A 72,089-nucleotide genomic window follows, 5' to 3' on the forward strand; every position below is an offset into this window, starting at 1 on the left:
ACATAAAATAGTTTTGTGCAAGATAGAAACAATCTACATTACTATGTCTTCCTCTTATATAAAATTTTTCACACTTATTTTGCTTTGTTAATTGTAAATCATCAAATATCATCAAATTATTCTTATGAATATCAAGATCTTGAGGATCTTCTGCTGTTTTAAAAAACTTACACTCCATATCTGTTTTCTCATTTAAATTTTTTGAAATGTCTTTAATTATAAGCTCAGGGTTCGTATCTAATTTTTCTATTTTGTCTTGTAACTTAAATAGTTCAAGAATAATTTCTTTTGGTAATTTTTTTTTAAAAGGTTGTTTTAATATTTTGTATTCTGGTTGAAAAAGAGACTTTCCAAAAACTTGTAATTTATTATATTCTAACCAACTAAGTCTCAAAAGTAAATTCAATAACAAAGTAGTTTTTCCACAACCCAACTTTCCAATAATAATTCCCCTTATACTCTTAGGTAACAACTTATCATTATTTCTCTTATTGTTATTCGCAATCCATGACAAATCTATGATATCCATTTTTATATATTTATTATTTTCATTTTTGTATATAAAAATGCTATATATCATTTTTTTTCTATATATATAAAAATGTACTGTGTTAGATGTAGAAACAAAACAAATACACTAAACTTACAAAATATTGTGAGTAAAAACAATAGATATGCAACGTGAATTGCAAACGTGAAAAACGTGAAGTGCAAACGTGAAAAAACAATAGATATTGCAACGTAAAAACAATAGATATGCAACGAATATATGCAACTTGGAACTTGCGCTATTTGTGGAATAACAAAATCTTAATTTGTATCATCAAAAACAGGAGGAGATTTAGTGAGTTCGATTAATTCGGCAACAAGTAAAATAAAATTAACATGGGCACAGTTCCCAGGTGAAGTGCATTTACCTGGAATGAACTTTGCAGGACCAGGTACTAATTTAGATGAACGATTAACTTCTACTGACGCATATAAAGAATGGAGTAAACCTGTAGATAGAGTTGATAATGCAGCTTACCATCACGATATTGCTTATAAATACTTCGATGATACTGCAAAAAGAAACTTAGCTGATAAAATTATGATCGAAGAAATGGATGCTATAAAAAATCCTACAATACGTGAAAGAACTGAACGAGGTATTATATAACCTATTATATCATCTAAAGCAAAGTTTGGATTGGATGTTGAAACTAAAACTACTCAAAAAAACTATCAACGATCAGTAAAAAAGACAAAGATATGGTCCATTTCAGACTTATGGGTCTGAAATGGACTGACAAACTTGCAAACGAACTTCATAGACCAGTTGTAAAACATTTCAGAAAAAGGAAAGTTATTGTAAATGGATTCGTTGAAATATGGGCTGCTGATTTAGTTGACATCTTTTAGTATGGATGGATTGTTCCATTGAAAAGTAAAACTGCAGTTGATGTTGCTAATGCTTTAAATAAAATCTTTAAAAAAAGAAGATGTCAAAAAATATGGGTAGATTAAGGCTTAGAATTTTATAATAAGCATATTAAAGCGCTAGGTGTTGAGTTATATTCAACTGAAAATGGAGATAAAAGTTGCGTAGTTCAACTTTGGAATAGAACAATGAAAGATAAAATGTTTAAGTACTTTTCAGCTAATTCTACTAGAAAATATATTAAAGTTTTAGATGAAATGGTAAATAAATACAACAACACAAAGCATTCTTCAATTAAAATGACACCAGTTGAAGAAAGCGATAAAAAGAATGAAAATATTGTTTGGTTAAATCTAAATGGAAATGTACGAGCAGAGTCTGTAAAACCAAAGTTTTCAATTGGTGATAGAATTAGGATAACTAAAAAGAAAGGAACGTTTGAAAAAAGATACACACCGAGATGGACTGAAGAAGTTTTTACAGTGTCACAGATTCAGTTCACAGATCCACCAACGTATAAAATAACTGACGATAATAGTAAAGAAATATAAGGTACTTTTTATGAACAAGAAATGCAAAAAACTGATCAAAACATATTTAGAATTGAAAAAGTTATTCGTAAACTCAAAAACAAGTTATTAGTAAAGTGGTATGGGTATCCTGATTTGTTCAACTCAAGCGTTGACAATAAAGAATTAATAAGTCTAAAAAATTTGTAATAGGATAGCTTTATTTTACGCTTAAGCTAGATTTTACCTTATAATTGTTATTTCTTTGTGGAAATAATTATTAAATTCATACCATGTCAAGCTGGTTGGTGAGATCTCATAATTTACATTTTGGAAAATGGTTGAAATAACACCATACTTTCTAAGACACACACTTTTTTTGATAATGCACTTTTTTTTTTGGCCCAGAATCCGGTTTTTATACTACTAACAATTCTTTTTAATAAAATGGAAAATCTAAAATTTTATAAAAATCTCGTAATCATTGCAAAAAAAAAAGAAAAAAATTCCAGAAAATTTTTATTTATATTTAGTTTATAATTATTTTTTTATGCTGTGTTTTTTGAAGCAACTGTTATTAAATGTCTAATTTAGAACTGTTAGTATTTTTGCCGGATTTACAAACAGGGATTTCTTATTCATATATTTAAAATATCGCTGAACAGATAACAACAAGCAGATTATCTGTTTGGTAACACGCAAAATTCTCAGGCAATTAAATAACACCTTAGAGATCTTTAATAAGTTTTTGGTGATAATAACGTTTTTATGAACTTATTATATTTATAGCTACGGAAGGGGAGAGGTGAAGCAAAAAGGATTCAAATAGGTGGTAGATATTGTCTAAAACCTTGATATTTATTCCTAATATCGAGGTATACAAGAAACGCTTACTTTACCTTTATCATGATTTTACTTTGATTACTTCATGATAGTTCGAACATTTGTTAAAAATCAATCTAATCAACTATTTAAAAAGTAGTTGATTAACTTACTGCTTTTAAATCATTTTTTACCTTTCTTATTTCAAAAGCAGCCGTGGCGTAGTGGTAGTACACTTGCCTCAGAAACAAATCCGTGGTTCAAAGCCCACCTCTCGGAAAGTCTTGCGAAATCGGTTAGGAAGGAGGCGTGAACATCCAATTAAATTCTCATCCGTGGTGCTCTGTGATAAGACCGTAAGGACTTCTTGGGGCACCTAAATAAAATTAAAAAAACAAAAACGCAAAGCTGCCATTTTAACTTACCGCAGGAATATTTATACTAGAAACTTTATAAAATTACTTAAAACTAATTTAGGCTTCGTTCTTTTTCGGCTTGTTTGTTATATCTCTTTGATCTAATATAAGTTCCAAACACTTTTTGATAATTCCGTTACAGTGGGCACGGGAATTAAAAAGACATTTTTGAATGTTCAAAAGGTGTTAAAAACCGTCTTTATTGCGTGCCATGTCTATTGGGTTAAAATGATTTTAAAACAAGCCTCAATTTCCAAAAGTTTAAGATTTTGCTAAAAAGTACTCTGCATTTAAAAGTATTAGATAAGCAACTGATTATCAAGAATTAACAGAATATATATTTTTATTGTAGATTACTTTAGAGATTTTTTCCAAAGCTCCACATAGATTTTTTCAAAAAAACTTGATAGAACTCAGTTTTAAAAAAGAAGAATTGAAAATGTTCTAAGAAAATTTAGTAAAATATCCATGTCCTAAAGATTCAGATAACCGCAATAAAAACAGAGGCTTCAACAAGAAATATTACTATAGATATAATGGACGTATATAAAAAAAAGAGAAAATAGTTGTGTTGCTCAACAAAAAAAAATTCTTGTTAATGCTAACAGTGCTGGCTTTTTGATGCACCTAATTGCGATTTAAGGTTTGTAAGAGGAACATCTGATTTGTCACATTTAACAAGAAATATTAAAAAACACGAAAAATCAAACCAGCATAGACTTTCTAGCCAGATTTACTTTCGATGGAAAACTGGTTGAGAAATAGATGTTGTAAGTCACCCAGAACTTAACAATGGTGTAAATTATTCGCGCCAAATGTTGCAACGTATAGTAGATGTAACTATAACGCTTACTATAAATAATTTACCTTTCCAAGCCCATAAGATTACCAAAAATTCGTATATTTTTATGTGCCCATCATTTAACTATATTATGGCGTTCTTTGATAAAGATATTCTAGAAAAATTAGAGCTGTTACAACTGGAATATCTTTCCAACATTTTATCTAGATTTGGTGGCCAACTGCTTCAATTTAAAGTTTTTTTTTATAATCAATTAAAAGAAATTGTTTTTGTAAGCCAAATTGCTGAACTACTTTTAGTTCTCAACTTAGTTAGCAGCCTCAAGTTCCCAACTTAGTTAGTAGCCTCAAGTAGTTTCTCCAATATTATTGCAGCATGCCTCATTTTTTTAACTTAACCGATGACAGATACAGCAAAACAAATTTTTTTTAAATTGAAATTACTAAAAACATTTTTAAGAAGCAGCATGTCGCAAAATTGTCTTAGCTCTTTGGCCACTATATATATGAAAAAGCAATAGCTTGTCAATTTGATTTGGATAGAGTGATTGACCGATTTGCAAAGGAAAAAACAAGGAAAAAAAACAATTTTAAACTAATCGCTAGAAATTAGAGATACTTATAAATTTTAAACAAATTTGACTTTAAAAAGTTATTAAAATGTGAATTAAAACCATCGAACTTATATACATGTGGAGAAAGAAAACAACAATTATTTTGTTCTGATTAGAAGAATGTAAACATATGCGGAAACACCAATCAGATGACTGAGCGCATGGCTTTTTCTAAAGAAAGACGCGAAACGTTGAATGGTATTTTGAATCAGAATTGCTAACCTAACCCTTTACTTTATTTTCCTCCTAAATTGTTAGCATCAGGATTGCTAACTAACCATTTTGGTATCTTTAAAGTGGACATTAGAAACATATGAGCAGTGACAGACCCAGGATTTTTTGATGTTTGAGATAACTAACTTCCAGATAATTCCAAACATTTATATGTTTATACTTATCTCAAATAATGAAGCTTTGCAAAAAATTGCGATGATTGGAGGCTGGGAACCTTTTACTTCAACAAACCCTTCCTCACAAACGTATTCATCGATAATTTTTAAGTTTCATATATTATCTCTCAGCGCCCAAAAATTATGACCAGATAAAGTTCAAACCCCCCTCAATTTGAGGGGGTTACAAATTTTATGTGGTCGTTATTTTTGAACGCTGAGAGAATTGTCACGGCTGTTTCACTCAATATAAAAACGAGCGTGACGTCATGAGTTTATCAAAAAAAATGTATTTCCGCATAAAAAGTATAAAAGTTCACAAACTTTAAATTAATAGTAACTTTTTTATATAAATGCTTTCATCTTGCAATTAAAAAAATATAAAAGATCTATCTTTCCTTGTTAAATAAATATTTACATTAATTGGTATAAAAATAACTATTGCCAAAATATTTTTAATAATTTAGAACCACTTTTCTAATTTTCGCAAATTTTCCGGAAAACATGAGTTGGGCCAACTAAGATTTCATAACATAGCTTTGTGCTTGATATTTGAAATTTGGAACACTTAACCCTAAATGTCCATTCTATCAGATTCCTGCATCATTCTAGAGAATTTTTTTACAAAAAGACTGTTTTTAAAGCATTTATATTTTTTAATTGATCGTTCTTAAATGCAAAACGTAACTTTTTTGATGGATGACGTAAGTTAATAAAATTTCAACCTTTTATGCAAATGAAAATAAAAAAATTATTTTACGTGCCTTCAGCTATGCTATGAAATATGTTTTCAAAAATGTCATGTTTTACAACTAATCTTGTTAGTTTTAGGCGTACATTTGTGTTGACGTTTTTTTGCGATGACGTAACCTTTATGCGTTACGTCCCAAACTATTTATTAACGAATATTCTCCAAACAACTGTTTCGGCGAGTCAATTTTTGAAGTAAACAAAGTAAACAAAAGTAAAAGTAAACAAAGTTACGCGGAATTTTGCTCTTTGGATTATCAAACTAATATCAGATAAGTTGTTAAATCCACTTTTATCTACTGCATATATTTGTTAATTAATATTATTTTATTTGTTTTTATTATATTTATTAATAAGTCAATATTATTTTGATAACAATGTATTCAACTGAGAGGGAAATTCTAAAACAACATATTGTATGGAAAAATGGTTAGGAAGATAGGTGTAAATTTCCTTTTGTTAAGCGATTAATTAGAAAAGATAAGATCAGTAACAATGTCGTTTCCATTTTAATGACAGTCTTTAAAATAAGAGGTGATTTATTTAGTTTTATGAGTTTTCTTTTGCCGATTGATTTTGATATGCCTAGTAATGACGAGTTTGATAAAATGTGCCTAAAGTTAACACGCCAAAAAAAGAAATGTAAAAAAAATTTTAAAGCTATAAAAAAAGAAGAATTTTTTAAAATGCAACTGTCGCAAGCTCCACCCAAAAAAAAAATCTGCAGATGCAGATGACTTTTTCACTTTTAATAACAGTCAGGAGCTACTGAATCAAATTGATCGATTAACTTCTGAAAATAAAACAAATATGGAGCAAATAGAAAAATTTAAAATGCAAGTATTTAAGTTGGAAACTGAAATTACAGATTTAAATTCTAAAAATAGGGCTCTCAACACACATCGTAACTCATTAAGTTCTCAATTAGAGACTATGAGTATTAGGCTAAAACAGGAGGAGCAGTTCCAACTTTTTTTTTTTTTTTTAATTTAGATTTTAAGCTAAAAGGCAAAATAGTCAGGTTGTTCTTAGATGGAGATTTTCATTTTATCGACGATGTTCTGGGACAACAGGGTTCAGCTGCTAGCTTTCCTAGTTCTACAGACCTAGTTAAGTTGAATTCTCTAAGAAACCATGCTTCTATGCCTCACAAACCTACTAATTGTAACATCTTAAGGAGGACAATACAATCTCTGGAAAGTGCTTACAATAAGAACTTGTGTGAAAATAGACAAGGTGGAAACCAAAGAACTTTAGGTAAGTTTCATAATTCAATTATTGCTCCTGTGATTTTCCCCATAATAACTTTAGATAATGTAGTGCCACCTGTTTTGCATATTATGTTAGGAGTTGTGTTAAAACTGTATAAGTTATTGTTGAAGGAGTGTAAGACTTTATATTGTCAAGCTGTTTCGTCTTTGTCGCATAATGAGAATGTGAGAACGAATGAATTGTGGGCTGCTAAAAGCGTTGAATGTTCTAAAACAGCAGAAGCATTACGTTTATTAGGAAATCAATTTGTAGACATTGCAAATCTACAGGCGCGTTGGTTAGCTTTTAATAAAAATATTTCTGAATTATCTCTAAACTCCTCCAATAAAAAAATAACCTGTAAACAGCAAGAAATGTGTGATAGTATTAGGTGTTTAATTACAAAATACGATTGTAACATTGATTGGGTGCAGTGTGGTACGTGCCAAAAATTGTTTCATCAATTTTGTGAAACTATTGGTGATTCGGAAAAGAGTGTATTGTGTGACATTGAGAAGTATGAGTGTTTAGCATGTCAGGGTGAAGATATAGAATGTCTTGACTTTTATATTTCTGAAAAAATTTCTTTTATACGCGCACAACGGGAACTTTTAGACGTTGAGTATATTCGATTGCAGATGGAGTGTGAAGACCTAGAAAAAGAATATAAAAATAGCATAGGGCCTCATGAGAGGTCTCTTTATAAGGCCCTTGAAGATATGAAGGTTGAGCGACAAGCTTACCATGGTAATGTATTTGTAGGTAATCATTGCAAAATAGTATTAAGAAACCACTATAAACTTTGTAGTGTTATTGATGATGAAGCAATTAAAAATAGATTTTTACGTGTGTTTAGTGTTTTTAATAAGTTGCAACCAATTCTTTTTTGGCGAAAATTTCTTTCCGATGCCGAAATTACTGAGCTTCATCGATATATAAATTTATTTGCTATTGAGTTTCATGCTTGCTTTCCAAATGAAAGTATCACACGAAAAATGCATAAACTTATTTTTAATGTGTCACTATTTGTAAAATTCCATAAAACTATTTGGTTGCTAAAAGAAGAGGAGGGAGAGTGTTTGCATAATAGCGTAAATAAGGAATTAAGACAGTTGCATTCAGTAAGAAATCAGGAGCAGAAGCTGCATCTTGTTTTAAAAAGCTTTGAATTGCACAGCAAAGCTGATAGGAAGCTTCAAGCCTCTAAGGTGAGAAAGTGTGTTGTGTGTTCTGAGCGTGGCGAAAAATCATTTTATAGACAAGGTCTTTGTCTTGTTTGTGGTCATCAAATTTAGTTAAAATATTTGAAAAATTAAAAACAACAACAACAAAAAAAACTATTTACAAGTAAGATAAATTATACGAGATCTTTAATTTATATATAAGACAATTTTATTCTGTTCTAATATTTGTGTAATGTTAGTTTAAAATATTATTTTTTAATATATTGATTTTATATATTAGGTAGGTGCCCATTCTGTTCCTATCTTCAGAAGTTATTTATACCTATGCAATACCTTCGCTCAGGTTAAAGAATGGAATACTAGTCTTGCATCAAATGTATGTAAAAATCTAGCTTTTATATATTAACTTGTGATCAGAGCAACTGGTATGTTGGTTGGGTATGATCTTGTATGTTTGTGTATTTAATTTAAAAAGTGTATTGTCCTTCATTATATGTAACATTTTTTTACAGATATATTACATATCCATTCGATGTTTATCACCAGAAGTTAGTTCTACCTTTGCAGTACCTCTGCTCTACATATCTCCTCGCTGGTTAAAGAATGGAAACAATTGCTCCACTCAAAATGTTGAGTTAATTCCTAAAGAAACTTTATCTGCTTTCTAAAATAAAAAAATAACGGAATACTGAATAACAGAACAAAAAAAGTCGATTCTTAAATTGAAAATTATTTACATAAACCTATAATTAAAACTAGAAGTATTTATAATATACAATGCTTCTATTTACTTTCATGTTTTCTTCAACACGCAATCGTTTAGCTTTTGGACAATTTTTAACATAATATTTATAAAATCAACAATATTTAATAAGATAATATTTTTAAATTTGAAATAAATAAATATATAATATAATTAAATAATAATAAAAACAGTTTTTGAAAAAAATGTAACACATTAATAACACATAAAATTACCTGATTTAGTAATGGTGGAACAACTTTCAAAAGAGCATTTGCTTGACAGTTCAAGTCCTCCAAATCGTCTTAATTGTTTAAAGATTAAAATAAATGTTTCATTAAAAAATTGAATTTTTACCCCTGCATATAAAAGTATAAACTTATACTAAATTATGCTTACATCCAGATTGCAAGACCTTTGTCTCAAAATCTTTCCAAGTATGAGAACCAGACTTTAAAACCTGGTTTCGCAATAGTGCATTAAAATGGCTTGAAGGCCACTGTACAACAACATTTTCTCCATATACAACAGGACCTTCAATCCAGTCAGTTCGACCAACCTAAATGATATTAGTTGACTAGTAATAAATATTAATTTTTAAAGAATATTATTTTATATTTATAATTGTTTTAAGAAGAAAAACATTTTATCAGAAGAGAAAATTTAATATCATACCTTAATAGAATTATCAGCTACAAAATTGTATATAAAATACTCAAATAGTATTTTCCTAATTATTTCCAAATGTAAAAAGAACTAAACAAAATAATAATAATTTGTTATAAATGATAACAAATATAAAATCTTCATTTTGTAATAATCTTTTAATTACTTTTATCTTATACAGTGTTCCTTTTTGATTTTCTAATATTTAATTTATACAAGTCAAAAATAAGAAAGTCATTTATTTTATAGACGCCAAAGATAAGGAAGTGATTTAATTTATACAAGTCAAAAATAAAAAAGTCATCTATTTTCTAGAAGGCAATGATAAGGAAGTCATTTAATTCATACCAGTCAAATATAAAAAAAGTCAGACACTTTTACTCTATTACATAACAAAAATATTACATAACAATACATTTTAGCATACTACGAGTAGACATGAGTGAATCTATTAGGAACAACAATGTTAGTATCATTAACTTTAACTACTTGAGAGACAACCTTTGTTGCATTGTAAGCAAAAATATGTTTATCAAATTCACCTTTATAATAATAACAATCAGTATTATAAGAAAGAAAACATTTCTGTGATTGCAACTTGTATCCAATAATGAAATATGATGAACCTATTTTTAAAATTGCATTTATAAGAAAAACAAAACCATATGATAGTTTAACATAACAATTGCTTCGCTTTTTGCCACTACAAAAAGAATGCGTGGAAATAAGTTGGCTATAAACTAGCATTCGCTGACAAAAAAAAACCTCTTCAAAAATAAAAACACCAGCTGCTTTTAATGCTTCCATTGTAAGAGAATCAATAGCTGCAGGTTTTATATCAAGATGCATAAGACTTTCTGAAATCGACAGAGATTGTCTAAATATATCATTGAGTAATACTTGAAAACCTGCAGATTGAGTTGTGTCTTTAAGAATGAAGGGAATATTGTTTAATAAAAGAACTGATTCAGCAATTTGTTCTGCAGCAAACACTGTACCATTATGCATTTTTTTCGTTGCTCCAAGATAATTTTCAAAAGTAAAACATGAAGTTGCCCATAAAGGCCCCCAATTTTTAACATTTAAAGCTAAATGACGAAGTAGATGTACATTAAAGACACAATGATTTTTACCATATAACAATTCTACAATTCTACATCTGATGAAAATTCATTCAACAAATTGTTTGCATCCTCCACCATTCCCTGATGAACTGAATCAGATACAAGAAGTATTATAGCAGTTACAAATTTTATCCAGTTTATCAAAAAATATTGTGCAGGCATTCTATTTTTTACTAAAGGCCAGCCAAAAAACAGAATATTCTGCCATTCCGAGGCTTTCCAAGATTTATTTTCAGTTAAAGAACGAGTGTCGCGACCACAATTATTTGGCAGATTGATATTTTTCCAATTTTCACTAATATGATCTATACTTTGAATTGAAAGAGAATACTCAGCTCCACGATTATCAATCCACAATGACACAAAATGTTTAGTCACTCCTAACAAGACACTGTGCATGTAGTCAGGAATAGTGTTATTGATAATATCAAAGCATGGAATATCCATAAGAATTGAAGTTCCTTTTACCCAATTAAGACCTGTTGCAATGGCTTTTAAACAATCTATCATATGCAAATCTTTTGAACAATGCTGAAAATTAATACGTTTATATACATGTGTTCTAGTAGATTGTCAGTATTATCTTGGGGAAGTGGGAACAGGGAATTGTCGTATGTGTAATGCATCGTTTAATAAACAAAATAGTGTGGCATAAGATTCTTATTTCCTATATTGTGGAGTTGAAAATCAATTGAGGAATATACTAGAGCCTAGAAGTGTACGTTTCATGGACAAAAACAGAGCTAGTTATTACAAGTCAGATATCATAGATGGAGATGCATACAAAAAACTGCATCTGCTTCCTTATGATATTACTTAAACTTTTAATATTGATGGTTCTCATTTGTACAACATTTCAACATGATCAATTTATCCTATTTTGGCATCCAATGAACTTGTTGCCTCTGACAGGAAAAAAAAATATTACTTGTGCTGGAATTTGGTTAGGTAAAGACAAACCAATTGGTACTACTTTTTTAAAGCCGTTTGTTGCAGAAGCAAAATCATTATGGAATAATAGATTTACCTGGGGAGATGATCACCATACTTATATGTTTAACTACTATTTTCACTACTAATACTATAGCACGTCCAATATTTACAAATACTAAACAATTCAATGGATATTATGGTTGTGACTTTTGGAATGCTAAAGGTAAGCGTCATACTAGAGCACATGTATATAAACGTATTAATTTTCAGCATTGTTCAAAAGATTTGCATATGATAGATTGTTTAAAAGCCATTGCAACAGGTCTTAATTGGGTAAAAGGAACTTCAATTCTTATGGATATTCCATGCTTTGATATTATCAATAACACTATTCCTGACTACATGCACAGTGTCTTGTTAGGAGTGACTAAACATTTTGTGTCATTGTGGATTGATAATCGTGGAGCTGAGTATTCTCTTTCAATTCAAAGTATAGATCATATTAGTGAAAATTGGAAAAATATCAATCTGCCAAATAATTGTGGTCGCGACACTCGTTCTTTAACTGAAAATAAATCTTGGAAAGCCTCGGAATGGCAGAATATTCTGTTTTTTGGCTGGCCTTTAGTAAAAAATAGAATGCCTGCACAATATTTTTTGATAAACTGGATAAAATTTGTAACTGCTATAATACTTCTTGTATCTGATTCAGTTCATCAGGGAATGGTGGAGGATGCAAACAATTTGTTGAATGAATTTTCATCAGATGTAGAATTGTAGAATTGTTATATGGTAAAAATCATTGTGTCTTTAATGTACATCTACTTCGTCATTTAGCTTTAAATGTTAAAAATTGGGGGCCTTTATGGGCAACTTCATGTTTTACTTTTGAAAATTATCTTGGAGCAACGAAAAAAATGCATAATGGTACAGTGTTTGCTGCAGAACAAATTGCTGAATCAGTTCTTTTATTAAACAATATTCCCTTCATTCTTAAAGACACAACTCAATCTGCAGGTTTTCAAGTATTACTCAATGATATATTTAGACAATCTCTGTCGATTTCAGAAAGTCTTATGCATCTTGATATAAAACCTGCAGCTATTGATTCTCTTACAATGGAAGCATTAAAAGCAGCTGGTGTTTTTATTTTTGAAGAGGTTTTTTTTTGTCAGCGAATGCTAGTTTATAGCCAACTTATTTCCACGCATTCTTTTTGTAGTGGCAAAAAGCGAAGCAATTGTTATGTTAAACTATCATATGGTTTTGTTTTTCTTATAAATGCAATTTTAAAAATAGGTTCATCATATTTCATTATTGGATACAAGTTGCAATCACAGAAATGTTTTCTTTCTTATAATACTGATTGTTATTATTATAAAGGTGAATTTGATAAACATATTTTTGCTTACAATGCAACAAAGGTTGTCTCTCAAGTAGTTAAAGTTAATGATACTAACATTGTTGTTCCTAATAGATTCACTCATGTCTACTCGTAGTATGCTAAAATGTATTGTTATGTAATATTTTTGTTATGTAATAGAGTAAAAGTGTCTGACTTTTTTTATATTTGACTGGTATGAATTAAATGACTTCCTTATCATTGCCTTCTAGAAAATAGATGACTTTTTTATTTTTGACTTGTATAAATTAAATCACTTCCTTATCTTTGGCGTCTATAAAATAAATGACTTTCTTATTTTTGACTTGTATAAATTAAATATTAGAAAATCAAAAAGGAACACTGTATAAGATAAAAGTAATTAAAAGATTATTACAAAATGAAGATTTTATATTTGTTATCATTTATAACAAATTATTATTATTTTGTTTAGTTCTTTTTACATTTGGAAATAATTAGGAAAATACTATTTGAGTATTTTATATACAATTTTGTAGCTGATAATTCTATTAAGGTATGATATTAAATTTTCTCTTCTGATAAAATGTTTTTCTTCTTAAAACAATTATAAATATAAAATAATATTCTTTAAAAATTAATATTTATTACTAGTCAACTAATATCATTTAGGTTGGTCGAACTGACTGGATTGAAGGTCCTGTTGTATATGGAGAAAATGTTGTTGTACAGTGGCCTTCAAGCCATTTTAATGCACTATTGCGAAACCAGGTTTTAAAGTCTGGTTCTCATACTTGGAAAGATTTTGAGACAAAGGTCTTGCAATCTGGATGTAAGCATAATTTAGTATAAGTTTATACTTTTATATGCAGGGGTAAAAATTCAATTTTTTAATGAAACATTTATTTTAATCTTTAAACAATTAAGACGATTTGGAGGACTTGAACTGTCAAGCAAATGCTCTTTTGAAAGTTGTTCCACCATTACTAAATCAGGTAATTTTATGTGTTATTAATGTGTTACATTTTTTTCAAAAACTGTTTTTATTATTATTTAATTATATTATATATTTATTTATTTCAAATTTAAAAATATTATCTTATTAAATATTGTTGATTTTATAAATATTATGTTAAAAATTGTCCAAAAGCTAAACGATTGCGTGTTGAAGAAAACATGAAAGTAAATAGAAGCATTGTATATTATAAATACTTCTAGTTTTAATTATAGGTTTATGTAAATAATTTTCAATTTAAGAATCGACTTTTTTTGTTCTGTTATTCAGTATTCCGTTATTTTTTTATTTTAGAAAGCAGATAAAGTTTCTTTAGGAATTAACTCAACATTTTGAGTGGAGCAATTGTTTCCATTCTTTAACCAGCGAGGAGATATGTAGAGCAGAGGTACTGCAAAGGTAGAACTAACTTCTGGTGATAAACATCGAATGGATATGTAATATATCTGTAAAAAAATGTTACATATAATGAAGGACAATACACTTTTTAAATTAAATACACAAACATACAAGATCATACCCAACCAACATACCAGTTGCTCTGATCACAAGTTAATATATAAAAGCTAGATTTTTACATACATTTGATGCAAGACTAGTATTCCATTCTTTAACCTGAGCGAAGGTATTGCATAGGTATAAATAACTTCTGAAGATAGGAACAGAATGGGCACCTACCTAATATATAAAATCAATATATTAAAAAATAATATTTTAAACTAACATTACACAAATATTAGAACAGAATAAAATTGTCTTATATATAAATTAAAGATCTCGTATAATTTATCTTACTTGTAAATAGTTTTTTTTGTTGTTGTTGTTTTTAATTTTTCAAATATTTTAACTAAATTTGATGACCACAAACAAGACAAAGACCTTGTCTATAAAATGATTTTTCGCCACGCTCAGAACACACAACACACTTTCTCACCTTAGAGGCTTGAAGCTTCCTATCAGCTTTGCTGTGCAATTCAAAGCTTTTTAAAACAAGATGCAGCTTCTGCTCCTGATTTCTTACTGAATGCAACTGTCTTAATTCCTTATTTACGCTATTATGCAAACACTCTCCCTCCTCTTCTTTTAGCAACCAAATAGTTTTATGGAATTTTACAAATAGTGACACATTAAAAATAAGTTTATGCATTTTTCGTGTGATACTTTCATTTGGAAAGCAAGCATGAAACTCAATAGCAAATAAATTTATATATCGATGAAGCTCAGTAATTTCGGCATCGGAAAGAAATTTTCGCCAAAAAAGAATTGGTTGCAACTTATTAAAAACACTAAACACACGTAAAAATCTATTTTTAATTGCTTCATCATCAATAACACTACAAAGTTTATAGTGGTTTCTTAATACTATTTTGCAATGATTACCTACAAATACATTACCATGGTAAGCTTGTCGCTCAACCTTCATATCTTCAAGGGCCTTATAAAGAGACCTCTCATGAGGCCCTATGCTATTTTTATATTCTTTTTCTAGGTCTTCACACTCCATCTGCAATCGAATATACTCAACGTCTAAAAGTTCCCGTTGTGCGCGTATAAAAGAAATTTTTTCAGAAATATAAAAGTCAAGACATTCTATATCTTCACCCTGACATGCTAAACACTCATACTTCTCAATGTCACACAATACACTCTTTTCCGAATCACCAATAGTTTCACAAAATTGATGAAACAATTTTTGGCACGTACCACACTGCACCCAATCAATGTTACAATCGTATTTTGTAATTAAACACCTAATACTATCACACATTTCTTGCTGTTTACAGGTTATTTTTTTATTGGAGGAGTTTAGAGATAATTCAGAAATATTTTTATTAAAAGCTAACCAACGCGCCTGTAGATTTGCAATGTCTACAAATTGATTTCCTAATAAACGTAATGCTTCTGCTGTTTTAGAACATTCAACGCTTTTAGCAGCCCACAATTCATTCGTTCTCACATTCTCATTATGCGACAAAGACGAAACAGCTTGACAATATAAAGTCTTACACTCCTTCAACAATAACTTATACAGTTTTAACACAACTCCTAACATAATATGCAAAACAGGTGGCACTACATTATCTAAAGTTATTATGGGGAAAATCACAGGAGCAATAATTGAATTATGAAACTTACCTAAAGTTCTTTGGTTTCCACCTTGTCTATTTTCACACAAGTTCTTATTGTAAGCACTTTCCAGAGATTGTATTGTCCTCCTTAAGATGTTACAATTAGTAGGTTTGTGAGGCATAGAAGCATGGTTTCTTAGAGAATTCAACTTAACTAGGTCTGTAGAACTAGGAAAGCTAGCAGCTGAACCCTGTTGTCCCAGAACATCGTCGATAAAATGAAAATCTCCATCTAAGAACAACCTGACTATTTTGCCTTTTAGCTTAAAATCTAAATTAAAAAAAAAAAAAAAAGTTGGAACTGCTCCTCCTGTTTTAGCCTAATACTCATAGTCTCTAATTGAGAACTTAATGAGTTACGATGTGTGTTGAGAGCCCTATTTTTAGAATTTAAATCTGTAATTTCAGTTTCCAACTTAAATACTTGCATTTTAAATTTTTCTATTTGCTCCATATTTGTTTTATTTTCAGAAGTTAATCGATCAATTTGATTCAGTAGCTCCTGACTGTTATTAAAAGTGAAAAAGTCATCTGCATCTGCAGATTTTTTTTTTGGGTGGAGCTTGCGACAGTTGCATTTTAAAAAATTCTTCTTTTTTTATAGCTTTAAAATTTTTTTTACATTTCTTTTTTTGGCGTGTTAACTTTAGGCACATTTTATCAAACTCGTCATTACTAGGCATATCAAAATCAATCGGCAAAAGAAAACTCATAAAACTAAATAAATCACCTCTTATTTTAAAGACTGTCATTAAAATGGAAACGACATTGTTACTGATCTTATCTTTTCTAATTAATCGCTTAACAAAAGGAAATTTACACCTATCTTCCTAACCATTTTTCCATACAATATGTTGTTTTAGAATTTCCCTCTCAGTTGAATACATTGTTATCAAAATAATATTGACTTATTAATAAATATAATAAAAACAAATAAAATAATATTAATTAACAAATATATGCAGTAGATAAAAGTGGATTTAACAACTTATCTGATATTAGTTTGATAATCCAAAGAGCAAAATTCCGCGTAACTTTGTTTACTTTTACTTTTGTTTACTTTGTTTACTTCAAAAATTGACTCGCCGAAACAGTTGTTTGGAGAATATTCGTTAATAAATAGTTTGGGACGTAACGCATAAAGGTTACGTCATCGCAAAAAAACGTCAACACAAATGTACGCCTAAAACTAACAAGATTAGTTGTAAAACATGACATTTTTGAAAACATATTTCATAGCATAGCTGAAGGCACGTAAAATAATTTTTTTATTTTCATTTGCATAAAAGGTTGAAATTTTATTAACTTACGTCATCCATCAAAAAAGTTACGTTTTGCATTTAAGAACGATCAATTAAAAAATATAAATGCTTTAAAAACAGTCTTTTTGTAAAAAAATTCTCTAGAATGATGCAGGAATCTGATAGAATGGACATTTAGGGTTAAGTGTTCCAAATTTCAAATATCAAGCACAAAGCTATGTTATGAAATCTTAGTTGGCCCAACTCATGTTTTCCGGAAAATTTGCGAAAATTAGAAAAGTGGTTCTAAATTATTAAAAATATTTTGGCAATAGTTATTTTTATACCAATTAATGTAAATATTTATTTAACAAGGAAAGATAGATCTTTTATATTTTTTTAATTGCAAGATGAAAGCATTTATATAAAAAAGTTACTATTAATTTAAAGTTTGTGAACTTTTATACTTTTTATGCGGAAATACATTTTTTTTGATAAACTCATGACGTCACGCTCGTTTTTATATTGAGTGAAACAGCCGTGACAATTCTCTCAGCGTTCAAAAATAACGACCACATAAAATTTGTAACCCCCTCAAATTGAGGGGGGTTTGAACTTTATCTGGTCATAATTTTTGGGCGCTGAGAGATAATATATGAAACTTAAAAATTATCGATGAATACGTTTGTGAGGAAGGGTTTGTTGAAGTAAAAGGTTCCCAGCCTCCAATCATCGCAATTTTTTGCAAAGCTTCATTATTTGAGATAAGTATAAACATATAAATGTTTGGAATTATCTGGAAGTTAGTTATCTCAAACATCAAAAAATCCTGGGTCTGTCACTGCTCATATGTTTCTAATGTCCACTTTAAAGATACCAAAATGGTTAGTTAGCAATCCTGATGCTAACAATTTAGGAGGAAAATAAAGTAAAGGGTTAGGTTAGCAATTCTGATTCAAAATACCATTCAACGTTTCGCGTCTTTCTTTAGAAAAAGCCATGCGCTCAGTCATCTGATTGGTGTTTCCGCATATGTTTACATTCTTCTAATCAGAACAAAATAATTGTTGTTTTCTTTCTCCACATGTATATAAGTTCGATGGTTTTAATTCACATTTTAATAACTTTTTAAAGTCAAATTTGTTTAAAATTTATAAGTATCTCTAATTTCTAGCGATTAGTTTAAAATTGTTTTTTTTCCTTGTTTTTTCCTTTGCAAATCGGTCAATCACTCTATCCAAATCAAATTGACAAGCTATTGCTTTTTCATATATATAGTGGCCAAAGAGCTAAGACAATTTTGCGACATGCTGCTTCTTAAAAATGTTTTTAGTAATTTCAATTTAAAAAAAATTTGTTTTGCTGTATCTGTCATCGGTTAAGTTAAAAAAATGAGGCATGCTGCAATAATATTGGAGAAACTACTTGAGGCTACTAACTAAGTTGGGAACTTGAGGCTGCTAACTAAGTTGAGAACTAAAAGTAGTTCAGCAATTTGGCTTACAAAAACAATTTCTTTTAATTGATTATAAAAAAAAACTTTAAATTGAAGCAGTTGGCCACCAAATCTAGATAAAATGTTGGAAAGATATTCCAGTTGTAACAGCTCTAATTTTTCTAGAATATCTTTATCAAAGAACGCCATAATATAGTTAAATGATGGGCACATAAAAATATACGAATTTTTGGTAATCTTATGGGCTTGGAAAGGTAAATTATTTATAGTAAGCGTTATAGTTACATCTACTATACGTTGCAACATTTGGCGCGAATAATTTACACCATTGTTAAGTTCTGGGTGACTTACAACATCTATTTCTCAACCAGTTTTCCATCGAAAGTAAATCTGGCTAGAAAGTCTATGCTGGTTTGATTTTTCGTGTTTTTTAATATTTCTTGTTAAATGTGACAAATCAGATGTTCCTCTTACAAACCTTAAATCGCAATTAGGTGCATCAAAAAGCCAGCACTGTTAGCATTAACAAGAATTTTTTTTTGTTGAGCAACACAACTATTTTCTCTTTTTTTTATATACGTCCATTATATCTATAGTAATATTTCTTGTTGAAGCCTCTGTTTTTATTGCGGTTATCTGAATCTTTAGGACATGGATATTTTACTAAATTTTCTTAGAACATTTTCAATTCTTCTTTTTTAAAACTGAGTTCTATCAAGTTTTTTTGAAAAAATCTATGTGGAGCTTTGGAAAAAATCTCTAAAGTAATCTACAATAAAAATATATATTCTGTTAATTCTTGATAATCAGTTGCTTATCTAATACTTTTAAATGCAGAGTACTTTTTAGCAAAATCTTAAACTTTTGGAAATTGAGGCTTGTTTTAAAATCATTTTAACCCAATAGACATGGCACGCAATAAAGACGGTTTTTAACACCTTTTGAACATTCAAAAATGTCTTTTTAATTCCCGTGCCCACTGTAACGGAATTATCAAAAAGTGTTTGGAACTTATATTAGATCAAAGAGATATAACAAACAAGCCGAAAAAGAACGAAGCCTAAATTAGTTTTAAGTAATTTTATAAAGTTTCTAGTATAAATATTCCTGCGGTAAGTTAAAATGGCAGCTTTGCGTTTTTGTTTTTTTAATTTTATTTAGGTGCCCCAAGAAGTCCTTACGGTCTTATCACAGAGCACCACGGATGAGAATTTAATTGGATGTTCACGCCTCCTTCCTAACCGATTTCGCAAGACTTTCCGAGAGGTGGGCTTTGAACCACGGATTTGTTTCTGAGGCAAGTGTACTACCACTACGCCACGGCTGCTTTTGAAATAAGAAAGGTAAAAAATGATTTAAAAGCAGTAAGTTAATCAACTACTTTTTAAATAGTTGATTAGATTGATTTTTAACAAATGTTCGAACTATCATGAAGTAATCAAAGTAAAATCATGATAAAGGTAAAGTAAGCGTTTCTTGTATACCTCGATATTAGGAATAAATATCAAGGTTTTAGACAATATCTACCACCTATTTGAATCCTTTTTGCTTCACCTCTCCCCTTCCGTAGCTATAAATATAATAAGTTCATAAAAACGTTATTATCACCAAAAACTTATTAAAGATCTCTAAGGTGTTATTTAATTGCCTGAGAATTTTGCGTGTTACCAAACAGATAATCTGCTTGTTGTTATCTGTTCAGCGATATTTTAAATATATGAATAAGAAATCCCTGTTTGTAAATCCGGCAAAAATACTAACAGTTCTAAATTAGACATTTAATAACAGTTGCTTCAAAAAACACAGCATAAAAAAATAATTATAAACTAAATATAAATAAAAATTTTCTGGAATTTTTTTCTTTTTTTTTTGCAATGATTACGAGATTTTTATAAAATTTTAGATTTTCCATTTTATTAAAAAGAATTGTTAGTAGTATAAAAACCGGATTCTGGGCCAAAAAAAAAAGTGCATTATCAAAAAAAGTGTGTGTCTTAGAAAGTATGGTGTTATTTCAACCATTTTCCAAAATGTAAATTATGAGATCTCACCAACCAGCTTGACATGGTATGAATTTAATAATTATTTCCACAAAGAAATAACAATTATAAGGTAAAATCTAGCTTAAGCGTAAAATAAAGCTATCCTATTACAAATTTTTTAGACTTATTAATTCTTTATTGTCAACGCTTGAGTTGAACAAATCAGGATACCCATACCACTTTACTAATAACTTGTTTTTGAGTTTACGAATAACTTTTTCAATTCTAAATATGTTTTGATCAGTTTTTTGCATTTCTTGTTCATAAAAAGTACCTTATATTTCTTTACTATTATCGTCAGTTATTTTATACGTTGGTGGATCTGTGAACTGAATCTGTGACACTGTAAAAACTTCTTCAGTCCATCTCGGTGTGTATCTTTTTTCAAACGTTCCTTTCTTTTTAGTTATCCTAATTCTATCACCAATTGAAAACTTTGGTTTTACAGACTCTGCTCGTACATTTCCATTTAGATTTAACCAAACAATATTTTCATTCTTTTTATCGCTTTCTTCAACTGGTGTCATTTTAATTGAAGAATGCTTTGTGTTGTTGTATTTATTTACCATTTCATCTAAAACTTTAATATATTTTCTAGTAGAATTAGCTGAAAAGTACTTAAACATTTTATCTTTCATTGTTCTATTCCAAAGTTGAACTACGCAACTTTTATCTCCATTTTCAGTTGAATATAACTCAACACCTAGCGCTTTAATATGCTTATTATAAAATTCTAAGCCTTAATCTACCCATATTTTTTGACATCTTCTTTTTTTAAAGATTTTATTTAAAGCATTAGCAACATCAACTGCAGTTTTACTTTTCAATGGAACAATCCATCCATACTAAAAGATGTCAACTAAATCAGCAGCCCATATTTCAACGAATCCATTTACAATAACTTTCCTTTTTCTGAAATGTTTTACAACTGGTCTATGAAGTTCGTTTGCAAGTTTGTCAGTCCATTTCAGACCCATAAGTCTGAAATGGACCATATCTTTGTCTTTTTTACTGATCGTTGATAGTTTTTTTGAGTAGTTTTAGTTTCAACATCCAATCCAAACTTTGCTTTAGATGATATAATAGGTTATATAATACCTCGTTCAGTTCTTTCACGTATTGTAGGATTTTTTATAGCATCCATTTCTTCGATCATAATTTTATCAGCTAAGTTTCTTTTTGCAGTATCATCGAAGTATTTATAAGCAATATCGTGATGGTAAGCTGCATTATCAACTCTATCTACAGGTTTACTCCATTCTTTATATGCGTCAGTAGAAGTTAATCGTTCATCTAAATTAGTACCTGGTCCTGCAAAGTTCATTCCAGGTAAATGCACTTCACCTGGGAACTGTGCCCATGTTAATTTTATTTTACTTGTTGCCGAATTAATCGAACTCACTAAATCTCCTCCTGTTTTTGATGATACAAATTAAGATTTTGTTATTCCACAAATAGCGCAAGTTCCAAGTTGCATATATTCGTTGCATATCTATTGTTTTTACGTTGCAATATCTATTGTTTTTTCACGTTTGCACTTCACGTTTTTCACGTTTGCAATTCACGTTGCATATCTATTGTTTTTACTCACAATATTTTGTAAGTTTAGTGTATTTGTTTTGTTTCTACATCTAACACAGTACATTTTTATATATATAGAAAAAAAATGATATATAGCATTTTTATATACAAAAATGAAAATAATAAATATATAAAAATGGATATCATAGATTTGTCATGGATTGCGAATAACAATAAGAGAAATAATGATAAGTTGTTACCTAAGAGTATAAGGGGAATTATTATTGGAAAGTTGGGTTGTGGAAAAACTACTTTGTTATTGAATTTACTTTTGAGACTTAGTTGGTTAGAATATAATAAATTACAAGTTTTTGGAAAGTCTCTTTTTCAACCAGAATACAAAATATTAAAACAACCTTTTAAAAAAAAATTACCAAAAGAAATTATTCTTGAACTATTTAAGTTACAAGACAAAATAGAAAAATTAGATACGAACCCTGAGCTTATAATTAAAGACATTTCAAAAAATTTAAATGAGAAAACAGATATGGAGTGTAAGTTTTTTAAAACAGCAGAAGATCCTCAAGATCTTGATATTCATAAGAATAATTTGATGATATTTGATGATTTACAATTAACAAAGCAAAATAAGTGTGAAAAATTTTATATAAGAGGAAGACATAGTAATGTAGATTGTTTCTATCTTGCACAAAACTATTTTATGTTATCTAGGCAAACTATACGAGAAAATACAAATTTTATTTGCTTATTTCCACAAGATTCAAAGAGTTTAAATCACATTTATAATGATTATGTTTCAAATGACAAAAGATGAGTTTAAAACTTTTTGCAAGAAAGCTTGGTCAGAGCATCATTGATTTGTTATTATAGATCTATCTTCTAAAAATGATTATGGAAAATATAGAAGTGGAGACAGTTACTATAGTTTAGAGACGTGTTACAGTTTTTCTAATATTAACTCTTCAAACAACAATTTTAGATATAGCGCAAATAATGGATCAACTTTGAAGGATATAAACATTCCAGATGGATGTTATGAAATTAATGAAATATATTCAATATATTGAAATTAAATAAATATATTCAATTGATTATGACAGGAAAAGGTGCTGCAAGCTCAGGAGTTGCAAATATTACAATTAAAGGAAATAATAGTACATTAAGATCAGCTTTAACTATTGCAGCTGGTTATAAAGTTGATTTGACAACTTCAAATTCAATTAAAACTGTTTTTGATTTTGACAGCGAAATATTCAGCAGGCTACAGTATATCAACTAATATTGTAAACATATTAAATGTTAATAGTATACGAGTAACAAGTGGTATAATAGGATCATCGAATATAAATGGAGGAACTGATAAAGTTATATATTCATTTTTTCCAACTGTAGGTCCTGGTTATAAAATTGCTCTAGAGCCGTATAACTTAATTTATTTACCAATAACACTAAAAGCAATATCAAAAATGGAAAATAAACTGCTTGATGAAAATGGAAATTTTTTGAATTTACGAGGAGAAGAAGTAACTATCACATTTCATATAAAAGAAGTTTCATATAAAATAATAAATATTATTAAAATAAATCGTAAAATAATTTCTTTTAAAATTATTTTATATTATATAAAAAAATGAGTAAATATACTAATATTAAAATAAATGTTTGACAAGGACAATTAAAAAAACTTAAAAAAGCAATTGAAGATGGTTATGGAGCTAGTATTAAGTTATCACATTCAGATCTTAATGGTGAGCATGTATTAGCTGTAACAGATTATCAATTGAATAGAATTAAAAGAGCATATGAAAAAGGTAAAGATTTAATAATTAATCTAAGTAAAGCACAACTAGCTCACATTTCTCAAATAGAGGGAGGATTTATTGGTGTACTTTTACCTTTACTTGTTACAGCTGGAAGATTTTTATTATCAAGTATTGCTCCAGCACTTGCAACAGGCTTATTAACAGGAGTAGATTCAGCAGCTGGATCAGCAATGGTTGATAAAATTGCTGGAAGGGGTATTGTACACTTAAAAAAAGAATGGAAAAGGAGTTAAAATGACACCTGCAGGAAATGACTTATATTTGAGACCATGGAATAAAGGAAGTTCTGTAGGTGATGGATTGTACTTACGTAGTGGAAATGGATATACATCAACAGGATCAGGTTTATTATTAGGACCAAATTCACCATTTGCTAATATTCCATTTTTGAATATGATTCTGTGATTTCTCGAAATTTTTTTATATTGTATATAAAAAGAAATGCCAAGAATAATCCACCAATACACAAATTTATAAACAAATATATACCAGATGAACCTCTAAAAATACTTCTTCATTCTAAAGTACCGGAGATTTGGAACACCCTTCAGTATTAATAACTGAGAAAAAATATGAAATATTTGCACAACACGACATTACGATAAAATCTCTATCACATCAATATATTCTTTTAAAGTTTGGTGTAGTAGTTAATGAAGGTGTTGCGTTATTTTCATTAAAGGAAGAACTTAAATTAAAAATGTTAACTTTAAAAAACTCTGTAATATCAGAAACTGTTGATGATATTATAATAAATATTGTTAATAATTCTGATCTATTGATTAAAAAAGGAAATATTGTAAGTATTTGAAAAAAACTATTTTTTTGAAAAATTATTTTTACTTATTAAAATGGAGTTTAATTGCAAAAAGCTGTGTTATAATATTTATTCAGATATACCAAATGCATAGAGTGCAAATGATACTAAAACTTTTAATAAAATATATCCAAATCTTCCAAGTGCACCTGATGAAGAAAATAAGATTATTAGTGTACATATATATCGCCTAAACACAATTAGTGAAATTCAAAAAGAAGTAGAGAGTGAGAGTGAAATGAGAAAAATGTTAAGTAAAAAGTATCACAGAGCTGAAAAATTAATTTCAGCAATTGATAATTCATTACTAGCAAGCAATATGGTACTTGGAACTATTGGAATTGGATTTTTAGCAACAATAATTGCAACACCAGTAGCTATTGCATGTGAAGGTGCAGCATTAGGAGCAGGTGTTTTATTATTAATAGGAGGTCAAGTTAATAAAAATTTAAATTTAAAAGCAGAAAAGCATGAAAAGATTAAAGTACTTGCTGATTCAAAACTAAATACAATAAGTGACTACATTTCTAAAGCTTTAGTAGATGGAAGTATAGATGACAATGAATTTAAACTAATACTTAGTAAACTTTAAAAATTTAAAGTTATGCTTGAGCAAATTAGAACAAATTCAAAAGAATTATTTAATGAACAAACTAAAGAATCATTAATTAAACAAGGAAGAGATGAAGCAATTAATATACTCAAAAGCAGATTTAGTAAAAATGTAAACGTCAAAACACAAAATAATTTATTAAAACATAAAAAATAAAACATAAAATACAACATAAAATACAAAATAACAATTTTTGTTGTATTTTTTTATCTTTCTTATAAAAAAAGCAAAATATCATTTCTAAAAATTGAAGATCCTGAAAAAAGAGATCAAACTGTTAAAGAATTCTTAGATCTTAAAAAAAGAATACAGAGGAATAACTTATATGAAAAGATGGGTGAAACTAATTTACAGTTAGACTTAGAAAAATTGTACAAGCCATTAATTGATAGTCAAAATGGAATAAAAGAAAACAAATAAACTGCAAGATCAAACTAATAAATTTGCACTCACTTTTTCAAATTCTTATCCTGAAGCAAATAGAGAGATAATGATAACTGATTTTAAAGAACTATTGCCTTATCATGAAGAAAATAAAGATATGAGGCTATGAAAAATTGCAGCAGGTTATCTAAAAATGTATGCTTTTAGTAAAAAATCTACAGATACTACATTTGGGATATATTTTATATTGGAAAAAAGCCAATACATATTAGTGATGATGTAACTATTGATGATGAAACATATTATGATACTCCTGATCTTTGGGAGTTGTTAACAAAGTTTAAACCTGATAAGAGAATATATAATGAAGGTGACCTTAAAAAATATCGAGATATATTAATACAAACAGATGCAAATACTACTGAAATACCATACAAACCAAAGTCGTCTCGTAGCGGAAAATACACAGAAATTATAGCCCCTGTTTGGAAAGATATAAAGTAAAATGAGAAGCGTGAATCAAAAGGAAATGGAATTGGAGGAAGAACAAACATAAAAACTTTAATTCTTCCTAGTAATCCTGATGCATTATTTGAAATGCTTGAAATACGTATAGCTGCAAGAAAAGCAGGTAACACTGGAGCAAGAAATGAAGCTGTTACAATTTGTGATGAATTATTAAGACAAGGTATAATAGATGGTTCACAGTATAAAGCAATACAAAATAATTTATAATATATCAGTGCATATAAAAAAAAAATATATAGTACATAAAAAATGGTAGTTGTTCATAATAAGAGATATATAAAGAAACACGCTATTGGAGGAAGTGGTATATTCGAAAGTATAAGAAATTTATTTAAACGAATAAAAGCTTCAAATGTAACAAGAGTATCATCAGCTATGTTGAAGAAGATGGCTGCTACTGATATAGAAAAACTGCAATAACTGCTGCTAAATTAGCAGGAAAAGAACTTTCAACATCAGCAATAGAAGCTTTTTGAAATGCTGCGGTTGAAAAAGGAAAACAAATAATTGATAAAGCACCTTCAAAACTAGTTTCACAACCTGTTATTAATAAAAAAATTGATGAAATAATTTCAAGTTTGGTTGGATCTAATGATCTGACTAATAATGGATCTAAAAGATCTAATAATAATGGATCTGAAAGATCTAAAAATAATAATGCAGATGATATAAAAAAAAAATTTAAATAAAATATTGATGGGGTCTGCAATAAGATCAGTAAAAAAAGTATTAAATGAAAATGCTATAAGAATAGAAGTTTAAGTTAAAAAAGGACTCGGCCTTCGATTTGCGTAGTATACTCGCTTATAAGACTTGCGTAGTAGACTTGCTTATTAGACTTGCGTAGTAGACTTGCTAATTTTTTTATATAGTTTTTTAACAATTGTCAATCAAAAAAAATTTTTTTTATATTGTATATATTGCTCTTTGGATTATCAAACTAATATCAGATAAATTGTTAAATCTACTTTTATCTAGTGCATATATTTGTTAATTAATGTTATTTTATTTGTTTTTATTATATTTAATAATAAGTCAGCAAACGAGTGAAACAAGAAAGAGACTTTTTATAGAAGCAAAAGAACTACGATCAAAGGGTAAGTTTGCCAAAGTCATTTATAATAAACTACTTTCACGAGATTTTTAAACTTAAAAAGAAATTCTTTTTTTAAATATTTTTATGCTAATAATACTTTTAAAATGGAAATATCTTCTCTAAATAAATTTTAAAGTATCTTTTGATGATTTTGAGATTGCTTTCAAAATGCTTAAGACTAATAAAGCAATTGGTCCAGACGATGTAAACGGGAATATTGTTATTGGTTTATATGACATAATTAAAAATATTCTCTTTAGGGTTTTTACGTGCTCAATAAACCAAGCAGTATTTCCGACAAACTCAAAATAGCTAGAGTTACCCCAATTTTCAAAGGAGGAGAACTTACAAACCTCAGTCATTATCGCCCAATATCAGTTCTCCCAGTTTTTTCAAAAATTCTAGAAAGAATATTATGTAATAAAATTTTTAATCACTTATCAGAAAACAAAATATTATATAATAACCAATATGGATTTAAAAAAAATAATTCTGCAGAACATGCAATACTTCAACTAACAAGAAATATTGGTGATTCATTTGAAACATCGCAACATACATTAGGTATTTTCATAGATCTATCGAAAGCTTTCGATACTATAGATCATGAAATTCTTTTTAACAAACTAGAACATTATAGAATCACTGGAAATACTTTATTATTACTAAAGAACTATTTAACTAATCGTAAACAGTTTATTCAAATAGACTCATCATTATCATCAAATTTATTAAATATAACTTGTGGAGTGCCACAAGGCTCAATACTAGGCCCATTGCTGTTCCTGATATACATCAATGATCTCTACAAAGCCTCAAACTTAATGACAATTATGTTTGCGGATTACACTAATCTTTTTTTAACCAGCAATGATCTAACAACATAATTTAAAAATATGAACACTGAGCTTATTAAAATCTCTGACTGGTTCAAATCAAACAAATTATCAATTAATATAGAAAAAACTAAATGGATGCTTTTTTACCCAAATTCAAAAAAAAAATTAATTCCAAGTATTACGCCACTTATTTTTGTTGACAATATTGAAATAAAGCGAACAAAAATTACAAAATTTTTAGGCATTTATATTGATGAAAATCTTAAATGGAAACACCACGTTAACAACCTAAATAACAAAATTGCTAGAACTATAGGAATATTATATAAATCAAGAAGTTTCTTAAATAAACATACTTTAACTCAATTATATTATTTCTTTATTCACTGCCATATTAACTACGCTAACATTGCTTGGGGTAGTGTGAACAAAAGTATACTAGAACCTCTTCATCGTCAACAGAAACACATAGCACGTCTTATAAACTTCAAAGACCGTTTTACTCATGCCAGGCCTCTCTTACTTGAAATGAATATTTTAAATATATATCAGCTAAACGTTTATAATATTTTATGTTTTATGTATAAATGTAAAACCAACAATTCCCCTTCTTCAATGATTCCCCTTCTTCAATAAAAGAAAAAAATAAGTACAATCTACGAAATGATAATTCTATTCGACTACAATTTTCGCATACAAATTTTGGTAAATCTTGTGTTTCTTTCCGAGGAGCCTTTCTTTGGAATAAAATAGTTTTGAAACATTTTGACTTTTCTCATGAATGGACTTATACCTCTTATATAAGGAAACTTAAGAAAATCATTTTGTCTATTGATAATATACTTTTATACTTTTAATAAGAAATTTTTTGAAAATTTCTATTTTTTATTTAAATTATGTTTTTCTTCTAATATTGTTAAATACAGTTTTTTTATTTATTTTAAAATATGTAACACGTAAATTTGTAACGAGTTTGCAGCGGTTCTCGACGACAAGACCTTAAGGTCTTCTACAAGTCTCCGCATTCTTTTTTTTATTATTTATAGTAAAAATCCTCACTTGTAATTGTTTATATTATTATATCTTAACTTGTAATTTTATAAATATTGAAGAAATGTAAAAAAAGAATTAAAAAAAAAAAAATAAATAAGTATATAAAAAAAACAAACGAGAACTTCCGAAATACTAAATTTTGCAGAAATGCCAATTGTAGATAATGGAATTGAAAGATTTGAATTCCATGAATATAAGCCAGTGCCTCGTACAAATCTAAATAGTGCTGGAGGAATAAGAATCAACATTGAGCAACAAGATTTGTTCACACTTCCATCTGAAGCTTATCTCTTATTTGAAGGACAACCTGTTAAACTTGCTGATGGAACAGCTTATGCTAATACAAATACAGTGACGCTTACAAATAATGGTATTATGCATTTATTCAGTCAAATATCATACCAATTATCAAACCAAGATATAGAAACTGTTTATCACCCAGGTCAAGCAACTACAATGTTAGGAATGCTTAAATACCCAAATGACTTTCAATTAGCGCAAGGATTAAATCAATTGTGGTTTAAAGATACTGCAACAACAGCAGTACTTGCTGATAACTCAGGGTTTGCATTAAGACAAGCATGCATAATTCAGAAACCAACTACAAAAGGAACATTTTCATTTTGCATTCCTTTAAGACACATTTTTGGATTCTGTGTTTACGATAAAGTTATTTATGGGTTTAAACATACAATAACTCTTGTAAGAAAAAGTGATGATGACGCAATTTTTAAGCTTGCTGCTGCAGTTTTAGGAAAAGTTAATCTTAATAAAATATCATTGTTTATACCACATTTGATCCCATCAGATGTAGAAAGGATTAGTCTTTATAAATCTGTTGAATCAAAAGTGACACTTCTAGTAAGTTTTCGAGCGCGTCAGTATGATACTATATCTGTTGCACAATCTAATACATTTTCTTGGAGATTGAGCGTAAAGACTTGAATAACAGTTATGCAACAATAATGTATCTTGGTTTTTCTCCTGAAAAACCAAGATACATTATTGTTGCATTTCAAACAAGTAAAGATGGAGACCAAAATGCTAATGCTTCAATATTTGATCATTGCGACTTGAAAAATATGTACATTATGCTTAATGAAGAAAGATATCCTGCTGTTGATTATAACTTGTCATTCCCAAATCAGCAATTTTCAAGAGCTTATAGAGATGCAGCTGTGTTTAATAAAAATTTTTATGGAATGAATGAATTAATTACACACAGCAATATAAATCCTTCTGACTATAAAGATTTATACCCACTCTTTGTTTTTGATGTTAGTAAACAATCAGAAAGATTAAAATCATCAACAATAGATATAAAAATTAAAGCAACAACTAATACAGTTGTTCCAGCGGATACTGAAGCTATTGCAGTTGTAATATCTGATAGAATGATAGAATTTCAATCAAACGGGAATAAAACGAATGTTGTTTATTAAATTTTTTTGTAAATTAAATTTTTTTAAAAATTAATTAAATTTTTTTCATTATATATTAAAAGAATGAAATATACAAAGAAAAGTTAAAAAAATTTATTAAAAGAAAATAATATTTCAAAAACATCTGACAATTTCGCTACATTGCTAATGATTGCTATGGAAAATGGGTTATTAGATAAAGAATCTATTACGACTGAAGTTAAGGAAGTATATGAGAAAAGAGCAGTTGGGAGACCTAGAATACATCCATTTAAAGAAGTAAATGAGTAGAATCCAGTTGGGAGACCTAGAAAAAGTCGTGAAAAAGAAGAAAAAGAAATAGATCCAAAATATGAAAGATTAAGAACAATAAAGAAAAAACCAGTCACTGTTAAATTGACTAACATGGAGACAGAAGAAATTACAATATATAAATCATTATATAGTGCTATGCGTGAAACTAAGCATGGATGGAGATATCTTGAATTACGTGATGGAAAAGTTGATAATGGATTTAAGATTGAAATATTAAATTCTGAAAAATTAAAAAAATAAAATCTTGTCATTTAAAAAATGAAAAATATACTAGATGAACCTATTCCAGATATAACATCTTCAGAAATTTTAACTCCTACACTTTTTATTTATAGAACATTGAGAATTACAAAAGAGCAGGAGATTGCAAAATATAGAAATATTACTTATTATTGTAGAATACGATGATGGGGATGTATTTAAAAATCAGAACAAATATAAAAAAATAAATGATGCTTAAAAAATATTTACATGTGCTTTGTAAATATTTTTAATAATAAAAATACGGCAAGATTTTCTTATTTTGAAAAATCATTTAAAGAAAATGAAAATTTCAAAAAAAAATCTTGCTATATAAAAATGGAAAATAAAACAGTCACAGAATTACAACAAATCGCAAAAGAGCGAAAAATTAAATATTATTATAGAATGAAAAAAAGTGAATTATTAGAAGCGTTAGCGCACACACCTGTTGAGCGCACACAAACGCAATCTACATCAGTTAGTAACACACCGATTGAACAAAGACCATCGCAATCTACAACAGGTTGGCTTATGTCATATGTGCCTGATAGAATTAAAAATACAGTGAATACATCTACAAATTGGCTTATGTCATATGTGCCTAATACAATTGTAAAAATACATTGAATACATTGACAGCAAAAAAAGAATCAGCTGAAAAAAGTAAATTTAATTCTATTGCAGATTGGATTGTGTCATACGTACCTGATACAATTAAGAATAAAGTCAATTAAAAAGTCAACTCATTCAAAAATTTATACAATAAATTGGAAGTTAGAAATAAAGTTGAACCTCAAAATAAAGTTGAACCTGAAAATAGAGTTGAAGAAAGAAATAAAGAAATAAATGCAATAAAATTTAAATTAAATCAATCATCTATTAAAAATGTGACAAAGCAATTTACAGCTAAAGGAATAAAAAGTTATGATGCTTTATCATTCATAAATGCTGATGAAAAAAGTGCAATTAAAATAATAAATGAAAATAGAAATTCAAAGGTTTTTATAGCTATCACTTGTGTAATGGAGCGTACTTCTATTCTAACAGGAGAAAGTATAACCACAACTAGTGTATTTAGAACAAATAATCAAGTTGTATTAGAAACAACAGATTTGAATGAATTATATGAAAACGCTGAGCATAAAATTTTAGAATTAGTATCATCTTTTCAACAGTTAGGATCAGGTTGGAGGTTTATTTCTGTTGGAAATATGGAAATAAATATTATTAAGTATAATCCTATTAGGGCTAGATCATACATTCCATTTGATCCAATTTTAGAAACTAAAAAAGCAATAATTAATATACAAAATAAAGATAATGAGTGTTTTAAGTGGTATATCTCGAGAGCATTAAATCCAACAGATAATCATCCTGAAAGAATAGATAAGGAGCTTAAATATCAAGTTAATAAAATGAATTGGGATAAAATAGATTTTACAGTGTCATTAAATCAAATCACACAATTTGAGAATAATCAAGATATCAGTGTTAATGTATTTGGTTATGAAAACTCAGAAGTTCATATTTTGCGTGTTTCAAAGAATAATGAACGTAAACATCTAATAGATTTATTATTAATCTCAAATGGTGAAACTAATCACTATTGTTTAATAAAAAGTTTAAGCAGACTGCTATCTTCGTAAACATCTAAGAATAGATGTACTACACACTATTGTAGGAATTGTTTACTTGGGTTTAATTCTGAAGAATCATTATCTAATCATAAACCGTATTGTGAAATACATGATTCAGTACGCATTGAACTTCCACCACCAAAATCAATGAGAGTTCCGTTTGTAGTATATGCTGACTTTGAAAGTTTTATCAAACCAATTTACACTTGTGAACCAAATCCAAATGAATCTTATACTAAACAATATCAAAAACATATTCTAAGTTTATTCTGTTATTATATTAAATGTTTTGACGAAAGTATTTATCAAAGTAGTCTAGTCACATTTACTTCAACTAATGAAACTGATGATGTTGCACAAATTTTTTTTGCTAGCTTAGAAAAAGATATTAAGAATATTTATAACAAGATTAAATTTCCAAAAAGGATTATATTTACTAATGAAAACAAGCATGATTTTAATGCAGCAATATCATGTCACATTTGTGGGAAAAATCTTGAAAATAAAAAAGTACGTTACCACTGCCATATTACTGGAAAAAATAGAGGTGCTGCTCATCAAAATTGGAATTCAAATTATAAAATTCCAAAATTCTTACCAGTACTATTTCATAATTTATCTGGTTACGATTCTAAAGACTTATTTAGAATCGTAACCAGATAAATTATGAAATAGTACTTACTTATTTCTAAAGAAATTATCAGGAGGAAAGTTGAATTGTATACCAAACAATGAAAAAAAGTATATTAGCTTTTTTAAAGAAATTAAAGTTGATGAGTTTATTAAAAATGGTAAGATAGTTGAAATTAAGCGTGAACTCCGTTTCTTAGATAGTCATAGATTTATGCCTACTAGTTTAGATGCTTTATCAAAGAATTTAACAAAAGATCATTGTAAAAATATGGTAAAATTATATTCAAGTAAAAAATTAGATTTGTTACTAAGAAAAGGTGTGTACCCATATGATTGGGTTAGTTCAATTAATAGATTTAATGAGACACAATTACCGCCAAAAGAATCATTCTTTTCAAAATTAAACAATGAAGATATAAGTGATGATGATTACTCACATGCACAAAATGATTGGAATGAGTTTAATTGCAAAACATTTAGAGATTATCATGACTTGTACAATGTTTCAGATGTGCTTTTACTAGCTGACGTCTTTGAAAATTTCAGAGATGTTTGGATGAATTGTTATAAATTAGATCCTGCTTGGTATTATACATCACCAGGATTAGCTTGGGATGCCGCATTGAAGAAAACAAAATTAAAATTAGAATTGCTAAATGATTACGACATGATACTAATAATAAAGAAAGGTATTGGAGGTGGAATTAGTATGATACCAAATACCAGGTAGGAACTTCTAATAATGAGTATATGGGTGATGAGCATAATCAAAGCAAACCATCAACATTCATCCAATATTTAGATGCTAATAATTTATATGGATGGGCAATGAGAAAACCACTTCCAACACATGGTTTTAAATGGATGGATGAAAATGAAATAGAAAACTGGAAATCAATTCCGTGTATACTAGAGGTAGATTTAGATTACCCTGAATATATACACGACGAACATAGCGATTATCCACTTGCACCTGAAAGATTAAATATTGATAAAGTTGAAAAATTAGTCCCTAACTTGAATAACAAGAAAAGTTATGTAGTACATTATAAAAATCTAAAACTATATAAAAGATTAGGATTAAAGATTGAACAAGTTCAGAGAGGAATAAAATTTGAAGTAAGAACATGGTTAAGTGAATACATTGAACTAAATACAAACCTTAGCACTATAGCAACTAATGATTTTAAAAAAGACTTTTTTAAACTCATGAACAGTTCAGTATTTGAAAAAACAATGGATAATATTAAAAATAGAGTAAATATTAGATTAGTAACAGACAGAAATGATGAAAACTTAATAGCGATACATATAAAAAGAACAAAATTAAAATAGGCTAAACCAATTTACTTAGGAATGTGTATATTAGATTTAAGCAAAACTCTAATGTATGAATTTCATTATGATTACATAAAGAAAAAACATGATGATGGAGCAAAACTATTATTCACAGATACAGATTCATTAGCATATGAAATTAGACAGAAAACTTTTACGCAGATATTTCAAAAGATGTTGAAAGCAAATTTGATGCAAGTGAATTTGACCCAAAACACACAGCAATTAGTAATGTAGATTTTAAAGTTGGTGTTAATAAGAAATTAATAGGAATGTTTAAAGATGAGTCTGGAGGAGCGCAAATTGAAGAATTTGTAGGACTCAGATCAAAGTTGTATTCTTACAAAGTACACGGAAAAGATAGCAAAAAATGTAAAGGAGTAAAGAAAAATGTTGTTAAAAAGTATATAACACATGAAGATTACAAAAATTGTTTATTTAGTAAAGAAAATAAGATGATGAATAATAATGTAATAAGATCACATTCACATGAAATTTACGCAAAAAAGGTCAATAAAGTAGCATTAAGCGCAGAAGATGATAAAAGAGTTATTTTAGAAGATGGTAAACACACATTTGCATATGGACACTACAAACTAAAAGTAAATAATTTATAGGTCAAATAGGTCAATTAAGCAAAGAGGTCAATAAAGAGGTCAATTAGGCAAAGTGGTCAAAGAGCTCAAAAATATAAATATATATAAACAAAAATGGAAAATAACAATTATCATAAACTTATCAATGTTGAAGGAATAATTTTACCTAATTAACCACTAACAAATTTTCATTTGATCAAAGCAGCAAAAAAACTAAAAATAAAACATTTTAGAGGTGTATTTGTAAGAGATGAATTACCGAATTCTCATGGGTCTAAAAGTTCTAAAAATACACAAAGAAAAGAATGTGGAATATTAAATACCGGAGATTCAAGTATGCGGGGATTTCACTGGATTTGCTGGTATAAAGACGGAGATAAAAAACTTAGTAATAAGATAAAATTCGCATGAAATTTACACAGAAGAGGTCTTATGGACTCTTATTGACTCTATTTTGACTCTTATGGACTACCACCACCAGTTGAAGTTGTTAATTATTTAAAAAGTCCTGTTTATTATAATAGTGATAGAGTTCAATTTGGAAATACCTCATTCTGTGGACACTTGTGTATATATGTTTTAAAAAAACTAGATGAATGATGCGATTTTCAGAATATTATTAAAAATCTTTGGTAATTTTTTTAAAAATCTATAGTAATTAAAAAAAAAAAAAAAAAGTTAAAAAATTTTTCTTTATATATAAAATGCCTGTTAATAAATTCAGACGCGATACTACTTCAGCTGTAGCTGTAGATAGTTTAACAATATCTCAAGCTACTAACTTGTTCATTAGGAGAGATAGATAAAGTAATGCAGCTAGTAATGTTAATATGAATTCTAATAAATTAATAAATGTAGCAGAACCTACTAGCTCGCATGCTGATACAAAAAATTATGTTGATAATAAAACACTTAATCTTAATTAATTAGGGATAATACCAAATTGAAGTTTAACATGCCTTGGATTAAAACAACAGACTATTCCACCAAATACAGGTATTGATGCAACAACAGTTTTTGTACAATCTTCTGATCCTGGTATTCTCAGAAAACAATGGTTAGCATTAGAAGGATTAGATCCTAATCTTAATGTTCCAGGTAATGTATTTCTTAGAATAAACGCAGATCATTCAATTTGCATAGGATTATTCTACTTCTACAAATAGTGTTGGGGATAATAATATTCCTTCCGCCTGTGATTTTTTATTTACACCTCTAGGTAGATCATTTTACGCAAACTCTTTACAAGGTTGTAATGCTCATACAGCTAATGCATTAGGAGGATACTTTACACTAGATTTACCATTTACAACTAGTCTAGCATTTGTATAATGATCTTTGTTTGCTAGTTTGGGACCGATATCAACAAAGATTTTATTAAATTCATGAGCTATAGCTCTTGATTCGCATATATGTTTGTTATCAACTATAATCGTTTGGGGGAGGGAAACCCTGAGCATCTTTATTGTCTACCACTAATTTTATTCATTACTTGTCAATTGCATTTTTAGTTATTTTTAACTTTATCTATGAGTCTTGAGTAGTAATTTTTTTTCAAGTTTTTACGAACTTTTTGAAATAGGTATTTGTATTCCTTATATATTGTTTCATTTGCAGATGATTTTGTTTTAAGATGTTTTATGTAAAGCTTCTGTTTTATTTTTGATGATTTTATAAATCCCCTGGTCACCCATGGGTTGTTTATATTTTTTGGATTTAATGTTTTTACAATGATAGGAAAATTAGCATCATACACGGAATGAAATGTTTTAAAAAAAATATCGTAAATTTTGTCCGCATTATCATTAAAGTTAACATCCAGTGTAGGAGTGATAATTGGTTTTTAAATTGTTTCATATTGGTTTCGTTAAAAGTGCGTATTTTAATTTTGTTTGATTTGGTTACATTTTCAGAGTTTGATTTAAGCAACAAAAATATTGTAAAATGATCAGATATATCCGATTTTAGGATACCTGTTTGGATATCATTGTCGGATATATCTGTTGTAATGATATTATCAATCAAAGACGCTGAGTTTTTTTGTTACTCTTGTTGGATGATTAATCAAGGGGATTGCTCCAGTTTCGAAAAAAAGAATCATAAAATTTTTTAAATTTTTTATCTTCTTTGTATAGAAAACAATTCATATTTAAGTCCCCAAAAATGAAAATCTTTTTTTTTTCTTTAATAGTTTTTTTAAAAATACTTTGTTCAAAAAAAAATGCTTAAGTTCTCACTCACGCCGTCAGGTGGTCGATAATAACAGCTTAATAATAAGATTTTTGATTCATTGTTTATAATTTCAATAGTTAAAATTTCTTTATCGCCATCATCACTTAAATAATTCCTAACATGATAAGTAATGTTTTCATTTACATATATAAGAACTCCTCCGCCCCGTTTATTTATTTGCCTTTGAAGAAGAATTAAATTAAAATGAGGAAAATAAAAGTTTAAAGAATTATTTAAATAATTCGAAATCCACGTTTTAGTCTAACAAATAATATTAAAACAATTTTTTTTTTACCTCTAAAAAATTAAGAAGGTTTTCAAAATTTATTATTAAGGCTTCGAATGTTTACGTGGAGAATTCTAATTTTATTTAAATTTTTGTCGCAAACTTTTTTGAAAAGAAACCCTTTTAACTCGCTTGGATATGATATGAGCTATGATATGTGATATGAGCAGTCAGCGTGTCGTGGAAAGAATTTTCGTCGAGTTTCATATTTTCATTATTTATTTCAGAAAAGTTGAAACTTATAGATTCAAAATCGCTAGTCCCAGCCATTTTTTTAAATTTTTTATTTTTAAGTGGCATTTATTTTTAGAAAAATTTCTTTTTAAAACGTAATGTTTAGGTTTCCGAATTCCTTGCAAAAAATTCTATCGTATTTTATAACAGCATACTTGCCTTTACTGCGTAGTCTTTTTACTTCCTCCCATAACTTTTTACGACTCTCAATAGTTTCCTACGCAAAATCTTCATTAATAAATACACCAGTTCCACGCAAGTTTTTCACGGCGTTTAGAATTTTGTTTTTGTCTTGGTAATTTAATAGTTTCAAAACTATTGTTCTTGGTAGTTTACTATCTCTTAATTTTCCCACTCAATGCGCTTTTTCCACAACCACTTCGCTGTCAATTTTCAGTTGTTTTTTGAAAATATTTTTTACTGTATTTTCACAGTCACCCCATGTTTCGTTAGGTTTTTCTTCAACTCCATCTATTTGCAGATTATTTCGACGAGATCTGTTTTCTAAATCGATTGTTTTTTTGTGTAAAATATTTAAATCCTTATCATAACAGTTTTTAATTTGTACGATCTTTTCCATTAGGTTTGTTTCTTGGAAGTTTAGAGTTGTTTTAAGATCACTTATACCTTTTTGAATATTCATCACATTAGATTTGTTATTGTTTACATAAACTTCTAGCATTTCAATTCTGTCCGTTAACATTTTTAAGTTTGCACTCAATCGAAGCAAAACTTTTTTCTTGTTCTTTTAACAACTTCTCTGTTTCTTTCAGAATAGATTTTTTTTGTTCTTCTAATTTGTTGTTAATTATTTTTTCTATGTTTTTAATTGAAATTTCCATATTTGTATAATTTGTATGATATTAGGTATCCGATATCGGGCCGAATAATAACTTTTTCCGTTTTTTATATATAGGATATTTCATGTTCATGTCGTTTGGAAATTGAAAGAAATCTAGGAATGTTATATTTTTAAATGATCTAATGTTAATGGTTTGTATACTACTAAAGTTATATAATACTACTAAAGTTTTCTAAATTCATCAGTTTATCACTTATTTTTATTTTTTTTATCTTAACGTAGAGAAACTAATATTTGTCCACGTTAAGGTAGCCTTGATCGTTTTTTCCCATAAATAATGAGAAAAATCTTCCAAAAAATACAACGGATGCATGTGGTTCTAGTAACTTAAGTGCTAATTCTTTTAGCAGTTGAAACTTCTATTCATGTTTCAAATAATTTAAAAGGTCATTATTTTTTTTCTGTAATCGAGCGGTAAAAGAAAACATCAACTCCTTTAGCAGCTTTTACAAAAGAGACTCGATCAGAATTTAGTACATTTTGAACTTCCTTGTGCAAATGAAGAAGATTCAATATTAATTTTTTTCCTTTTTCATACAATTTGCAATGAAATTATTTCGCGTGATTATGCAGTGGAATTGTGGAAAATGACATCTGACCAGATTTATTACATCCCTTGCTTATCTGCTTTGATGGAAAGCAAATTGCTGTGATATCACAGCTTTTTGAAAAGCTTCCAAACAAAACTCGTTTTTTGAAGATTACACATATTTTAGGATTTAAATTACATTATCCGGCCGGATAATCTTTAATTATCCGGTTGGATAATAAAAAAAGGTTATCCGGGACACCCCTACTTTAAAGCCACTAAGTTTTCTGTCACAGCCAGAGGCCCCTAATTATGGACTATAGTGATCAGAAACGACATCAAAACGCTTGCAATCATAAGTTTTTTAAAATCAAAACCAAAAGAAATTATTTTAATAAATCAAAGCATAGAGGACTTTTTCTATAGCTATATTTAATTATTCGCCTTTAAAATATTGTATAGTATATTTTCATTTTATTTGTAAAATTTAGTTCTTTAAAAAATTCTTTTTTTTTGTTTTAATTCTTTTCATTTTATTACCTAATTCGGAATTCTAAATTGTAATAATTGAAAACTATCATATTTGTTGGTTTGTCTTTTATTTTTGCTTTGTGTTCATTTATTATTAAAAAGACTATTTTGTCTTCTTCTTGCCCCCGCCATATATATATTATACAAATACGAGGGTTGTAAGTATCTTAAACGACAAATTTATAATAATAAAAAAAAAAATCAGAAGTTTAGAAAAATCAAAAGTAACATTATATTAGAAATAAGAATATAATAAGCAACATTTGAACTTCGTAGTTAAATACTCTTTCGCAGTCCTCTATAAGACCGTATAGAATTTAGGGAGCATCTTACACGGTTCTTCATTTTCATATGCGCATCTATTCATTTTTATATACGTGTTTATTCATTCTTATATGCACATTTTTATATGCGAGTCAACTACCCATAAAAAATATAACTTTACATAAACAATAAATATATATATATATATATATATATATTTTATATTAAATACTAAATAATATATACTATATAAATAATTTTGGTTTTTATATAGATATATTCAAAATATAAATTAGGTTGTTGCCACCACTATTTATTTAAAAAATGGTTGCTGAGCCAGCGCTGGATTTATGTAACTACGTATATGGTTGTAAAATGGAATTAAATAAACTCTGTAGTATCCATAATATTTTTAAGTTTCCTGATTAACCCATACGTATTTCGAGGACTTTCTTCTTGTTTGTAAGTATGGTTTAAAGAAGAAAAAAATTCTTCTATTGGATTAAGCTGAGGGGTGTATGCTGGCAGACACTTAACAGCTATGCTATGAGAGGTAAAATATCTGGCGCACCTCTTAGCAAATAACCATATGTGCTGTTGGTGTGCACATTATATCCAGTTTCATCCAAATAAGTTTTTCATTTAAAATTTTGTTAATTTCGCTTACAAATCCATAGCGTGCATCGATAACTAGTGTTGAATTTCGTTCTTCGGGAACATGCACAACACGTTTTCTTGATAAGATCTTCTTTTATTGCTTCTTGCGCACAAAGATTGTTTTCTTGTACGCATAATTCAATAATTTTTTTATTTGAGCGTTTTTTTTTTTTAATCAGAAAACGACTTAAATGCAATCATGTCGTCAAATTCTCCTCTGTTTAACTCAACGATAAGATTTTGAATGTGTCCTTAGATAAATTAAGAGAAGTAGAATAACTTTTTGTAACATTTCTTTTAACTAAATTTTAGGCATTTTAATGTGCTCTTTTGTAACATTTTCCCTTGTTTTTCAATTGGCACTGCTATTATCTCTTCCGATGTTTGTATATTAACAATATTTTATAAATAATTAAATTCAAATCTAGATAAATGAATAATTAGATAAATATTAATTGTATCAATCAATAATTTAATAATAAAATTAAACAAAGACCTAATACTAAATTAAGTAAAAAAAAAGAGGGTCATTTGTACCTAAAATAAACCATCATCGAATGTAAAGAGTCTTCGTCCAAAGTATTTTTAACCTAGTTTACCAGGAAACAAGAACAATTTGTTTTGAAAAAACTGTGCTTTTTTAAATTGCATATAAGAATGAATAAATATGCATATTAGAATGAATAAACACGCATGTAAAAATGAATATACGCGCAAATAAAAATGAATAACCCTGTAGTAAGTATTTTATAGAAAAAAAACTTGAAGTGATAACAGAAAACAGTATTCTATGTATATTATAGTTACGTTTATAATATTAATAATCAAATGTATATTAAATTAACGAAAACTTGAAAATTAAAAAAAAACCTACATGGACGACTAATTTTTTTGTTGTCAAAAAAACTTACTTAAAATAAAATAAACTTATTACTTTCATAAGAAAAATAAAAATTTTCGAAGAATCGTTTCTTATAAACCAAAATTATTATTGTTTAAATGGAAAGCACGTAATTTTTCAACTTTTCATTTTCCGATTTTCAAAACATGACGAAAAACAAAGACAATTTGTGTCTAAAACGAAAATCTAAAAATGCAGCAATAATGAGAAATCAAGTTATGCAATCTTTACAGCAACAACTTTTACAACAACTAATAACGTTCTTAAAAGAACATTAACAAAAGTAACATAGAATAACTTTCGTTGAAAAATTATGAACATCAATTTTATAAAAGAAAAGGTATTATAGAATATGATGCTAAGTATTCACCTGATGGATTTTTTGAAAACGATACATAAGATTTTGTAAGCAATAAATAAGATTTCGTGCCTAGTGAAGATTTTTCGTTAATGATTCTCTAAGACAGTTTTATTTATAATACCTATAATTTGTAATTGGTATTTTTTTATAGTTGATAAAAGTTAAAAATTTTCGAATTTAACTGAAAGTTAAATTAAATTTTGCAATTGTTACCGAATTTAACTGTAGGCCGATTTATTTTTTTCAAATTCTGAAGCACTGAAGTTGGTCAACTTCGCCTTTCAGTAAACTTTGTGATCCGGATTTTAACGAATATTCGCCGGTCGTTAAAATCAATACATAAAAGTTAAGTTTTTTTTTAAATAACTTTCACTTAACTTTATTATAGGTATTATTTTCTTATATCTTTCACTATAGGTTTATTTTTGGCATTTTCACGTCTTTATGCAAATATGATTAAGCTTGCATTTTTTGTTAACGAATAACTCATAAATTTTTATGATTGTGTTCTGAAATATTTAAAAACATATTGAGGCAATCAATTAGGCCAAAAAATATTACTTTAAAAACAAATTGATGTATGAACAAATTTTATACATAAAACATATAATTTTGACTGAGATAATCTTGTTTTGGGAAGTGAAGATACATTTTATCAGCAATTTTTTTTTAAGAATTTTATACTGACTTGTTTTTTTAGGATTAGGTAATTAGGGAGTAAGGTTTTTCTCTTGTAATTTTTATGAAAATGTTCCTTTATTTATTTTTAAATAAGAACCATTTACTTTATATATATAATATAGAACAATGTCGCTTATTTATATAATATAGAATAATAAGAACCGTTTACTTTATTCAATTCAATGTATACCTCTGTATTATACCATTCAATATGTATACCTCTGTATTATACCATTCAGTATGTATTCCTCTGTATTATACCAATCAATATGTATAAGATTGTTAGTAAGAATAATCGAATATAATCAGCGAACTTGATTAAAATTGGATTTAATAATGCATAATAAAATTCTAATGAAAAAATATTTTATATACAAATTAAAAACAAGAGTGGAGTAGCAACGTTCTTTATCATAGCAAGTGTAATAAAATTCCAGCAACAGTATGTATCTGTTATTATCTGAAATTGCTATAGAACTAAATATTCCTGATTCATTAAGGTCAACTATTTATATTTTAACATATCTTTAAATAAATAAATATTAAAATATATTCAAAGAATATAAATATTATAGTCCAACTCACTCATTAGTGTATGATCTTTTCATAAACTCTATATAAATATTTACATCACCTTAAGTTAAAAAATGAATAACCAATCTGTGAAAACTGCTAAAACTAGAAAAAACAAACAAAAAACTCTCTGGTAAACAAACAAAAAAGTAGCCGTCTGATTACTGTCAAAGTTTGCCACTTTATTAAGTATCATTAAACCTTATTTTCGTTATAGTTGAATAGAATACCAAGGAGCTTTAATAAACAGGAGACGGTGTCACGTGACTCTTTTTCTTGATTAATACAAAGCATTTCACCGAACTTAAACATTTACTGAAAACTATATTAAAACAAATTCAAAAGATCGAAAGGTTTAACTTGTTTCAATATTAGGGTTCAGTTTCATTATACTATAATGAACATAAAGCAATATAAAATATTATAGCATATATATATATATATATATATATATATATATATATATATATATATATATATATATATATATATATATATATATATATGTATATATATATATATATATATATATATATATATATATATATATATATATATATATATATATATATATATATATATATATATATATATATATATATATATATATATATATATATACATAACAAGAACGAGATTGAAAGATAGATATGTATATTTAATATATTTGTTTTTATTTCTGTTTATGTTTAATTTTAAAACCGGCGTTTTATATAAATTATTACGGCGTCTCCTGTTTATTGAAGCTCCTTGAGAAATACAGTCACTAATAAAAATTGTTTGCAATCAGGCTAGAATGTTAAAAATAAATTTGTGTAGGTAAGGCTAAAATGAATAACCTTCACTTTAGAAAATTTATCATACAAAAATACCCAAAATCAAAAAAAATATAAAACAACAAGTGAGAAACAAATTCAAAACTAAATCAAAAAGATAGTTACTAAATAACAGTTAAAAATCATAAACTTACTACTGGATGGAATATTAAGCACGTCAAAAAACGAACATCTAAGCTCTAAGCTGATAAATTATTCCGTTTAATTTTGCATTAATGGGCAAATTTAAAGGACATTCATCAACGAGTAAAGAGTGTTTTAAAATTTGCAAAAGATGTTGTTCTTTATCAGTACGTTCTTTATGGCCTACTGTTATTTTAAATTCTGCATTAGGACTCCAATGCATATTTTCTGAATTACTTGCGTCAGTGCTTTTACGAAAAATTGGGGGCTTTATATCACCAACCTTAAACAAATTTCATAATAATAATTGAATACAAAAATATAAACGCTCTAGCGAAATATATATATATATATATATATATATATATATATATATATATATATATATATATATATATATATATATATATATATATATATACATATATTAATGCACTTTAAAAACGAGTCATTTTTAGTCATAACAGAGTTCGTTTGTAGCTTATTGGGTAACAAAATAGTCCATAAATCTAACTAAGCATTCCGTTATTTTAAAAAGAGTTATGAAATCGACGCATTCAAACTAGATAACGGACTGCGGTATGTAAAATTAAAAAAAAGTATTTAGAAAAGCGCAATTTTTCACTAGCCTTGGTGCCCTTACGTCATAACGAGTTTTTTAAACACTTCTTGTCGGCTTGCACGAGCTCAGCTTACGCAATATTTGTTAATTCAAGAATTAGATTATATGATTTTGGATGGCTTAATAATAATATGTAACGTATTATAGTATTTTGTTATTATTATATAATACTTCATATAATTTGTTATTTATAATATTTCACGAATTAGGTTATAACTATATACTTTTATAGTAATCGTTTATGTTATATGTAGGCTGACCAGATATTTTTTTAAATGTAAAAAATATCATTTCTAAATCCAACCATAAGACGAAAAAAAGTGTCAGATTTTATAATGAAATTTAATATATATTTTATCTGGTAATTTAAATATATAAAAATTGTTTGAAAACGCAAGTAAAACCGTGTAAAGCCAATATAATCTGCTAATACAATATCTTATGCGTTTTTTTAATGATAATTTTCACAATTTTTTATGCTTTTTGTAACTAACTTTTATTCCTACAAGTTTTTTATGAAATTAATTTGATGTAAGACAAATGGTATTTTTACTTTCATTGGCTTCTCAACTGTACTAATTTTTAAATGAGATTTTTCTTTAAATATTGAAATATTGAATCAAATATTGACAGACTAAGCTGAACAAACAATGTTGAGCTAAACTTGTTTATATATATATATATATATATATATATATATATATATATATATATATATATATATATATATATATATATATATATATATATATATATATATATATATATATATATATATATATACATATATATGTATATTTATATTCAAAAAAGTGATAAACGGCATTACAAATATATTATAAATTTGACTAAATGTTTTCTTTACTGATTCTAACATCTGCTATGACAAAGAATTTTATATGCGAAATTCATTTAGTTAAAAAGTTTTAAAAGTATAAAATCATTGAGTTTATATATATTGAAGTAATAAAATAAATAAAATAATTCCCAACGAAAACCCAATAAATTGAAATAATAAAATAATAAAATAAATATTCTAAAAGCTTAACAAAGTTATACTATTACAACTAACATAAGAAACCATTTCTAATGCTAATAATTTTATTTCGTTGCTAACATACTAAAAAATAGTTACAAAAAAGTTCTTTTGTTAGCAAGTAACATTGAAACCTGAGAAAACGGATCCTTACTATTTTTTTAATGGACTTGTCTGCAAACTTTGCACAATGTTCCATAAAAATAATTTAACGGACTGACTCAGTTATATTTTTACTCCATAAATTTTACCGACAACTTACTCAGCTTTAAAACAAGGGACTAGTTAGTTGAATATTCCGTTAACTTGAACGGATTTGTTTTTAGATTGTGTGTGTATATATAAATATATATATATATATATATATATATATATATATATATATATATATATATATATATATATATATATATATATATATATATATATATATATATATATATATACACACACACATATATATATATATGTGTGTGTAAATACACATATATATATATGTGTATATATTCACACACACATATATATATATATATATATATATATATATATATATATATATATATATATATATATATATATATTATATATATATATATATATATAAAGGTCGGCAGTTAGACCGAGGGTTGTATATATATATATATATATATATATATATATGTATATGTATATATATATATATATATATATATATATATATATATATATATATATATATATATATATATATATATATATATATATATTTCAATCAAGCAATCTAATTTATTGACAGGCTCAAAGCCCAATATAATAAATATACAATGGGTAAAAGAAGTGGATTAGAATAAAACAAAGTCTAACGCACTTGAATATAAACAAGACCAAAGAAAATTTATATATTCATATATATATATGTATATATTCATATATATATATATATTTATATATATATATATATATATATATATATATATATATATATATATATATATATGTATATATATATATATATATATATATATATATATATATATATATATATATATATATATATATATATATATATATGTATACATTTATATATATATATAAAGAAAAGAAATTAAAGTGTTATAAATATAACTCAGCTCTCCATTTAAACATCAGCGGAGACTGCAAGAACCTGTCTGACTTAACAAAAGCTTTTATGACGATGTTTTCACTATTCTGCAGCAGTAACAATGAGGATTATTATTGCTTGCGAATAACAACATTAAGTGAATGGGCACCATGTTTCACAAATAATTCACTTGCACTGTTTTATGGTGGGTTGTTTAAAATCAAGCGATGTGCATTACTATATGCAACCCATAGACGATGGAATGAGTCATTTCTCCAAAGACACCACAACTGACATCCATAGATTGGGCTGCACAATGCATTAAATAACATGAGCTATGTTTGTATTTGTGTAGAGCTGAACTTTCTACGGATGAGGTTAGGTTTAGCATACATAGAGTGCACGTTTTTTAAAATATCTTTGTCATCCTGCATATCATTTGCGATCAAGTGACCCAGGTATTTATACTGACTAGTTAATGTGAGAACCATGCTAGGTAATGTAATACGAGGGCTTTTTATAAAGGGTTTAAAAATTTTAAAAAACATTTTCGAGACTTGATATTGTTATAAACTATATCATAATTTACAGCATAACTGAAGCATAAGTCAAGTAAGTGAGGGTGCACACAGGACAATATCATAAAGAAGATGTTTAACAAGAGAAGGATCCAAGCAACAGCCTACGGTAGTTTTATTGAGTAAAACACTAAGATCGTTAATATATTTATATTAAATAGAAGGGGAGACAGTACACCTCTTTGTCGCACTCCATTACTGTTATTAAATGATTTGGATAATATACCACCCCAAAGGATCTGAGCTGTTTGACCAACATACCAGACAATGAGTAAGTGTAAAGTTACACCAGAGATACTTTTAGATTATCTCCAGTGTACCTTTACACTTCAATTACATAACCATTTACAGAATCAAAGCAAATATATATATATAAATATATATATACAAATATATATATATTTATATATATATATATTTGTTTATATATATGTATGTATTTATATATATGTATATGTACATATACAAATAGATTTAAATGTGTTCTACAAAATAGAGTGCTGTGCAGTGTTTACACTGTGGAGTACACATATTAAAATGAAAAATATTAGAAAAGTAATTTTCTACTAATTTATATATACAATAAACTCCTGGTTGTTCAAACTGGCACTTATTAGAACTTCCCCGTTTTATATATATAAATGCGCACTTCGGAAAATATGAGAATTTATTACTAGATTTGAAACTTTATTATCGATATTATTATATAATAGATTTGAAATATATAGATAAATATATAGAAGATATAAATAAATTTATAGGTTTCAAACTCTACTATTGATATTATTACACTTTCACGTGTTATTATGTACAATATAAAACAGGTTATTAACGCGGTTTTGTTCAATTTTTCTTCACAAAAAGATGATTATGATGCTATTGTATTTGAAACTGCATTATACTTTTCTTTCAATGTTGACAACCTTCCAATATGTAAAGCAAGTTTCTCTCAAGTATAGCATTGCTTTTTTTAAAAATTGTTTTATGATTTAGATCAAAGAAATAGCAACACCAGAAAATCTTGTTGCCAAAACAGTTGGCGACTCACCATGTAAGACTTGTGATTTAAGATAATTATTTAATAATCATATTATTATTTAAGTTTTTATTTGTTTCTTTTTAGCTAAATTTGGTGTCGCTAGCTTTTATTGGAAAAAATATCGACTTATTCATTAGATAAAGTTTGATGCATGCTCTTACCCGGTTTCCTTCTTCACGTTTCAATCATGTATATTTTAGGTGACCTCGTCCAGGTTACAATTTTACTTGATTGAAGCATGAAAGTTACGTTGCCAAAATATTGTGTATTTTGGATCTTTTTTTATTCTCAATAAAAACCTATGATTAGAAACTTGAAAAGATATTCTATATTTTATTTACTATTTTTTATAATTGAGTTTCAGGGATTTTTTTTTTGGGGATATTCCCCCAAAAAAAAATCCCTGAAACTCAATTATAATACCAGATATTTTTCTGAAATTTATCTTTTTTTCAAATATCCGAAAAGTTTTCCATACATACAAGTTAAAGTATATATTATTGTCATCAACTTGGCTGAATGAAAAATTAAGGGAAAAATTATGGGGAAAATATTCTGAACTTTTTCAGGATATTTTCCGCCAGCAATTTTCAAAATTTTTTAAATATAATGATTATATGAAATATGTAGTTTATATATTCATTATTGTAATTACTTTTTATTATACTTTTATAATAATATAATTATTTTGCATTGCAGTTTTATAATAATAAAAAAAGTATCAGGGTATAAGATATCTTATAACATCGCGATGCATTTTTGACAAAATAAAATGTCACTTATATAATATTTTATCTAAACATATTATATTATTTTATATCTAATTTTTCTCAATTTAGGTTAAATAAATATATTGCAAAGCTTAGTTCAAAATCGTGTAACGTTATGGCAGATAATTCTCATATTGCAACATGCAAAAGATCAAACCCTATTACAAGGTATACTTTTTTTTTCTACCCTATTATATAATATTTTAGACTGTCAAATTTGTTGATGTAATTAATTTAATAATAAATAAGTTATTATACCTTATTTAATATTAAATTTATTAAACTACATGACAAATGATAAGTTCTGTATAAAATATTATTGACTGGGTAGATCCAATGGTATTGTTATGTTATTGCCTTGGAACATCATTCTGTAGTAAGACACAATAACCTTTTAACTTTTAAAGTTTGAGAAAATTCACTTTTCCCTCTCTTCGTCTTTTTTTGTGGTCGCACCCTGTAGCAAGAATTTAATTTAGTTCTTATCTTGTTGTAGAATGCAACTTGATTCTGAGTTGAATTTTCAGCACTCGGTATTTATTGGTGACCTATTTTGACAATACTTTATTATACATACTTTTAGTTTTATACTTAATATATTATATATAATTAGGGGTAGATGAGGCTCCTTAGCCGTGGTGAATGTTTCCACAGCAAAAGGAGCCTTAAGATGAAAATCTAACCATGGGTAGGAAAATCATGACATAAAATCCCCACTATAATGTTGTGTGGTTATGTGGTAACTATAACATTTTTAAAAATTGTTATAATTTTTCTGTGTGCATTCTAAAATTACATTTAATGTTCAAAACTTTGTAGATTACTCATTTAAAGCAACTTCTTGGCAGTCACCTTTGCATCTAGTGAGGTAATGTATGAACAAGTTAATGCAGAAACAGGTGCAAATATAAGAAGATGGAAAACAAAGAAAACAAATTATTTAATCAGATGTTATCACATAAGGTGAGTACAGGTCTTTTTTTAATCATGTGCATCAGTTATGAACTTTATATATAGATATATATTTATCTATAGACAGATATTAGATATAGATATTATATATATCAATATATATAATATCTATATCGATAAACAATATTTTTTTAGACTTGTATTTATTATTTTGTACTTCTTTTTTTTATTTATCTGTCGACTTTTTTGTTATGTCTTTTTTTATTAAATCCTTATTTATTTTTTAGCAATAAGAGTATAAAATTAGAAGGCAAAGGACTTTTTTTATTTTTCTACATTGTATGTAGTATTGTTTTCTTAAAACTATTTAATGATTTAGGTAAAAGAAAACAACTAGAAAATCTTGTTGCCAAAATGGTTGGCAACTTACCAAGTAAGATTTGTTTTAAAAGTTTGCGATTTAAGATAATTATTAAATAATTATATTATTATTTAAGATTTTATTTGTTTCTTTTCAGCTAAATCTGATTCATTAGATAAAGTTTGATGCGTACTCTTATAGGAGAAAATATCGACTGATTCGTTAGATTATGCTTGAAGCGTGTTTTATGGGAGAATATATCGACTGGTTCGTTAAATTAAGTTTGAAGTGCGCTCTTTGTGGATCGAAGCGTGTTCTTCGTAAGTTGCAGATCTATGACTTTGTACTTATTACTTATTGGATATAAGGAGGATATTTTAAAAAAAGTGCAGCTTTTACAAATTCAAAATGTTTATGTCAAGAACTCATATACTGACTAATAAAACCATGTAATTTAATACGTATTAAATATTTCCTCAACGACGAGTTTTTTTTCTTTGCACGAATCCAAACACTTCGTTTTTATAAAGCATAGTTATTGCTTAAATATTACGTGCCAAAATTAACGTAAAAAGCACGTCTTTTAGACAGTTCATGGGGACCAAAAAGTCACCTAAATATCACGTGCCAAAAGTAACGTGAAAAACACGTCCATAAATCACGTGAATTGGTCATTTCATTGGGACCAAAAAGTCACCTAAATGTCACGTGCCAAAATAACGTGAAATTCACGTTTTTGTCACGTCGCTGTGCCTACTGGGAACTACATCTCTATTACAGGTTTAGATATATTTTTTTATTCATATAATATAGAGATGTTATATTTTTTTCATGTTTTAAATCTCGTCTGATATTTGATATTTCGTAATCACTGGTTTGCACGTGCTTAAAATAACGACTTCTCAAAATAGACAACGATTTTGGAAGTAATGACTTATAGGCTTGTATAAGCACGCTTTTTAAGACTGCTTCGGAATTGCGATTGCGAAATGATGAGTATATATATGTGTAGTTTATATTATTTTTGTTTATGATTCGCAGTCAGTTTAAAGTATAACACATTTAACGAAATAAAATATAATTATATGAAAATTCCATATAGTTCAATATGTAATTCATATAATTATATTAAATTCATATAAGTTCATATCTTTATCTTCATTTTTATAAATTTTTAATATTTATTTATTTTGTATATCAATATTATTTTTTTTATTTTGTAAATTATAGTATTCAAAAACGTGCTGCCATGGCTGATAAACCAAAAGTATTTAAAGATATTAAAAAAGGGCTTCAGGACAAAAACTCTGTGTGGAATTACCTTATGCGCAAAAAGTCTGGAGCTGCAGCAAAATGTAAAAAATGTGCTAGAGAAATGAAGACCTGTGGTGACTCAACTAGTGGACTCCATACACATTTAAGGACTTCTCACCAAATAAATTTATTGAGACGTTATCAAGTTGAAGTTTCAACTTCGCCATCTATTGCTGATGTTTCGACTACGCCTGATTTGCAACTCGTTAGGCCCTCTAATAAAATTACAACCTTTTATACAAAAAAGAAGACGAATATACACTGCCAAATGTTTTAGCTAAAATGACGGCCACCGATGGCTTGCCATTCAGAGTTTTTATAACATCTAATGAGCTAAGAAAATCGCTGGTAGCTCTAGGTTTTGATGTGCCAAAATCATCTGAATCCATTCGCCAAATAGTTATGAAATATGCTACTAAAATTCGAAATTTAATAATAAAAGAATTATCTGAACTTCAACGTCAAGGAAATCGATTTAGTCTTACGTTTGACAAGTGGACTTTAATTAAAAACAGACGTTATTTGAACATTAATGTTCATTCTCGAAATAGATTTTGGAATTTGGGTTTAGCAAGAGTTAATGGACATTTCCCAGCAGAAATGTGTGTTAAATTAATTGAAAACATACTGAAAGAACACAACTTAAAAAGTGATTGCGATATTGTATGTATCACCACAGATGGTGCTTCGGTTATGAAGAAAATAGGCCGATTAATGTCCATCGACCAACAACTTTGTCTAACCCATGGAATCCATTTGGCTGTGGTTGACTTCTTGTATAAAATAACAGTTGTGGAATCGACAGATGATTATTTTGAATCTGATGAAGATAGTGCTGGTGAGATTTCCGATGAATATAATGAAGACCATTTAGACGGACTAAAGATTTTTCAGAGCTCAACAAATTCAAATGAACTTGCAAATAATTTGGCTCCATTGATAAGCAAAATTAGAAAAGTTGTAAAGCTGTTTAAACAATCACCAACAAAAAATAAAACCCTTCAAGTTTATGTAAAAACTGAACAGGGTAATAACCTGTTATTATTATTAGATAATAAGACCAGATAAAACAGCTTACTTTTTATGCTAGAGCGATTTTATAAACTAAAAAACTCTATTCAAAAAGCCCTGATTGACTTAAACTCGAGTATTAATTTTACGGAATCTGAATTAGAATTAATATTATCAACAGTTTCTATGTTGTTACCAGTGAAATTGGCTGTAGAGGCTTTATGTCGGAGAGATGCTAATCTACTATCAGCTGATGCTACCCTGGCATTTATGCTGCAAAATTTAGGCGTAGGACCATTAAGTAACAATATGAAGACCTCCTTAATTAAAAGAATAAAAGAAAGACGCACAAATTTATCTTATCTCATACAATATCTTCATAAAGGAGATCAAGCCCAAAATAATTTTGGTTCAAATATCGGGTGATGCGGAAGTTATCGGACAAAATAAAAACGTCAATAACTTATTTATAAATAAAAACAAACTACTATTATATTTTTTTAAAATAAAGCATTTATGTTTTAATAAAAATATATTATTTTTTATATGAAAAAACACCACCATCTGCAATTGATCTCAATTTTGCTCTGACGCCTTTCATATGCGACTGTAAAAAGTTGAAATCAATTTCTTGTAGTTTTAGTTTAATGCGATCAATCACATTGCTCTGTTGAAGCTTGCCAATCTCCCTCGTAAACCTTCTGTGCCAAATGTCCCCAAAAATTTTCAATTGGTCGTGCTTGAGGCACATTTGGGGGATTGGATTCTTTATCAACGTAATAGACATATTGGTCCATCCAATTTAGAGAATCTTTAGAATAATGAGAACTTGCTAAATCTGGCCAAAATAAATAGTTAAAGTCTCCATGATACTTGTGAATAAATGGAAAAAGTCGTTTTTCTAAACATTCATTAATATAGATTGATAAATTGATCGCTACAGCCTTGGAAGTGCGAAACAATGGCTCAGACATACCACGGTCAGATATGGCTATCCACAATAATTTTTTTGGAAATTTCTCTTTTCTTATAAAACGAACACTTTCTGGGCATGTCTTTTTGTTGTTTGTGTAGTATCCAGAATTTCCAGGCATGTTGTCCCCTGCAAAACAAAAGTATTTTTCGTTATCGATGACTAGAAGCGATTTTGTGTTATAGAGTTGGTTAACTAGTTTCTTGCTCATTTTCTTTGCCTTTATTTGTTGTTCTATAGTGTATTTTGGAGTCTTTTCCCGTTTTCTATATTTAATATTCATTTTTTTTAACTGACAACCAATTGTGGATTGATTTACACCGAATTTAAAACCTATTTTTTTCTGACTGATCCCTTTTCGATTGTTTACAAGTCTCGTAAATTCGGCTTTCTTTTCTCTAGTCCAGGATGTCGGACGACCAGGGTGCTTTCTATCAGAAAACGATTGAACAGTTTTAAGTCTTTTTAGGTTATCATATAATGTACTTCGAGCAAATCCTTCCTTTTCAAAATGATTTACGATTTTTTTTTTATATATATTAGGTTTATTTACAAAAAATATTTTTAGTTGCTTTCGAAAAGATTCTCGTTCAGCTGCATTTAACCTCATTTTAAATAATTGTGTTTCAAATAACAAAGTTTATATTTTATTGAACGTTTATGCCTATACATAAAACTACAAAAACTAATTATTATGCTCAAATAATGAAATTAGGATTTGTCCGATAACTTCCGCATCACCCGTTATCATATTTGATCGGCTAACTAAAACTGCTTTGGTAAATTTAATTGTACATCTTATCCAGCAGCTCTCATTGCTACAAACTGAAACTTCAGCATTCCCTACAGAAACAGATGATGACGAAGATACCATAATGTGCGAAGACGAACCTTTGAGCTTGACATTAAAGAAGCAGCTAGACATCGCCATAAATAATGAGATGAAAATGAAAACAGTACCAAAAACAAAGCAAAATTGTGCGGCCGTGGCGCAGTGGTTAGAACGCTTGCTTTATAAGCAGGAGATCCAGGTTCAAAACGAGCTCTGGACATATTTTCGCGTCACGGTAAGGAAGGAGGCGTGAACTTCCTGGTTAAATGCATTTCCGCGGTGCTCTGTGACAAGACCGTTAGGACTTCTTGGGGCACCTAAAATAAAAAAAAATAAAAAAAAAAAAAGAAATATTAACGATTTGACTAAAAAGGTACGAAAAGAAGTTTCTATATTTGAGGAAGACGGTACACGTGGTACCAACTTGACGTTGGTCTACGATTATATTTTAACTATTCCACCAACGAGCGTAGAAGCTGAACGGGCTTTCTCTTCATCGGGAATGTTATGTACGAAAATTCGATCATCTTTAAATGACGAAACTTTAAATAATTTATGTTTTTTGCGGGACTATTTTAATAATAAATAACTTTTTTATGTTTTTTGTTTCAAATTAATTAATTATATATATTATTTTAAATTAAAAAATAGAGTTTTGAAACCGTGTAATTGTTGCTTTGGGTTTTACTTAATTTTTTTTTTTAGTAATTGTAAATACCGGTATTAATACAGGTATTTCGGTTTTCACTTGACCTAATACCGAAAAACCGGTATTCCATTTTTGATCCGGTATTGGATGCCCCAAGTCGGACCAAATGGTGAAAGTGAAATTGCAGCTATATTTTTGACTGCATCAGAAGACTGTATTTCTCTTTCAACAATGTTTGAAATATTCAAGGAAAAAAATATAAACTGGAGTAAAGTATTATCTGTTTTTACTGACAAAGACCAGGCAGATTGTGAATGCATTAAGCACGCATTTCCACAAATTAATTTATTGTTGTGTATATTTCATGTTTTGCGTTCTATGAGCAAAAATAACAACATCAAAAATGAGTATATTTGAAGCTCAAAGACCGATTGCTTTGAAAGCTTTCCGGAAAATGAAATTTTTTGGAAACTACTAAGAAGGAATATGAAATGTTGCGTGATGAGTTTCGCAAAGTTATGCCACCATCTGTTGTTAAATATGTTGAAGTTAATTGGCATGCTTGTAGGTTTGATTGGGTGCATTTTTGGCAGCAACAAAACGTGACTTTTGGAGAATATACTACTAATCGCCTTGAATCTATCAATCGTAGAATTAAAGCGGTTGTTTCTTTGTTAAGTCCTTTACCTTTATTCTTCAAAGAGCTGCTTACTGTTTTAGCCTGCATGCGACAAGAAAGAGACCATAAATATATAAATACAACAGAACGGGTTCCTGTTAGTGCAGTTGCAAGTTTTCAACGTGAACATGATTATAAAGATATACTAACGCCGTTTGCTTTTTCTTTTGTTAAATCTCAGCTTGATGAATCTATCAGCATAGATGGAGACTTAGCAAATGAAATTATACAAACTTCTGGAAAAAGTGAAACACTATCTGAGAACAGCTGAGATTGTTTATTTACAAAGTCCATGGGTTTGCCAATCAAACAAATGTTTGCAGCCAGAAGAATTAAAAAATTGCAAATGTTCTCTGAAAATTGTATTGCTCCTAGATGGTTTAAGGAAACAGTGCAGAAAAATCATCGCATTTTTCTAACGAAGGATCAACATGATAGCCATATAAAATTTGCTAAACTAAAGGATAAACCCTTGATCCATGTAGAAAAATATCATTGAGCTAATCGACTTGTATAGCATTTATCTGATTTAGCAGCTGAAGGCGGATCATCACAGTTTGAATGTAAAATGAGGGTCTTGCAAAGTTTAGCAAAATTTAGGGGTTCTAATTATGAAGCTATGGTAACTTCCATTTAACATCAACTTGTTGATTTTAATATACAAAATAAAGTTTCCAAGTTGGAAATGGATGATGATAAATTTCAGTCTGAACTGCATGAAAAAAAAGTAAGATGTTTACATTTTATGATTTATTGGCATTTAAATTGCCAATTTGGCTGCTATAAATTATTGAGTATTTTAGTATTCATAATTGTTTGTTTTTCAATTATAGCTGCAAATAACAGATTTAAGTGAGCAAGTTGTTGATGTTGTTAATGTTGAAGAGGTTGAAAAAAACAATTTTGATCAATACTATAAAGTAATCTGTTGTTTGTTCGACTTATTTTTCAATTATTTATTCTATGAAGAAAATTGATTCATTTCCAATTTCCGTTTGAATGACCGGCTTGCAGCGGTAAAGTTGAAAACAATGCCATTCAAAACTGTATGGTATGTTTTCATTCATTTTAAAATTATTTGTTTTATGAAGTAAAACTGTTTTATTTCCAATTATAATTTGAAAGACAAGGTTTAAGTGGTGAAAATGAAAGCAGTGCAGTTCAAAACTATATAGTAGTTGTAGTTGTTGTTGTTGTTTTTGGTGTTGTTGTTATTTTTGGTGTTGTAGTAGTAGTAGTAGTAGTAGTAGTAGTAGTAGTAGTAGTAGTAGTAGTAGTAGTAGTAGTAGTAGTAGTAGTAGTAGTAGTAGTAGTAGTAGTAGTAGTAGTAGTAGTAGTAGTAGTAGTTTGCATATAAAGTTCTGTAATATTTTGACTTTTTAACCTTTTGTCATATGTCGAATTCCACAATAAAAAAACAATTCTAGTAAAGTGATGTTGCACTCTTTCTAAAGCTTTTATTTCACCTTTGAAGTAAGGAGACCAAACTGGCACTGCAAATTCAATACGGGGCCAAAAAAATGTTGTATATAATAACATAAGCATATGTACGTCAATATTCAAAAAATTTTTTTCAATATCCCCATCATTCTATTTGCTTTTGAGTTACAAGCCATTATATGATCTTTCCATTTCAAGTTTGAACAAAATAAAACTCCAAGATCTCTTTCTATGTTTGTTTTTCTGAGTGATTTCCCGTCCATAGAGTATTCATACTTAATATTTTTTTTACCTAAATGCATAGCTACACATTTATCAGTATTAAATTTGACAAGCCGCACCTTTGACCATTCAACAGCTTTATTTAAATCTAATTGTTATAACTCAGCATCATATCTAACTTTGGCCTGACTAATTAACTTTGTATCATCTTTGTATCTTGATTGGGCTGTTCAGACTGTCATCTTTAATTTTTTGAGCCACAGTATCCTTCTTTGGTTTTTCCACGCCATAAAAAATTAAATCGTTCTCTCTGCTCTTGATTTCAGTCTGTTGAGCGAGCAACAGTTTTTCAACAGCTAATTGCTCAGCTAGATTAATTTTTTTTCCAGATACAACAGTAACCCAACTACATGTATCAAGGATAAATGTTTTTGTCCCTAACATGGTATACTTTTCTTGATTTTCCCTATTAAATTATTTATTTCATGAAGGTAAATACTTTTATTTCCAATTATAGTTTGAAAGACATGCTTACAGTGGTAAAGTTAAAAGTAATGCAGTTCAAAATTATATGGTATACATTTTTTCATTTTACCCTAATAAAATTATTTATTTTCTGAAACTAAATTGTTTTATTTCCAATTATAGTTTGAAAGACCAGGTTGCAGCAGTGAAGTTAAAAACATTGCAGTTCAAAACTATACGGTATACTTTCGTTTCTTTTCCCTATTAAAATTATTTATTTTCTGAAACTAAATTGTTTTATTTCCAATTATAGTTTGAAAGACCAGGTTGCAGCAGTGAAGTTAAAAACATTGCAGTTCAAAACTATACGGTATACTTTCGTTTATTTTCCCTATTAAAATTATTTATTTTATGAAGGTAAATATTTTTAATTCCAATATTAGTTTGAAAGACCAGGTTTCAGTGGAGAAGTTGAAAGTAATGCAGTTCAAAACTATATGGTATACATTTGTTTGTTTTCCCCTTTTAAAGTTTTTTATTTTATGAAGGTAAATAGTTTTATTTCCAATTATGGTTTGAAAGACCAGGTTTCAGTGGAGAAGTTGTAAGCAATGCAGTTCCAAACTATATAGTATGCTTTTGTTTATTTTCCTTATTGAAATTATTTATTTTATGAAGATAAGTTGTTTTATTTTCAATTCTAGTTTGAAAGACCAGGTTGCAGTGGTAAAGTTAAAAGCAATGTATTTCAAAACTTTATAGTTCCTTGTAAAGGTATTATAGGTTTGACAATATTTATTTCATGTAACTTTATACAACTTTGTAATATTTATTTCATGTAACTTTGTACATTTTACATGTAATTTTCCAGCATTGTAAATAAAAAAAAATCTGATTTAACCAAAACAAAAGATATATAGGACAAAAACAATACATAATACAATTATTACTCTCACTCACTCTGGGCACATTTGGTGCATCCATTGATCTTTTTACCTTTCTAAAAAACATCTTTTAAACTTGCCTTAAAATGAATAAGCATCTGTTCCCTTTCATGGTATTAAACCAAACTGTGGTTTATTAATAAATCCATTTCAATTTCTAGTACGTCTCCACCTTTTATAAACTTTTATTCAATTTTTTTTACAATCATTTGAGGTTAAACCTACATGTAATTCATCTGACATGTGACACTCACTCTAGACCCACACCACCTGAAACTCAGCTGATACACCAGGAGAACCAACAGACTAGCCTAATAAAGCTGTACCAGCAGCTATTTCAATTCATTACTGGTTATTAGCTCCACTGGTACAGCAATATTATTCACAACAGATAAATTGTTCTCGTTATGTCTATATTAGCTTTGTTGGTCCAGTAAGATTATTCGCTACAGATAAAGCGTTTTCATTATATCAATTTTATTTAGCAATTTTTAAAAATTAGTCATCTACTTTGTTTTCAACGCAATCTCGTTGAATCAATTAATTAACATTCACATTGATTCAACCCTTAACAACACATCTTTCATCACACTGAAAGGTATGCTTGCTTGCTACACATACATACTTGCTACTGGCCAATGTTGTATTTTTGCCAGTGACTTACCTAAGACTAGTAAGTGACTGGGGTTGATATTTGACCAGGATCGGGGCCGGGTTTGATAAAATATAACCGGATGCCGAGGTTGTGATTGGGGTTTAATAAACATTTATTCACCCTAAAGTATATTTATTCAAAATTCATGCTATATTTTGTATGTATATATGCATATATAAACATTATTACGATCAAAATAATCATCATAATCATCATTATTATCATGATGATAATCATCATCATTATCATCATTATTATCATCATGATCATCATCATCAACAAGATAAAAAAAGAAGGCTAAAGACTGATGATGATCATGATCATTGTTATCATCATTATGTTCATGATGATCATCATCATTGTCATTATCATCATCATCATCATCATCATCATCATCATCATCATCATCATCATCATCATCATCATCATCATCATCATCATCATCATCATCATCATCATCATCATCATAATCAGACTTTAGCCTTTCTTTTTTACGGCGTTTCTCTAGTATGAACAATCTAGAGCATTTTTTTCTTAACTAAAGCTCATTCATACCATATGTATGGCACTCTCTTCAAGTTTTCTTACTTCTACCACTACCATTTTTTATTGAAGCTGCTACCGCTCTATATGCTGAAACCTAAATTACTTTAATCTTTCCTAACAAACGTTGTTCGATACAACTTTTTCCCAATCTGTATAAGATTATGCCTCCTTTTCTTGACTTGCTAGAGTCACACCACACATCCATCTGATTATCTTCTCTTTCGGAAAATACTACACCATATAAATACACCATACAAAGTTTACATAACAATGAAAGGATATTGTATACCAGCATTTAAATAAATAGCATACATATATGTATATATCCATAATATGTATGCATAAAGAGCACCTTTATGTATACATATTATAAATAAAAGAATAGAGAAGGAATAAAAGTTTGGAAAAGAGAAGGAATATAAGTTTGGAAGCTTTCATTACTTCTCTTCAATTTCAAGTCAAGTCTCATTCTACTCCACATTTTTCACTATCTGGAACAGTTGCCTTATTAAACATTAATCATTAATCATTCTTTTCATCTTTTTTACAAGAACATCTCTCTCAAGAACAAATGTCCTTTAAATATTGCAAGAAGCCAATGTAAAAAAGTCCTGTTTGATGTTAAGCTCTGTCATTCTCAGTTTACTAAATCTTGTATCTTATCTCTGATGTTAGGTACAAGAGACTTTTGGTTAGTCTACAACAGTGTCATTAACTAAAGTAAGTCTAAAATTAAATCTCTAATTCATGGGTCTGATTTTTTTTTAAATAGTGTTCTCTATAACTCTTCAATTTTTACTAAACTTTTAAAAAGTGCTAAATAAATGGTTCCAATTTTTCAAATCTCTAGAAAACACGTTGACTTCTCTAACTATCCTATGATAAGTCTTCACTATGTTATTAGTTTCTTTATATAAGGTTTTGAAATTATTAAATTATTTTTTTCTAACTGCAGTAGTAAAGTTATTCTTGAAGGCCTATCCTTTTCTTTATTTCAAGTAACATTAAGGGTACCACAAGGTTCAATCTTTGCTCCTGTAACGTTTCTTATCTACAATAACTAAAATCTAAAGTGGCTCTTTATAAAATCTAAAGTGGCTCTATAAAATCTTTATAAAATCTAAAGTGGCTCTATTTGCTGACTACTCAACTTTATACTCTTGTCTTGACAAAAAATCTTCACTTTTTTATTGCTTAGATAAGCAGCCGATTTTAAATCTGATTTCTTCTTTGTAATAGCCTAATGCTTGCAGTGGCTTATGGATAAATTTCTGGACTTAAAATCCGCAATTTTTGTTAGACAAAAAAATATCATTTATTTACTACAAAAAAACCTTGCAATTTTGTTAGCAATCCTATACTGACGAATAACAACCCTCTTACCCTCAGACAAAGTCTAAAAGCACATTGTTAATGTAATTAGACCTGCTTTATCTGCCAAGCTTGAGGTACTCTCCCATTGTTGTAAGGTTGCATTTCTTTCTTCTACAAATACAATCATGGTCAATAGTCAAAGGAGCTATCATCTTAACAAACAAGCTATCATCTCAACAGTAAGCCAAAACTCATTCTTGCTTAGCTTTTTATTCAACAAGTTGCATCCTTTTACTGTATCTGTCCCTTCATGCTATAAAAACGTTTATTAATCCAGTTTTTTTCCTTGAACATCCAAAAAACCATATAGCTCATACCCATCTTCATGTTTTCTTTTTTATGCAACTTACAACTTTTAAAGTCTTTAGTTATAAGTTTCCGAGTATTTTAACTTATTCTCTATTTTAAAGTAACTCATAACTTTATAGTAGTTGCTTGCAATCTTGTTGGAAGTAAATTAGAGTTTAAAAATATATAAATGTAGGCCAGTATATAATAGATAGTAAATGTAAGCATAAAACTATAATATATTAAATATTAAAAAATTTTTTCTAGCCCTGGCTATTAACCCTTGCTAAATCTTAAAATTTTGCCCGGGCCAGGGCAGGGTTTGCAAAAGGTCTCTTTTTAAGCAGGGGCAGGGGCTGGGGCCCCGGTCACTTACAACCTGAGGCCAATAAGGAACCATCAGATGTGTCTTTTGTTAACAGGCACGACAGGCAATACTGTGATTTCTTTTTGAAAGATGTTTTATGAAATAAAAGCTTACAATAGAATCAATTGTAGATGATCATTTATTTCAAGAAGTTAGAAAGGAAACTGGAAAACATAAATAAGAAATTATAAATTTCAATCAGTTGGATTGTTTAAGTAATTAATAAAACTCATCTGATACTGCTAAAATGCCAGAGAACCAACTTGATTTCTCCCAAGTTCAATTTCCGTCTAAGTTTGTATCAAGAGGGTGTCCTAAGTCAATAAGGAAAAAAAATGCTGTTGGTCTGCATAAAGTTCAGAAGATCTGCTTGCCTTATGAACAGAAAACTGTTAAAGAAAAAGCTCATCGTTAGTATACATTAATATTTACTTGTCAACAATCAGAAATTTAAAACTGTCTTTGGTTTAATCAATTGATTAATCAAATTGCAAACTATATATAGACAAAACAAACTGTAACATAGTTGAAAAAACTCATTAATTGAAACGCAATTTGAAAGTTGATAATAACTAAAGTTAAAAAAAAAAAGTTTGCAGATAATTTAAATTTCGCCAAGGCTTTAACTCTTAACTCTAGGCGTCGCAATCGAGCAGAAAGATGGAGGCCGATTTTTTTACCACTGTTGCAGAACCTTTGTACTCACCAGATATTATTGTTCAAGTCATTGAATATATGATTGTATCCTGAGCATTGTATAAGCGTTTAAGAAATGACTTTCAGCTACCTAGTATTTGATCTTTGACAAAATTGACCTCAAAAGGAAGTAAACTTTATACTGTATTGTTGATTTCCAAAATTTATCACAGTTTGGAAGACAAGTAGAGTTCATGCTTTTTATTGGTTGATAAGATGTATGTTAAAGCAACTGTTACATATCATGGTGGAAAAATCTATGGTCATGCTAAGGGTGACCCAGAAAGGCTTGCTAAAACACTCTTTGCTGTATAGGTTAAATGCCTATTTGCAGGATCTAAATTTATTGTAAGTATGGTACCAGTATCTTATTTAGATTCTGATTTCCAGTATACTATTATTTTTAATGTAATTGAATCTATTGAACAGTAAAGGGAAAAGTTACTGCTTTAGTTTGAGTATATAAACATTGTTTTACTCTTTTCGATGCCACTCTTAATAAACTCTGGAGAACTAAGACAAACATTTTTTTATTATATGATTATGTCCATTTATGGAAGAATATACATAACAAAAAGTATATAAACCAGGAAGAAATTAAAGTTACTGTTGCTTTTTTGCATATGCAAATGCATGGAAAATTATAAATGCGCGAAAATTTTCTGATGATGTAAGATTACATCATCCTTTGCGAGCTGTGATTCGAAGTGCTAAAGATACTCGCTTGCAACAATTATTGAAAATTAGATATGGGAGCGATTAATGGTAAAAGAAGAATAAAAACCTTTACTTTGACAACATCAGATACAATATTACACACATTAAAAGGTTTTATAGACTTAACTAGTTTTTTACTTAGAACTAGTTAAGATAATCAGTTTATTATGCTTGGTGATTTTTTAACTGATCATTTAGAGAAAGTTTTTGGTAAATTAAGGCAGGGTCCTGGTGCATCATCTTTTATATCTGATCAACAAGTTATTGAGAAAATGCATAATTTACCGTGCCAAGTTGCTTCTGAGGTTTGATGCAGATTTTTCTGGCTTGTCAGAACATTAAAATTGTGAGTGAGATTTTTGACATGTTAGATGATTTAGTAAGATCTATGAAAGAAGATAGCAAAATGGCGTGTGTTTATATTGGTAGATACATAGTTCACACAACTGGTTGGTCATTCTAAAAATTTGTTTTAACATTTTGAAATGTATAGTAGTTATGTGAAAAAACTCAATAGCGGATGTTTAAAAATTCCAGGTAATACATTGTGTCAGTGGGTGTTTTTTTGTTACATTTTGTTCATGAAACTAGATTTTACTTCAAGGCTTTGTCGAAAATCAGTTTCTGAATGTTTTAATTTGGTTGACGAAATTTATTTTTGTTATATTATTCCACAAATTAAAATCTGCAGTAAATAACTATACAAAAATGGTAACGTTGCGTTCTTAAAAAGAACCAGTGCAAAAAGTATTTAAGCTGCATTTTGATTAGACAATTTTATTTTTTATAATTGAACAATTAATGAAATAAATCATTCATTTTGTGTTTTCTTTTGAAATTGTATGCAAAACAAAAAAAAAATGTTTTCAACCAGCCTCCAGTTTTTCGGCTCGATTGCGTGATAGCAAGGCTTGGAGTAAAGATAGCTTTGAATTTCAATAACAAAGCTATTTTTGGTAGAGGCATGCAAAGTTAAATTTTTTTTTTATGCTTTTTTGAAAGATAAGAAATCATAAAAAGCAAAAAGTAATAGTGCTTTAGAACTAATATGTTATGCGATAATAATGTTAACTTCTTTGGGGTATTTTGTTAGTCTTTAGTTTATGGAAAGTTTTAAATTACTGAGTTTATTAGTGCTTAGATTCAGAGTGTAAACTGTTGTATTTATAATTTGTATTCTGTCTTTTTTTTAAAGTTCAGAATTCAATATTTAAGTATGTATCTATTTATATTTTTTCATCAACATTTAGATTTTCTTTTCAATGTATCCAGATTTTAATATGACAATGATCATAAATTTGCTTTTGGAAACCTTTAAAAAAATCCACAATTTAAGAAATATCTATAATTGAATTAGAGTTTAATAACAAGATCACCGTTTAAAAATACTCTAACAAACTTTATAGTGTTTTTTTTTACAAAAGATGATGAATTTAAATCCTAATTCCTTCTTCCCTTCTTTTTTTTGTTTTTTAAGTTTTGTTGCGGCGTTTGGTGAATGACCTAATGATGCTACAGTTCTTACACCTGCCTATACTGTAGATCTTAATTTAGATGCTAAGGATCTTCCATCATCTCTAATGAATGAGATAGTAGTTTTTAAATTCTAAAGCCATTTCTTACAGCACAAGTGTGGAAGATTTTAAGAGGTTTTTTTTTAAAGCGCAAAAAAATAAAAGTTTGGCAGTGCCCAATTTGTCTTCTCAATGCTCCTACAGAATCAATTAAGTGTAGCAGTTGCCTTGCATGGTATCATTTTAATTGTGTCAAGGTAACATCCGAGATAAATAAAAATTGGTACTGTGGTACTTGCCTGTTGAATCCTGAATCTTGAAATTTATTGGTAGTTTAAGAGGTTATTGTTAAATTTAACAATAAACTTCATTTCTTAACATGTTTTTTATTAATATGTAATGTAATATGTAATAACCGTAATATTAAAAAGAGTTTTCAAAACTTATTTATGTATATTTGTAATTACTATTTATAAAATATCTATGGAATAGTTAATACTTATTCAATTTTAATTGTTTTATCTCAATAAGGTTTTAGTAGTTTTAATAATTTTAAGAGTTTACAATTTTTATTCTAAATGTAGCGGCCTCTGATGCAATGGTCAGTGACGTAGCAAGGTCTTTGGGGGTTTGGGTCTAGGTTTTGGTAGAGGCCTAATAGGCAAATTTTGAATATAATATGCAGGGTGCGTTGAATGAGGGACTCCAGACTTCAGGAACGCGCTAAAGTTGTGTTGAAGTCTTGCCAAGTCAATGCATGCTTAAAAAAGTATTATGATATACTTCTTGGAGCTGGGTTTGTTGAACCTCCTATTGCTACGTCAAAATATATTTTTTTAAACTAGCTTTCCTCGTAATAGTAGCAAATTTTAGCAGTTGATCTAATTTACATAAAGTGATAAAATATATCAGCAATATAGTATACATGTGCTGACAACTCACAAAGATTTTTTTTAAATAAATTTAAAATTACTTTCACAAATTTTATTGACAATTTGACAATAATACGACTGTTTTAAACTGATACTTTATGTTTTCTTTGACAAAAGAAAATATTATTGTAGCCCCTTAGAAATTTATATTTGTTTTAACTAATTTTCTATAATAAATAAATAAGTCAATTAAGAAAGACATAATACAAGTATTATTTTCAGGAGATACTGCTGCTCAGTCGATGTAGCAGCACTCCGTTGCATGTTCTCCTTAAATCATTCGATTTATGTACTGAAGCTTCCAACCTCTATACTAATTTACACGCTTTATTTCCTCATTTTACCCGTTGTTAATTTCCGCATTTCAGCATTATGTATTTCCGCATTTTACCCGTGACCGTTACAGTACAGTGGCTTTGGTTATTGGATGTATTCGGATATATTATATGGATACGGTATTTATCCATCCATCGCCGAATGTTTTTCTTAATTCTCGTTAAATTGACTTGAGTTTTTCTTTATTGTTAACATTATTATTATTAAGGTGCTCTGAGAAGTCCTAATGGTCTTTTCACAGACCACCGCCCGATATAGAATGGCATTTAATAGATAAGCTCTCTATTTCCAACCTTAGAGAAAAAGTTTTTGTGTCAAGCCGGGAAGCGAACCCAAGGCTTTGCGGTTGGGGTGCAAATGCTTGACCTCTACTCAATGGTTGCCTACAACACTACGGTTCATTGCTAAAATTCAGTTCAGAAAGTTTGAACCTATTCTAATGTTTTTTTTCTTAGTAATTCACTTAAATGTTTCTATATGTCTTATATTTATATAATATTTTCTAAAAGTTTCGAATTACCTTTATCTTTATTTTACTTGGAATAGGTCTAAACATTTCTACCGCGCCCGAATGTTTGGACGTATCTTTAACATTTTTCTATTAGTAATGTCTAAACTGGTGATCGACCGAAACCGAGATTTGAGCCGAAACCGAAAATACCGAAATTTCGGTTCAGTGAAGCCGTAGCCGAAACCGAAACCGAAATTTCGGCCGAAATTTGAAAATGAATGTTTAAAATCCCTGAACTATTTATGATCACCGAATTAAAGCAAAGAAAAACTATTTTACATATATCTAGCCAATCACCATGTAACATAGCTTGATAAAAACTCTAATATGTCAAGACATTTCAATAATTAAAAGTAATAATTGAAGTATTTTCTCTGCGAAATACATATTTTTTCATGTTTTCTGGCAAAAGTCTGTTTCTTTCATTTGAAAGAATTTCTCCAGCAGTTAAAAACAACCTTTTAACTTCGGCAGATGTTGGTGGAGGTCTAAGGAATCTCTTTGCTACTTTTGCCAAACCAAACTTTGCTTTTAATGTTGTTTTCTAATATAAATCTATGAAACTTTTTTTGTTGTTGTTATTTAGGTGCCCCAAGAAGACCTATAGGTCTTGTCACAGAGCACCGGGGAAGTGCATTTAACCAGGAAGTTCACGCCTCCTTCATTACCGTGACGCAAAAATATATGCGAAGCTCGTTTTGAGCCTGGATCTCCTGCTTAAAAGGCAAGCGCTCTAACCACTGCGCCACGGTCGCACAAAAAACTTCAGACCTTCTTTGAAGTTTGAATCAATTTTTGAGATTTATAGGACTGCCGGTAGTTGTATTGCTTTTTCAGGTAAGAAATTTTTTAGAGTAAACCACTTCTTAAATGTGATGAAAGTCCGCTAAGTGATTGAAGTTTTGGATTGTGCGATTCACGAGATACTTTCATATTGCAGATATTGCAAGTTCCGTGGTTGAAATCACAACCTGTCACGGTAAAATGATTCCATAAACCAGTTTTTTATCGATTATTTTCCATTGTAAAATTTAGTACTGAGAAACTTTTGATGAAACTATTGGTTTGGGTTGCTTTACTTAAATCTTAATTCATTTTAAGAATGATTCTGAGAATAGTAATTTAAAACTATTATGTAACGTGATTTCAATTAAAATTTCTACAATTGTTATAATTAAAAATTGATTTACTAAAAAACGATTACAATTAGGAAACCATCATAAACCCACTCTAAATTAAAACTTAAAAAAAAATCTCTTAAAAGTTTCGGCTCATTTCGGTTGCGGTTTGAACCGAAATTTCGACCGAAACAGGAAAAGTAAAAAAATTATTGAAGCAGAAATTTCGGTTTCGGTATCGGCCAAAACTTCGGCCGAAATTTCGGCCGAAGCCGAAAGTTTCCGTTTACTAGTCTAAACCATCCTACCGCGTCCGAAAGTTTGGACGTATCTTTAACTTTTTTTGTTAGGAATACGTCTAGACGTTTCCGTAGCCACTGTAATTCTTTTAGTATTTATTATAGTATTTTCTTTTAAAATTGACTATCGCCTTAAATTAAAGGTTAATCTATGAATTTTCCTAATCAAATCTATTTACAAAGATATGGATACCAGAAAAGGTTATTTTTTTATTTTACTTTGCACAATGGGTTATCTAATAATTTAGCGTGTTTTTAATATAACTAATATTATTTTATGTAAATAATTATATAAATAATTGTTATTTTATAATAAAAACAAAACTTTATTTATGTAAAGTTCATTAAATTTAATTGATAAAAGATGATTAATTAAATTTAAACGTTTATCCACACAAACAAGACAAAAACCTTGTCTATAAAACGAGTTTTCACCACGCTCAGAACACACAAAACACTTTCTCCCCTTAGAGGCTTGAAGCTTCCTGTCGGCTTTGGTGTGCAATTTAAAGCGTTTTAAAATAAGACGCAGCTTCTTCTCCTGATTTCTTACTGAATGCAACTGTCTTAATTCCTTTTTTACACTATTATGCAAACACTCTCTCTCCTTTTCACTCAGCAACCCAATAGTTTTATGCAATTTTACAAATAGTGGCACATTAAAAATGAGTTCATGGATTTTTCGTGTGATTTTGGCAAATAACATTATATATTGATGAAGCACAGTAATTTCAGCATCAGAAAGAAATTTTTGCTTAAAAAGAATAGGTTGCAACTTATTAAGAATATAGTGGCTTATATAAAGTTTATAGTGGTTTTTTAAGATTATTTTGCAATGATTACCTACAAATACCTTACCATGGTACGCTTTTTGCTCAACCTTCATATTTTCAAAGGCCTTATTAAGAGACCTCTCATGAGTCCCCGTGCTACTTTTGGATATATTTTCTAGGTCTTTACACCTCATCTGCAATTTAATATATTCAACGTCTAAAAGTTTGCGTTGTTCGCGTACAAAAGAAATATTTCAGAAATATAAAGGTCAAGACATTCTATATCTTCGCCCAGACATGCTAAACACTCATACTTCTCTGTATCACATAATACATTCTTCTGAATCACCAATAATTTTAAAAAATTGATGAAATCATTTTTGGCAAGTACCACACTGCACCCAATCAATGTTACAATCATATTTTTTAATTACACACCCGAAACTAGCTCAACTTTCTTGCTGTTTACAGGTTCTTTTTATTGGAGAAGTTTAGGGATATGCTTTCTAATTCGGAAAAATTGTTATCAAAAGCTAACCATCGCGCCTGCAGATATGCAACATCAACAAATTGATTTGTAGATGTTGCAAATCTGCAATGTCTACAAATCAAATTGTAGTCAACGTTAATGTAGGTGGCACTACATTATCTAAAGCTATTATGGGGAAAATCACAGGAGCAATAATTGATTTATGAAACTTACCTAGAGCTCTTAAGTTTCCACCTTGTCTATCTTGTCCACCTTGTCTATCACAAGTTCTCATTGTAAGCACCTTCTAAAAATTTTATTGTCCTCCTTAAGATGTTACAGTTAGCAGGTGTGTGAGGCATAGAAGCATGTTTTTTTAGATAATTCAATTCAAATAGATCTGTAGGACTAGGAAAGCTAGCAGCTGAATCCTGGTGTCCCAAAACATCATTGATTAAATGAAAATCTCCACCTAAGAACAACCTGACTATTTTGCTTTTTAGCTTGAAATCTGGTGACTGAACTCTTTTAATGTGTTAGCATAATGCCCAAGAATTAAGGCAATATTCTCACAACAGTCTGAACCCTGATACATACAAAATAAATGAACATCATATACAGACCCTGATGATTTAAAATTGACAACTTCAAAATGAAATTTCATATGCTTCCCACCCTTATCCCCTGCAAAATGGAGCCATACCTCTTTGTCAAAACCAATGTGAAGACTATTAAAAACCTCTTCAATGTAAGTTGTCAAGCTCTTGACCATCAGTACAGATACTAAACAAGGTGCTTCATTCGCAGATGGATAAAGTAACATGTTCTTTACTGACTTGCATTGTCTGCATTTCTTGTTCTTGTCTTATCTTGGGCTCAAAGGGAAGAATCCTTGCACAAGATTACACAGAATACATCTTAGCCAACAGAGTTCAGACCTGGGCATCCTTAATTGGCTCTGCAGCTCTACAGTATCAGAAACATTTAATTGCTTAACTAAACCTAACTTATTTGCAACACAACAAAATATTGGCATTTCACAAGACATGGAATCACAAAACAACATAGACAAATCGCTTTCTGAATCTAATCAGCTAATATTTGAAGGAATATAAAAGCAAGTTTAAATCGCCTAGCTGCAGTATGCCTACCTAACTTAGAATAAGGTTTACCATGTCCTAACTTAATATAAGTATATTTTTTACCAACTATTGACCTTTTAACTGATATAGTCTGTTGATTACTTAACTTAAATTCACAGAGTAATTCAGAAGATCCAATGTTGTCATAGTCTAAATAAGAATCAATAACAACTAAATCCTTATCACCACTTATAAAACGTTTGCAAATTTGGTAACTGTTCGGGTTTATATCACAAGTTTTTGCATTATTTTTCAAATTTTGATTTTTTTAGCAATTTTACATTTTTGACACGAGCAGATGCAAATTTATGTTATGCTGTTTTGATTTTTTTTTTTAAATAAGTTGGAACTGTTTCTCCTGTTTTAGCCTAATACTCATAGTCTCTAATTGAGAACGCCTTGTTGCAAAATTCACTAGACTTGCCTGCTCCTAGTGAGACCAATTTAAATTCTAATATTTCTTCTTCAGGCCTCAGTGTTGATATGTACTATTTGTTGATTTGCAAAGACTCCAATAATCACATGCTTGGCTTGGGTGTATACATGCGCATCAATTCCACTAAATTTCTGTGAAATCAGGTTCGAATCCTTTGACCATTCTTTTATGTGCTT

At 28.6% G+C, this 72,089-nt stretch overlaps 4 protein-coding genes across 5 annotated transcripts in view; 3 read left to right on the plus strand and 1 right to left on the minus strand.

Moving 5' to 3' along the window:
- Positions 1-29,706: 29,706 nt before the first annotated feature.
- On the plus strand, positions 29,707-30,504 carry LOC136081432 (uncharacterized). The gene has a single exon (XM_065798745.1). The coding sequence runs from the start codon at positions 29,707-29,709 to the stop codon at positions 30,502-30,504; it is 798 nt and encodes a 265-aa protein (XP_065654817.1).
- A 20-nt stretch (positions 30,505-30,524) lies between these two features.
- On the plus strand, positions 30,525-31,001 carry LOC136081433 (uncharacterized). The gene has a single exon (XM_065798746.1). It carries the CDS (start codon positions 30,525-30,527, stop codon positions 30,999-31,001), a length of 477 nt encoding a protein of 158 aa, XP_065654818.1.
- Positions 31,002-54,189: 23,188 nt separating this feature from the next.
- Positions 54,190-55,119, minus strand: LOC136081434 (uncharacterized). The gene has a single exon (XM_065798747.1). The coding sequence runs from the start codon at positions 55,117-55,119 to the stop codon at positions 54,190-54,192; it is 930 nt and encodes a 309-aa protein (XP_065654819.1).
- Positions 55,120-69,117: 13,998 nt separating this feature from the next.
- Positions 69,118-72,089, plus strand: part of LOC136081901 (sterile alpha motif domain-containing protein 9-like) — a 60,225-nt gene continuing 57,253 nt past the window's right edge. For both annotated transcript variants that reach the window (XM_065800281.1, XM_065800280.1), the window contains exon 1: positions 69,118-69,294. The gene's annotated coding sequence lies outside the window, so the exon portion shown is untranslated. The remainder of the gene's footprint in view (positions 69,295-72,089) is intronic.

The sequence above is a fragment of the Hydra vulgaris genome, chromosome 06 (genome assembly GCF_038396675.1).
Source record: "Hydra vulgaris chromosome 06, alternate assembly HydraT2T_AEP".
NCBI classification, from domain to species: domain Eukaryota; kingdom Metazoa; phylum Cnidaria; class Hydrozoa; order Anthoathecata; family Hydridae; genus Hydra; species Hydra vulgaris.

Bases quoted from the DNA above. Each gene is read 5' to 3' on its own strand.
- LOC136081433 (XM_065798746.1), top strand. From the start codon at position 30,525: ATGTATCTTGGTTTTTCTCCTGAAAAACCAAGATACATTATTGTTGCA.
- LOC136081432 (XM_065798745.1), top strand. From the start codon at position 29,707: ATGCCAATTGTAGATAATGGAATTGAAAGATTTGAATTCCATGAATAT.
- LOC136081434 (XM_065798747.1), bottom strand. From the start codon at position 55,119: ATGAGGTTAAATGCAGCTGAACGAGAATCTTTTCGAAAGCAACTAAAA.